Here is a 71744-nt window from a genome sequence, read left to right as displayed (position 1 = left end):
ATGCCATGGATTTCTCCAGATCCTTCCCTCCCTCCATCCCCCCACCCCCCACCCCTGCTGCCCTTACCAAGAGACAACAACTTTACAGGAATAGTCATGCTGGCCCCTTCCCATCAATTGCTATGACAATCCTTCAGGGTGGAAGGACCCCCTGTGGCTCTGGTGAAGCCAAGACCAAATCCAGCCTGTTTCCCCCGACCCCCAGCATATGGGCTGGATAAAAACAATGCCCCCCACCCCCTGAAATCATATCCACCTACCCGTAAGCCCCGCTAGGTAGAAATTCCGGTGTTGCCTTGGAGTTCATACCATGTTCTTGCATTAGAAGCTGCAAAGTCATTTTCTAAGGCAGGTAGGAAGCCCTGAGGGAGCTTAAGTGTTAGAACAGAAGAGAAGAAGCACCATCTCTGCTCCCAGCACCCACTAAGTGGACCCCAGAAGCCCTCTAGACAGCTGACCACACAGCCTTCACTAGCTTGCCCTCCTGTTGCACAGGGACCCCAGAACTCCCCTCGGAGCCTTACTGCCCTGGGCTCTGCCCTCCTCCTGCTCTTTCTGAACCTCAGGCCTCTGCCCCCAACCTGGGAAGTCACTCCCCACCCCGGAGTTGTCTCTCCTCCACCCAAAGCCTGAAACCGGACCTTCCTCCTCCCTAGGAAGCCTCCAAATCCCTTCACAGACCTCTCTTTCAGGAGCTTCTGAGGCCGGTGTCATCTCTCAATTGCTGGAGAATATATTTAAAAATTCTTGATAGCGACGCTTTACTCTTAAATACAAAACCAGCCCTTTTCAAAGGCCCCCTGAAGGGCCAAGAACATGCCCTGACTATAGAGAAGGAAACATTTTATCCCAGTGATTTTTAAGCAGAGAAACACCCAATTGATTGGGCCGCCAAAGTGTGAAATCATTCACGCTGTCTGTCGGGAGGGGCAGCCACGGGGCTCCCCAGGCCAAGCCCAGGCCCAGCCGGCAATTCCTAATCATTGCCTCCCCTCTCAGACTCCCTTCATTAGTGCACGCGGCACGGGTGGGAAGGGCACCGAACTGCCTCATGCTTGCAAGTTAATTGTATGCCCACAGCTTTGCAGAAACATTCACTTTGGCTCTGGAATCTTCCTTCTGACACGGATGGAGAGCCAGGCCTAGCTTCCAAGGTCTTCCGAGGTCTTTGCTCCACTGAACACGGAGCGAAATAGTGATGGTGAATTGAGAAGTCGAGGCAGAACCGGGCTTGGACTACTCCTGAGCTAGCTGTGTGACTCAGGGAAAGTTACCTCACCTCTCTGCGCATCATTTCCCTGCCTATAAAATGGGACGAATACCAGCACCTGCCCCCTAGAGTGGTCATGAGCATTACATGATGTAAATGTTTGCAGCTCCTGGCACGGTGCGTGGCCCATGCGAGGTGCTCAGTAAATGCTAGACATCATCACCACCATCATGTTTTTCCTTATGGTTGCAAATTTGGCCTCTAGGCTATTGGTATGGAAGGAGCCAGGAACCACAGTGATTTCCCCTCCCGCACCCTGTTCACTGTGGGTAGGGCTGGTGCAGGGGGCTTCTCACCGAGTGAGTGCTTTGGAACAGTGTCTATCCTAGAGGTTTTTTCATGGAGAGCAGAGCAGCTTTGTGGAAAATGGGCCCCCCGGCCCACGATGAGACTCTATGTCACCAGCGGTGTCCTAGTAGATGCTAGAGACGCTCATTTATGACCTTGGAGAGGGAGTTTTTACATGACAAGGGGCATCTGGGGCCCCTCCCCCAGCCCTTCAAGCCCCCATGATCTGTTGGGCTATGGAGACAGTAGCTTTGCCTTACATGTCAGTCCATTAATAAGGAGCCACTGCTCTTTTGTCAACTTTTTCATTTCATAATTTTCTTTTGTTGAGTGTCTACTAGTGCTGTACTAGGGTCCAAGGAGCTTCCCATGGAACTTGACTCGGAGAGAGAGGAATGATCAGAAGGTGAAGGAAAAGATGCCCGAAGGAATGGAAGAGGAAGATGGGGAGAAGCAGATACGGTTACTATACATAGCGTGGCCAGGGAAGATCTCTCCCAGGAGGTGGGATTGGGTCTGAGACAGTGAGAAGGAGCCGATTTAGCCAACAGCAGAGAGAACAGGATCCCAGGCAGAGGGAAGAGCGAATACGAATACTATGGGGTGGGAATAGTTCCATGGTATAAGGGAAGAAAGAAATAAGACCTGCGGGCGGAATCCTGCACCAAGAGGAGGGGGCAATAAGATAAAGCTGGGCCTACAGATAGGACCCAGTTCCTGCAGGGCCTTGGAGACCGTGGCAAGAATATGGGATTTTATTCTAAAGCAACGGGAAGCCACTGGAGGGTTTTAAGTGAAAGGTGACATCCTTGGATTGACCCAGAGTAGACACATTTGAATACAGGACCGCCCTTTGTCATTGTCTCTTTCAGGCAGTAAGAAAGTGTTTTGCAGGTGTGGACCAAAGTAAGAAGGGAAAAACTCTCTGCGAGGAGTGCGGGTAAGTGACTCTGGAGGCCATCCTGATTTGCATTGAAATGTGCTTTGAAAGGCAAGGAACACATTCCCAACCCATGCCCGAGTCTTTGGGGCTGCTTTCAGCTCACCTGAACTGTAATGAAGGTGGTCCTTATCAGTCGGAGCTTGAGCTACCTTAATTAGAGCCAGATTCTCTATCTTGAAACTGGTCTTACATCACAGCTAGAGTTATAATTGCAGGTGATGCTTTGCGGGCTGCATTGTTAGGAGCACGCGGCTGCCAGCGGGTTGTGTTGGGATTATTGAAAAGCAATTTGCAGGGGAGGTCTATGGGGGAAAGGGAGTTCACCTCACTAAGCCTAAAAAAAAGCAATAGATAGCTCGAGGTCTTGGAGAAAACATGTTTAACAAGAGGTATTAAAAAAAAAAAAACCCTTCAGCATTTCACCAGCGCTATTTTGCATGCACATGTGGCTTCAGCCACTCCTGGCTCTGAGACACATGGCTGTGCAAGTCCACGGCGTTTGAGGTCATTGCCGGGCTGCGGTTGATATGGCCGTAGGACTGGTTTGTGGGTCAGAACGGGTTATCGGGAAAGCTCAGGCAGCTTGAGGCAATTCTGTGACCACTCACCAATTCCCCGCTCGGAGCTTGGGAACTGGAGATTTCAGGCTTACAAGGTGCTCATAGAAGACGCTTGACTTGATTCTTTGTTCTGGAGGGAGGTTGTTTTTTGTGTGACCGGCTGCAGAGTCTCACAGGAGAACCTTTTCTTGTCAGTGAAGGAAGATTGCCACTCAAGCCCTAAGGACAATATGGATGTGTTCCTGGGTTTAGAGGGAGAGAGCAGGGGAGGCTTGGGGATTTGAGACTGGCTGAGAGGAGGATGTCTTAGAACTTAGAAGAGGCCATTTAAATTAAAGGGATCACTCAACTTCCAAAACTTCTGGGTGCAACACCATTAAGGGAGAGTCGTGTTCATTTATTAACTACTGAAACATATTTCTTTGCATATTAACTTCAGATGTCCAAAAAAGTGCAGGATCTGGATTCCTGGGAGTTCACCTAATGCCTTGATGAGTTAGGTGGGACATAGCAAACCAATTGTTCTCTCCACCTCAGCCTGACCTGATACAGTCGCTGCTGAATTAGGAATCATGCATCAGATCTCCCAGAAAACCTCTGAGAAACCTAATAAGGAATCTTTTACATAGCCTCTCCCTCTTTCCCTATATTTTCTTTTCTGGAGCTGCTTTGTAAACATGAAATAGCTTGTCATAGCCAACTCGGATCCTCAGGGCCATTGATGAAGTGTTATTTACAGTTTTGGTCACTTCTGTGGGAGTGAGAGTGAGGGTAGGGGGTAGGGGACAGCCATTTGTCAAAGGTTTGGAAACACTCTGTTGTATGTTTGAGGTTTTCACTTTTCAGCTGTCTGTTCTGGTGGTGAACAGTCTTGACCTCTGGGAAGGTAGGTGACCTCTTGCTTCTTAAATTGGGGTAATGTCCCTGAGCAAGAAAGCAGCTTTATCTCTGAAGAATTGGTGCTTAGGGAAGGGGAGCTCACGTTAGTCACCAAGGATAGGGAATCTAGGCCTTTGCTCCAAACCACATTCGCTTTTCTAATCAAACTGGCTCATATGATTCCAATTATTTTTCCATCCTCTCCAAGGGCAGCGGGCCATGGGGTAGGCTGATGACCTGTGAAATTTCAATTTTAAAGAATGAAACTGGTTTTGATTTATTAAAAAGTCAGCCCATTCCTCTGGTTCTATGTAGATGTAGAGAGGGCAAGAAGAGCTGCCAAAAGGCCGGGTCATATTTGATGACTCCCATCCCCCAGGCTTGGCAGCCCCTAAGGCCAAGTTGCTATGCCCAGGACACATGGAAAACTCTCCTATGACTCGATAGACAAGTGGCCTGGAGGCGCAGAGCCATACGTGCACTCCTGACAAGGTTGGCAGTGCAACCTGGGTGGGGCTATATGACACTGGGCACCACAGACGCCCTAGAAGATGTGGGTTTGCCAGAGTGGAAGTGACTGTGGGTCAGTGTCCACTGTGCTTAACTTCCAAGCCTTCTTTTCTCCTTCTCCCATTTCTGGTTGACATTGTTGAGTATGGTGTCTGTGGGAGTCCGTTCTGGACTTCTAGGTCAGTGTGTAGGCTGGAGAGAGAGCACAGAACTGCTTCACTTGGTAGAACTTTCTCTTTTGTTCTCTCAGACTCTGGCACTGACTTGTTGACACAACCTACATGCCCTTTGTCTTATTTGCCTTCATCCTTCCCTTGGAAAACTACCCAGTTGTTGGAATGAATGGGCTGAGTGTATGTATGCATCCACTGATATGCATGAAGCTTTAAAACACAATCTTGAGTTAAAAAAAGAAAAGAAATAGGATGAGGTAGATAAGACACTATGATTTACATAAATCAAAGTAGATGTACATAAAGCAGCAGTACATGTAGAACGAAAAGATCCCACTAAACACATTAGAAGAGCTACCTACGGGAGGAGAGGGATGGAAAGTGGAATACAGGGATCAAAAGGAAGAAGTAAAACAAAGGAATGAATCAAGCTATCAGTGATGATGATGTGCCGTGAGCTCGAGTATGATTAACTCAATACCCCATCCTTAGGGTAAAGAAAAGAGTGAAAAGCAAGGTAATTTTGATAATCTTCTAATGTTAGGGGACTGAGGGCCCAAGTGGCGCTATGATGCTAACATGAATGGCTCAGCCCAAATCCTTCTATGCTCATGGCTTCATATCCAGATGCAAAGGACACCAGCAGAAGACAGGAGACATGCTCCCAGGGAAAGCACCTTCCAAAGGAGGATGTCCACATCAGAGGGGGCTGTCTTCTCCTTCCCTGACCAGAGCCATTTCTCCCTCACCTTGTGATGTGAGTTGTAATGGGGCCAAGAGCAGGCTGGCCTTCAGTGTTACCATCTTTAAAATGGGTAATGCCAGCACCTCCCTCATAGGCTGTTGGGAGGAATGAAGGTCTACTTGTCCACTCTGCTCTCAGCATAGTGCATGGCTCACAGGAAATGCTTGCCATCAGGACCATAACCACAATAATATTGGCTAAGAATAGCAGTAACAGCCATGATAATAAGCCTTTCACAGGAAGCATTTTTCTCCTTCTTGTGTAAGCCTTGCTTCAAAGGTACATTTTGGGAATTATTCTCAAGACCTTGGTGTCCAGCCAGACATGAAGTCAACGATGTCAGTGAGGTCTTCTGAGATTCTGGAAGAATGTTCTTTGTCATCTTTTTAAGTCTCCTGAGGACCCTAAAAGGCAGGGACTGCAGCAAAGAAAGTCCTGGCAGCAATATCAGATGCTTCAGTGTGGGTGAGCGGAGTCTAGAGTCCCAACAAGGATGAGTTACCAGACAGTCAAGTCCTGGGTGCTGCTGAGAATGAATAAAGACCAACTAGTGACCCAAACTGCCTACGGGGGCTGCCTGCTCGTTCCCAACTCTTTTAGAGTTTCTCATTGGTCAAACTACCTTAACACTTCTTACTTCATTTGAGCCCTAGGACAATCTCCCAAGGAGGTTTGGAATGTCCATTTTCCAAATGGAAAAATGGGTCCAGAATGTTCCAAGCCCAGGATGTACATGAGTTGTAAACTGGGGACTAGAACTCAGGCACACCAACTCCCAGTCCAGGGCATGATATAATGATAATCATGGCAATGATCACGACAATTGCTACTTACTACTTGCAAGTGTCTGTGTGAGGGGTTTTATATTTCATTCTGGATCTGTGAGGTTTCCATATACTCCTACACTCCTCAAACCCATTACCATAGTTCCCCTTAACCCCTACTGTTTGAGGACTGAGTTCTGTGCTTAGTTTCACCAAGTTTGGGAACATCTCTGCTCTGTAAAATGCAGTAGGACCTCAACCCTTGACATGTTTTGAAGTTACCATACAAGTCAATGGTTTTAAAACGCTTTGAGGCAGGAGTCCATTTGGAAATGTGCTGGAAGATATGAATTCTGTTCCTGTGTGGTGGGGTGGGGAGAGCTCCTAGATTCATAATTTTTATATAACATTAAGAGATTTTCTCAACTCTTTGAGACCCATCTATGGAATACTTACATGTACACACACTAGCTTATTGGTTCCTCTGTTGGGTCATCACCATTTTCCTTTGTGCTGGTTCCACTTGGATGCCTAAATGCATGGCCCTATTAGTCCACTCATAAGACTGGCTCTATGGCCTATATGTGACCTCTTTGTCTGGGGAGTTATCTAAACTGGCCAGCAGGAAGCCATTTCCCGGGGTAGTACTGGGAAGAAGCATGGGGAGAACTCTGAATTTGTTTTTAATTTAACATCTTTGCCTGTCTTTGGAAACAGAGAGTAGACAGATGGCACAGTCCCTTTAAGAGACTTCTGTGCTTCTCTCAACTTCTAAAATTGGAGGGGATGGAAGATAAATGGAGGAGAAACTTTAACATGGAGCCTGCCCTGGAGACACCAGTAGGACACATTTTCCCTAGAGGCTTTTCTTCAAGCTCACTTTGAGGTTAGAACCAGGCAGCATATTTTTTCTAAATATATTGTTTTTCGGAGAGCAGGGACAGGTCCGGTGGCCACTGTCTCTCTGTTTTCCACCCACACTTCCCCATTGTTTGGGAGCCTGACTATTTTACCACTCCTTCATTTTCAACCTTCTTCTTGCAGCGTTTTATTTTAGGTATTGCTCCTAAGTATTAAAAAGCCAGTTTGGGGTATTTTTATTATCCAACCTGGAAATCTTCATTCTTAACTATGATGGCTTTGATCCATTCACATTTATTATAATCACTCAGCAACTTGAATTTATTCAAACCATTTTCTTTCATTTTTTTTGTTTATCAAATCTTCCTGTTTTCCCAACTGGCTTTGCATTGAACATTGTGATGAGAGAAAACATTCTGTTTCCTTTTTATCTCAAACAAAGACTACATATGGGTGATTCCCTGACCTCCTTAGGAAATTTTATCCTTTGTGTCTAGAATTGCCCCATCTCTTTATTTCCCTGAGACCTGGGGATCTAGTATAGGAAGGAAAAAATTGGGCGCAGAGGCAAGAGGAATGGGGTGTTGCTCCCTTGATCTTCCTGCCCACATAACAATAGGGAAAAAGATAAAGAATGAGATCAGAGAGCGCAACAAGCAGAAAAGGTGACAGCAAGTGGCTTGGAGAACCACCAAACAGATCCTGGGAAAGCTTCACAATCTCAATGGTAGAACTTAACTCACAACTTGTGGATCCTGGTGGCAGAGGGATTTCTACCTTTTGAGTCTTTAGGACTAGTAGGAAGCAAGTAGGCTTTCTCTCTGCTCTTGCCCCCACTGTCAGCTGTTCACTCCCATGACTGTGACTAATTACCCAGCACTTAGAACCCAATCCCACAGCATCCAGATGTCAGCAATTGCTTTTGGTTTCCCGAAGACTCAGCCAGCCTGCAGCTCTGCCAGCATCTCCAATGGCTGGCCCAGTAGACCAGTGGCCGCGCACTTGCCCTAAATTTGGCTGGGATCTAGGAACAAGTGGTCAGGGTTGTGTTGAGCAGATTATGTGTGTATGTGTGGCCCAGCGGAAAGCTATTAAAGCATGCCCTAGAAGACATGACCCATAACAAGCATTTGTAAATTGTTCCAATCTTATGTCTCCAGTCAGAGGTCAAGTGTTTTCATAGTCTGTTAATGGAGGAGGAAGAGTCCAGTGCCTTAGTGCTCTCCATTAGCCTGGGTGCTCCTCCCTAGCCTGGAAGAGCTATGCACACATAGACAAATACTTTAATGGACAGTATGAGGCAGAGAGGTTTCTAGCAAGGCCAGGAGGCCAGGGTCCTTGAGCTTGCTTGTATTGAGGAAAATCAGGCCAAGCCAGTCAGCTTGGGACCCCATGGTTGACTTCATGCTTTGTTCAGATGGACACTGAATTTTGCTTTAGAGTGATTTCCTGAGGCAGTGGCCTGCTGTAAGCTGGCTTGACCAAGACATAAAACACATACAAGCTAGGCCAAGGGGAGCCTCAGCAGTCTCTACGTATAGACTCCAGTTGGGCCATCCTGAGGTCAGGGTCCTGGAAGCAATTCAATTCAAATGACCACTAACTCAAGGTAGGAATCTCTGCTAGGGTGAGTTCTGGGGGCCCAGCAGGATAAAACACAGCTCTCTGGGTTTCAGAGCCTAACATGGCATGGGGAAAGTGGGACTTACACGTGGACATTGAAAAGCAGCAGGAGAACACAGCCAAGAGACCAGCACTGGAAGGGTGTTCCCTGGACTTGCAGAAGTCTGGGAAGGCATACACAAAGTGCTTAGGATGCCAGACTCGGTACCCCTCTGGGCTTGAATCTCTATTCTGTTTCTGTTTATAGATTATGTGGTGTTTGATAAGATATTTTCTTCACCTATACACCTACCTTATTGGATTTTGTGAACGTGAAATGAGGTCATATCCATGAAGTTCTTAGCATGGGGCAGGGTGTACAGTAAGTGCTCAATAAACAAATGAAAGCTATTGTTATTTCTAGAGGAAGTGGTTATTTCAAGGTCACTGAGGCCCCTAAGGGAGCAGAGAGAAAGAACATTCAGAGCAAGAGGAACAAAGAGTATGAATACAAGTCAATAAAAAGGACTAAATCCAGAATTTTTTTGGCAGGCAGGGTTCATGCATTCAGTAAATACTAAGTTACTATTGGCCAGGCCACATGGAATACAGTGCTGAACTAGGCAGAAGTAATTCCTGTTCTCACTGGCCATTGTGAAGGAAGAATGGGGGGGGGGCTGTTGAAATAGTCTGTCTAATCCAAGACAATATTTAAGTCAAAGCTGAGGGCTTTGGGGTGGAGAGGACAGACGATGGACCCAATGCTCACCATTACATAGTTTTGAAAATATCATCTTCATAACTCCATTCCTAGCAATTCCACCATGGAGAGTGATTTATGGAATTAACTGACATCATGGAACTTTCTGGAACTCCTGGAAAGTCGTACATACCATCTAATGTGAGAGGCACCTAAACTACAGAATGGTAGACAATAAACCTAACTCCTCAGTGTATTTCTGCTTTTCCCCTGAGTAACGGAAATGCTCTTTTGTGATTTCACCACAGCTTTAGGGGTAATCCCGTCCTTCCAGCCAATGAGATGTGCAGGAACAAGCATGTGACTCGATGCAAAACAATGCAATATGAGAAGAGCTAGACTGGAGGCTTTGAGAAAGTCTTCTTAATGGAAAGTATCCAGAGAGTGTGTCCCTAGGTCATCTCCTGATCAATACGGCAAAGAAATGCTTCATTCACCCCGATTGCCACTGTCATCCATATGGCAATGGCAATCAATTAAGTGATCAATTAAAAATCACAAGGGAAGCCTGCCTTAGGACGATGCCAATTCTATGGATGCCAGATGGAAAGATAGGAAGAACACTGGCTGCTAATCCAGCAGATCGGCCAGAACCAACTTGGAAGTTCAGCTACGTCTGGATTTTCTGCACGCGGGGTGTTACTATAGTCCTTAGTGTTTGGGCCTCTGTGTGTTGAATTTTCTATTATTTGCACTCGAGCACATCCTAATGGACATACTTGATAAAACAGAACCGGCAGTTGATTTCTGTCCTTTACCTCCAGTTGGCTTCATCGGGGCTTTTGTCCTTCCCCAAGGAAATGTACTCAGCCAAGCCCTACTGGAAACACAAGTGGTGGGGATGTCAGCCTTCGGATTAAGTCAGGATTGACCATAGCAAGCACTTTGCCAGAACTTCCTGTGCCTCGGGGCCGTGGCTGGCAGCTTACACACTTTATTTACTTGTCTCAACAGCCCTGTGAGGTGGGTCCTACTGCTTGACACATTTTATGGTCGAGGAAGGGGAAACATTACCGACACTAAGTAACGTGTCCAGAGACACACGGCTGGTAAGTGACGGAAGCTAGATTCAGATTCAGGCCGTCTGGCTTCCGAGTCTGTGCCACTAGCTGAATTGTTTCTCGTTTGAGGTGGTTCTATGATCCACAGATAAAAAGTGTATAAGGGAAGAGGCCGAAGTGATCAATTAAAATAGAACGCACTTGAAATTATAAAATGGGAAAAACACACCTTTAGACTTTGATCAATCTCCAGGGAAGCCTCCGCAGGCTTTGGAGAACAGAGTATTCGTTTTAGGCAATTACTCACATTTCTCGCTATTTCTTCATCATCTCATCTCCATCGTTTCTCTGTGACTGTCTCTCTTTTCATCTCTTCATGTGTGTTAAGAACAAGTGAAACAGCAACCTACTGTATCAGACAAATTCTGCAACGTCTGGTCACAGTTACTTTGATACGAATTCGATATTTTTACCTACCATGCAGGCGAAAAGAAAGTTCTGATATGAAAAGAAGCCCGTGTGAGCCTTCTCTCTGCCAAATGAACCGAGCTCACCCCACCTTTTTAATTTTGCAAGATTATTTTGTGTTGTGTGTCCAATCTCCCATGGTACACCATGGGAAGGAGGGCCTGCAGGGATGAGGTGCCTGGCTTGGCCCTCCGGTGGGCTGCAGGTGCTTGGGAAGGCCGGCCAATGGGAGAGACTTCTTGGAACAAGCCTGACAAGTTACTGCTGGCCCAAGCCTCAGGCCTGATCTCCCTCCAGCTCGGCCCCAGGTCACCAAAAGGAAATGTATCTAATTTTCAAATCCCTCCTGGAGCCAAAGAGAATTCCAGCAAAATAGCCATAAACATTGAAAGAGTCTTGTCTGATTTAGGAAAACATTCCATTGGATTTAAAATGAAATATCCTGTGACTAATCTCGTGGACGACTGGGAACGGGCCTAACTGTTCAATTTGGTGGTCAGCGAGAAGACTCCAGAGAGAGACTTCGTCCTTCCCCCACACCTCTTTGGGAACGGCAATAAATCAGCCAGGACTGAGTTTTCAAACAAGGATTGTGAAGGGTTTGCTGTTTGATCCTCAAGACCCCCTTCTTCTCAATTTGTCATTGATTTCCCATCAAGAGAGTTTGTGCAACTGAATCCCCTATGCAATTCTGGCACTTTGTAAGCCAGTAAATAAAACCCAAATGTTAATTCTTATGAGCACAGCATTCCCTGCCAAGAAGTGAATAATGCACTGTGGAGGAAGCAGTACCATGAATCCTTGGATGAGGCAACAAGAAACAGAGGGGCAGAGTTGGGGAGTAGGGAGTAACCAGGGAAGTCAAACCAGAAAGCGAGGTGCAAAGAGAAGAGGAAGAAGGAACTGAACTACCCCTTAAGGTAGTTGTCCTGTCTCCTTGACTCGACCGGAAGCTTCTGATGGCCAGCACCAGGCAATAATGATAACTAAGGGTAATTGTTACATGTGTCTGCACGGCATGGAGTGCTTTCCACATTAGTTCGTTTTGTCCTTACGATGATCTAGGAGGCAGATTCGGCTGTCGTCCCCAGGTACAGATGGAGACAAAGGCTCTGAGAAGTTCAACACCTGGCCCCACAGGTGGTGAAGGCGAGAGGCACCTGTTGGGTGGCAGAGTCCACTCAGTCCCACTGTGTTGTCTGCCCCAATGTCAAGTGTGGGTATGGTGACCAGCTGGCCCCCTGTGCCCGGGATTGAAGGGGGTCCTGGGAAGCAAGACTTCCAGAGCTAAAACAAGAAATGTCTCGGTCAAACTGGGATGAGTTGGTCATCCTAGGTACGGAGGGTATGACTCTGAGTAAGTTCCTTAGCTGTTGACGTCAAGAGCATTTTCAGACACATGGGCCCTCATGCTTGCAGCTCTGTCTGCGTAAGGTGACCTGGCAAGTTGGCCTAGTAAAGGCGATCTCGTTTCTTGCCTAAAGGGCACCCCTCCAATACCCTCCTGATATATGGATGACAAATGAAGAAGGGGACAACTATAATGACTCATGATAATGTGTTTAATGAGACCAAAATTTCCCCTCGAACAATCTCCTGGGCCAAGATGGGAGGAAATCATCTTAAATTCCTGTTGCAGAAAGTCTGTGAGCAAATTATGATTTTTGTTTATTATTTTCGACCAGCGGGTCAAACTAAAGACCCAGAGGAACTCTTTCTGCTTACCACTGGATCTGTGTAAAGCAGAAAGAAAGGGTCCCATGCAGGGACCTCGTTCCCATTTCTCGGCCCTACTTCATAAGCCGAGACTTCTCACTTGTGAATTATGCTACAGTCAAGCCTCTGTCTCCTTGAGGAGTAAAGCCAGCCTTGGAGTCCATCCAGGAAGAACAGTTTCCGCAACAAACAAAGCCGTGCCTTTGTAAACAGCGTTTTTACATAGGTCATCGGATTTGAGCTCCTGGCAATCCTGTGAAACAGGGTAGATGTTCCATGGTGGGGAGGCCGAGGTCAGAAAAGATCAGCAATTGAGGGAAGATCATACATTTAGGGAGGGGTGGAGCTGAAAATCAAATCCGTCCCTTTTGATTCCACATTCCACATTCCATCAAAAACTAAGGCTATACTGTATCGTGACTAACATAACATAATAAAAAATTATTATTATTATTTTAAGATTTTATTTATTTATTTGAGAGAGAGAGAGACAGCCAGTGAGTGAGGAAACACAAGCAGGGGGAGTGGGAGAGGAAGAAGCAGGCTCCCAGCGGAGGAGCCTGATGCGGGGCTCGATCCCAGGACTCTGGGATCACGCCCCAAGCAGAAGGCAGACGCTTAACGACTAAGCCACCCAGGCGCCCCTAAAAGATTATTATTTAAAAAAATGCTTCTAGCGGCTCCTTGCTCTTAGGGGATCAGGACTGTCTAATTGTTTTAATACCAAAAAAATCTCATGCGAGCTCCTTAAAGGAAATGGATATATATATAAAGTAAATACCTCTGTATTTCCCAAACTGATCACAGTGCTTGGCACCCAGAAGGTCATCAGTTACCCACCATGAGGCAGAGGGGCAAGGGGAAGTTCTGCCTCCAACACTAACGGGACTGAAGTTTGAATCCTAGCCCAGCTGCCTACCCGTGAACCTCCAGGCAAGTCACATCACCTCTGAGCCAAGAGACCCTCCGCAGGCAGAGGCGCAGGTAAAAATACCCTCAAAGCTCCTGTGCACACCTGCAGTAAGAGCGGAGGAGGGCTTGGCACGCAGCACTGCCCCATTAGAGGTTGTTTTCAGGGGCCAGGATCCTGGGCACTTCCTTATGCCCAGGCCAGTGATGGAAATAGACGACCCAGGGCACAGTGCTCTAATCTCTGGAGGCGGGCAGTGGACCAGATGCTTTCTGACCCTCTGTCATGTTTAACTCACCTTTCCCACCAAACTGAGAGGGAATGCTCTCCACTCAGTCAACACAGTGACAGTGCTGTTGGTGACTCCTTCCGTCTGTGCCTGGGGCCAAGCTACAGGTGATAATTAGCTCTCAGAAAGTGGAAGGACATTAGCTCCAGTATCTTGACTCCGTTCCAATTGAGATAATTAAATAAAGTGCCCACAGGTGGATCCAGTTAATGAGGCATCGACTGGGTCGCCACTGAGCCAGGCAGGCAGCGGGCATGGAGCTGGGGCACGTGCTTAGCACGGCTCACTAAGCCATGGGCGTGACCAAAAGCACAGAGCAATCCCCCCTTCTCCCTTCTCAACCCTCGGCTTGTTCCTGCCCTCAGTCCCCCAGGCACACGGGTGTCCTTAGGCGCACAGCTCTGGGAGGCAGGGACTTGCGCTCTGGGCTCTGCCGCCAGCTCAGTGCATAACCTCCAGCACGTATCTCCCCTGTCCCTGCTCCACTTCCTCAATTGTAAAGAGAAGGAAGCGGTTAAGGGGGCAGCTCACAAAACTGAAAGAGCTTGGGGACAACAGGATTCAGTCTCATTTTCTCCTTGCCTCTCCGATACTGCTAGCTTCTGCTTCTCTCTTCCTGGCCTCATTCTATTCTCCTATAAATAGGCTGTCCTATACACGGGCAGCCTTCAGCAACCCCATATTCATAGCTTTTCAGGGATGACATAGGAGGCAAAGTCAGGCTCCTTCCCAGTTACAGTTTATAAAATCCTAGGGGAGGACCCGATTGGTCCAGCTCACATGATAGGTTCACCTCGTGGACCAATCATTTTGGCTGGGAAGGGACACGAACTTGCATTAATCCAGAGGCGGCTCTATCGAGCTGTCACCAGAAGCCACTTGAATTGGAATCTTCCACAGTGACTGAAGTGTTGTACACGACTCTAAAAAGCAGAGCAGAAGCAGGTTGTATTCCTGGTGTGTGTGTGTGTGTGTGTGTGTGTGCGCGTGCGGGTGGGTGGGTGTGGCTGTGTTGGGTCCTCTGGAACAGGAATAGATATTTCCTTATAGAAATAATGTTGTGGGTGTTGGTTATTCTTCCAGATCGGTCTAAGAAGAAGTTAACTGGATGACCACAGGCAAATTACTTATCTCTGACTTTCAGTTTCCTTGTCTGGGAAATGAAGCGTATTAACAGTACTAGCTCGCGGGTTGTGGAGGTCATCAAATAAGTCGGGTAGATTTAGTCCTTCGCACACTGGCTGGTCAACAGCACACTCAATAAGCAGTAGTCATTGTTATCAGAAAGGGAAGTGCTGCGTGTACGTACTTCACACGACCGTGGTAAACTTTGCTTATAATGAAACAAGAGACCAATAAGACCCCTGATGAAAACACCTATTTTTTTCATTCTCAAGCACTGGTGGGTGCAGAAAAGCAGGTTGAAGTAAAGAAGGGTGTGAAGATTCTGATGTGGCTCTTAGGAACTCTTTCAGGGACCTTACGCAGTGAATGTCCCCTCTCTGGCTAAGTTTGCCGGCCACTTTCTTCTTCCTTTCCTGTCACTGACATTACTCATTTGCTTTCTTGTGGTGTCTGAGACTTTTTAAGGGGGAAGGGGGCGGGCTCAAAATAGGACTTAGGAGAAGAGAGAGCAGAGACAAGAAGAAGGAGGCAGAAAATACGGGTTCTCTTGATGGGCCTGAAGAGTGGGCCACAGACAGAGACGGGTTCGTTCCTTGCAGCCCAAGACAGAGCGGGGGTCTGGACTGTGCATCATTCACTTCAGGGGATGGATGGGGAGAACACATGTGGGGTTTCTGGTCCTGACCCCCAAATGGTGCAGGGGACCAGCAACAGCTGTATTGGTTCTTGAAGCTCTCCGGGAAGGTGCGTCTAAGGGGAAAATAGCAGTCATATTCCACTGAGCCTTTCTTTGTGTTCTATGCCCAAATCCCCTGCTTTGAGCAATATACTCTGTCCTGCAATATACTCTGTCTAGGTAAGTATTGCCTTCTTGCCCCCGTAGTGCTTGGTACCAAGTTAAGTCTGCAGCAGGCGATCTATAACCATTGGAGGCAGTGAGTACTTGCAAATCAAAGTTGCTCCTAATACTTCTCCCTGTGGATCAGTCAAGTTGCTCCTGATGCTGATGCTGCAGGACATAGTAAAAGGGAAACAGAATTCCCTTTGAGTGGTTTCATTCATTTATTGATTCACTCACTCATTCATTCATTCAACAAATATTTCCTGAGGGCCTGGTATCTATGAGGAAATGGTGACTGCTAGGGACACATCAGTGAACAAGACAGGCAAAACTCCTGCCTTCCTGTGGTCTACATTTTGTGGGGGAAGAGAGATGAGAGGCCACCGACTACATATGACGTGTGGTGAGCACTCCCAATGAAAATACAGGAGCACACAGGAGAGTATAGAAGGGATGCCTGAAAATGAACAAGAAGTTAATATTTTGGTCCCTGTTTCAAACTTCAGATCCACATTCTTTTAGGAACTTCAGTTTTACTTAGAGTCATAACGGAAATACAGACTCATTATGGAAAACCTGGAAAATATAGAAAGCGTAAAGATGCAAAAATCTCCCATAAACCACTGTTAAAACCACACTTATTTTATGCCTACTTGGGATCATATTGCATATAGTTTTGTAACCTGCTTTTTCATTTCAAATTACATGGTAAGCCTCTCTTCCAGTCATAAATATTTAATTTAAAACATCATTTTAAATAGCTGCATCCTATGCCATGATATAGATGTGCCATAAATTATTTAATCATCTCCTGATTGTTGAACATTTGGTTTGTTTCCACTCTTACAAACATGTTTCAGCGACTCTCCTTGTTCCTAAATCTTTGTCTGAGATTCTGTTGGTTTCTTAGAATAGTTTCCTTGCCAGTCAGTCCCCAAATATCCATTGAGCCATTATTATGGGTCCAGCAGTTTCTTTTGCTTTTGTCTAGCCTGACCATTTGGTGCTGTTAGGAACTCTTGACTATGCTACTCTTGGATTTGTTCACCTGACAAAGCGGGCCTGCTGACCCCCATCGTGTCTTGGCCTCAGTTGTGCCCTTGGGCCCAGGGCAAGAGGGAAGCTCTGTCTTATCTGGATGCCTCTCTGTATCAAGTCTGTTTTCATCTTGATCTTTTGTCTTTTGCTACTCAAGCTCTCTGCAGCTCTCTGTGTTTGCACACCCAGGCTTTCTGTGTCTTACCCATTCTCTTAGGGGCTGTGGCAGGAAGGAGCCCCAGAAATTGGACCAGGGTCTCACCTGAGCGTATATGTGTATTTTGGGGGAAGGAAGAGAAGCAGAGAAGGGGGCAATCCCAAAGTAGATGTGCAGGAACACAGAAGATGAAAATCAAAGTGGGGGCAACCGGAAACTGGACTACCTTCCTCTCGACCTTTTCTTTGGATGGACTGAAAGACACCTTGGGCTTCTAGGGTGTGTCACTGACCTGTCCCATGAACCGTTCCTAATCTGCAGGCAACCTCTGGAAAATTCCAAGGATACTGGAGTAGGTTGATTACATCATGGCCTCCCTTATTGTATGTCTTTACCCTTTGTAACTTCATAGCTCCTCTCACTCCGATTCTGGCTTAGCCATGAGACTTGCTTGGCCACTAGGATGCTAGTGATGTGGGGCAAATAGAGGTTTGGAAGTGTGGCTCTATTTCCACCAACCCTCTAGCACAACCAGAGTCCCGCTCCATTCCAACTCTGACCCTGTCGTAGGAACATAGCAAGCCTCGCCTACTGAAGGGCTGTAGGAGCTATGAGGACCTAAGGCCATCCTAGGCCAGCCAGGGCACTGCCAATCCACCACTGTCTGCAGATATATGAGCAAGCCCAGCCAAGATCTGTGGAGGCTCCTCAGATCAGCCGAACTAACCCTTAGACCCTGAGGAGGTGGGGGAAGCATATATTAAGCTTTGGGGTTTTTTGTTACTCAGGAATAACTAACCGATAGAGACATTAATATTGAAGAGTAGAGAAGGGGGGCAGTGAGGGAAAAAGACAGAAGGTACAGCAACAGATTGAAACACTCAGAAAAACCCCAGCTCTGAATTCACATGAAACACTACTGTATAGCAGGAATCCCGTGTCTGTAGCTGCCCTTTGACCTCCAGGGTTGAGCTTGGCTACCCTTTCACTTGAAGACATACTCCCTTCTGGGTCTTCTGATTAGCAGTCCCAGGAACCAGAGCTGTCAACCCTTGGAGATGATCCCCAGGGACTGGCCCATCCTAGTTCTGAGCTTCTAGAACTGCACAACCATCAGGAGAGAGCTGGAGACCCCACGTGGGGACACAAGGGGGCTCCTTTGTCCTTGTCTACACTTTTGCCTTCCTCCTCCCCACGTGGCTGACCTGAGCTCAGGTTTCGTCGGTTTTTTCTCATCTGGCTGTATTTTGTTATCGTCTCATTATTGGGTCCCCAAACTGGATGACAGCAGGTTGGGGGGATAGGTAGGAGGTCATCAAGGTGGATCAGTCCACCTCCCGCACAAAACATCCGCATTTCCACCATGTTTGCCTCTCGCCCCATGTCGTGGGCAAGGACGGGGCTGTGAAAGACAGCCCTTGGGGAACCTGAAACACACAGATTCACTCAATGCACATAAATGGCCACTCGTTCTAGTTTCTTTTTCCTTCAAGCTGCCTTCCAAACTGGAGAAATGCAAGTCGCCCTCCACTCTTCCCTCGATATTACATGGTGGTTTCAATCTCATTATTGTTGCATTATATGTAACACATCTGTTACTGGTCGGGAGCCAACTATTTAATTCTATTAGCTACATCTATACGGCAAACTGATAATCTACACCAGGTTTGTGGAACAAGCACTTAATACTTGGCAGCGAGCACCGAAGGCTCGATGCACGAGCAAGAGAATGTTGGAGGCCCGTCGCAGCCGAGGGTCGCAGGCCCCCAGAAGGCTCTGCTGCATTCTTCCCCAGGCCGGCATTCCAGTGTGGGAACCGAGTCAGTCATCGGCTTGTTCCAACATCTGCAAGATATTGATGGAGAATGAGGGAGGTGAAGAGGGGAGGGAGAGGGGAAACGTTTACCTAACCAAATGCTAACTCTTCCAGGGGGATTCATGTCAGCGCAGACTAAATGATGTGAGAGTTGTAGGCACATGTGGTAGTATTTACCCCCCAAGAAATGGACACAGATTCGTGTCTTGTTCAGTAAGAACAGTGCCTTAGACACCCCTTCTACAGTTGCCCTGAGTTCCTCTCTGTGTTTCCTGGCTTCGCATCTGCACACTGGAGAATGGGTCGGCCCTCAGCACCGGGGCCGCAGGTGGGCGCTGTGTGCTGGGCTCTCGGGCCAGGACTCGGAGCCCGTGAAGTGCCGGCCAGCACGGCCCCACCCTCTCCCAAACGCCCCATCCAGCACACGCGCCACAGCCACGCTTGCTGTCTGGTGCCCTAACTAGGTCACTTTTTGTTGGCATCTCTTGCATTTGTGCCCAGAGGGCTGGAGAGATGGGGAAGGAATGCTGATAGAATCTCTTTCTAGTTTCCCCTCCATCCAGCAGGAAGAATCATTTTTAAATCTCCAAATTGATGAAGGGAAGTGGGGAGGGGAGGTCAAGCAGAGATCATGTCTCATATTTCATCGATTCTAAGTAAGATGTCATCCATTTGAAGAGGCATCATTATTTTATATACGACTAAGAAAGAAAAATGCTGACTCTTCAGTTATGATAATGCCATCAATTAAAAGACTCGTCCCCATTTCAGAACTGTTAAAATATGGGGACAAAAACCTACCTCTCGGGATGTTCAACCCCAGGGCTCTCCCCAGACTGGCCACTTATGACTTGTGTGACAGTGGAGACATTATTTAACATCTTTGTGCCTTGATTTCCTCATCTGTAAAATGGGAATAGTGAAAGCACCTGCCTCGTAACGTTGTTACCAGGATTAAATACTCATGAATGTAAAGTGTTTCAAGGAGATGCTGTGGGAACATTTACTTATCATGCGACCTTAACCACGATGCTTAATATCTCCGAGGCTGCTTCCTCAGTTACCAAATGTAGGTGGCAATACTGTCCTATTTCTTTCCCTTTACTGTGAACCAATACTTAGACCTGCACTAGCCAGGAACATGGGAACATAAGGGGAGCTGGTGGAAGGAAAGAATCCACTATGGTGAATGCACCCACATGCCAGCACGACGACCCATCCCTTCCTGGTCCTCCCAGTTGTCTGGGCCACATCTGTGGGACTGCCTTGCTGAACCCACTTGACCACACCAGGCTGCCCTCCTTTCCAGGAGTTCAGGGGAAAGACCCACTTTGTCATTGGCCACTGTCTTTGCAGTTGACATGAACTACTATTAACTTTATATCCCAAATTGAGCAGATGCGTGCCTTTGTCTCTGGGGTGCTTTAATCATCATTCGCCAAGAAGTTTCCTACTTAATCTCATGGTTAATTTTCTTAATGGCCCTGGCAAGAAGGGAAAGGTAGTCGTATGATTCCTATTTACTCTATGAGGAGACTGAGGGCCAGAGAAATGAAATGGCAGCCCAAAGTCACCCGAAGCTGCTTCTCTTAGACATCGGTCACGGTGCTTATCCTGGTGTGGTTGATTGGCTTTCTGCTGTCCTATATTCGGTGCCTCTCCTTGCCATGACCCTTCCTGCAGAAGGATTCTACATTCTTGCCTGTTGACATCAGACTTGGCCAGGTGACTTCATTTGGCCAGTGAAATGCGAGCTCCGTTCCAAGGAGAACCTCTAAGCACTCTGCCTGGTTTGCCATATGTCTTTTCCTTCTTCTGTAATGTCGGCAAATACCCAGTTAGAAGCTGCTTTATCACTGGGTCCCCTGGTGAGGACAATGTGAAGCAGAGTGGCAGAAGGCCTACAGGGGTCATGTGACGCGAGCGGCAAGCACACCTTTGCTTGTGAGCCATTGAGATTGTGGGGTTGTACGTTACCACAGCAAAACCCAGCCTATCCTAGCAGAGACAGTGTGCTTTATAAAACATACCCTCCGTGCACAAGATCTGTACCTCTTACCACCCTCTACCTTTATGAAACATTTGCTCTTTTAGAAGAAGGAGTGCCGGGGCCTGATAATGGTGGCCTCTGCTTCCTGTCTTAGCACGCACCTGTCTTCTTCATATGGTCCTGATTAGCTCTCTCGGCACAAAATCAAATATTTCTGGTCATGGGCTAGAGCAGCGCGGTTTTAGCCCTTGATGCCTCTTGGTATGGGTTCAGTTGTGCCCCCACTCTGCTTCTTGCCAAATTCATATGCCAAAGTCCCATTCCCAGTAACTCAAAATGTGACCTTATTTGGAGATAGGGTCTTTAGAGAGGTCACCAAGGACAAACGAGGTTATTAGGGTGGGCCCTAACCCAAAACGACTGCTGTGCTGATGAAAAGGGGACATTTGGACACAGAGACACACATTCAGTAAGAATGCCCCGGGAACATGGAGGTAGCCATCCGCCAGCCAAGGAGAGAGGCTTGGAATAGACTTTTTTCAAAGCCCCCAAAAGGAGTTAACCCTGCCAACACCTTGATGTCAGACTTCCTAGCCTCCAGATATGTGAGACAATATATTTTTTGTTGTTTAAGCCACCACTTTATGACACTTCGTTATGGCAGCCCTAACAAATATACCTCCTATTTCTTTCAATTTCTTAAGATTATGGAGATGCTAACAAATCGACAGTAGCAAATGAGGTCAGAAGGAGATGAAATTTGGGAAATAAAAAGTAGGGGTGGGGAGGAAGAGGTACTCCAGAGGCATGGCACCGGCAAGGGGCAGAGGGGGGAGTCCACCTCATGTGTCTGAGTCCCGGCAAGTACACTGATTCTGCTCGTGCATTGGGTGGGAGATGCTGGAGAAGGTAGGTTGGCGCCAGGTCATGGGAGCAAACCTTGGTCTGGATTAATGGGCTAACTCTGAATGCTTTCATTTTTAAAAAAAGAGATTGATTAATTTATTTATTTTATAAAGAGAGAGAGAGAGAGGGAGGGGCAAAGAGAGAGAGTATCTCAGACTCCACACTGAGCACAGAGCCCAATGTGGGGCTCGATCTCACAACCCTGAGATCAAGACCTGAGCCCAAACCAAGAGTCGGTCGCTTCACCAACTGCGCCACCCAGGCACCCCAGAATGCTTTCATTTTTGACAATCAGAAACTGTTACAGCTTTCTGAGCATTCTCTGGTGGATTTGGGGTTTGTAAATGGTCAAAATTTAATCAGGACCAAGTCTAGTTGAGCAAAGGCAATCATCGAGTTAGGACAGTAAGTAATGAAGTAATGAGTAGTTTTCTAGAGTGGCTGGCTTTTGTGAAGTAAATAGATCTCCCTCTGGCTACATAGTTGCACACACTGCTTCCTGAAGAAGCTAGGTTTTCGTCAAACTTCTGATGCATCTCCCCACTTAGCAGTGACATCTCAGTCAGCAGCCCAGGAGGTGGCCTACTGTGTCTTGGCAAGCCCGTAGGCCCGTTCTCTCCAGCTCCTGGCATCAGCCCCGTGCTTGAAGCAGTCCACCCAAGTCGGGCAGAACATTGCAACCTCGACTGGCCAGAGGTGGGTGTGCAAAGAGTAGTGCTGTCCTAGATCAGAGGAGCCCGGCCTTGACCTGATCCCACCATGTCTGCCCCATCCGTGGCTGTGAGATAGTTTCCGTGTGCCTTCCTGGTTTTCCATTCCAGTTTTCCCAGCTCTCTGAGTTCAGAGCACTGAGCATCAGCCTGGGGCCTTAGGCCCTGATGGACTCGCCACGCTGACGTTCTGGCGGAGGTCCTCCTTCAGGTGATAGGGATCTCGTGCCTGGAGAACCATGGCGACATGATCCGCTCCTCAGATCCATCTCCCATGGGCACTGACTCCACCCAGCCTGCGTTCACTGTGACACTTTGTGTAATATAACATTGGACAATGGGTCACCCTTCCGAAAGGTAGTCAACAACCTTCCAGCCAGGCCAGTATCCAGAAGGCTGCCCCACCTGGATTGCTAAAGACCTTGAATACCGCACAGAAAGCTCCCTCCCCCCAAAGTATAACCACAACCTTTCATTGCCACGGAGCATGGGGCGTGCTTGTTTCCCCTGATCCTCAGATGCACAGGGAGGGCTAAATGCCTAGTTTTGAAGGTGCCTGGGGACCTGCAGATAAATGATGGCACTCAGAAGCCAGGGGCTCACGTTACCGTTGAGCTGCCCACAACTGGCTTTCCTCACTCTAAGTGCCTTGGCAGCAGTGTCTTCTCCAGCTGCACGTCTCTTACTTAACGGGGAGCTCGTCCAGCACTCTGGAGCAAAGGCCATGAGATTCAAATCCCATTCCAAGTGAGTGAGTGACAAGCAACTAATTTCCAAAGCTGTGCAGCGGATATTTTTCTTCCTTCAACCCTCTGGGAGAGAAAATGATGCAGATGAAATGCCCCAAGGGGGAGCAGCTTGTTGTAACTTATGATTAATCTTGAAAAACCACATGAGTTAAGCATCCCAGTCCTGGAGCTAACCTAAAACCAGGAACATGATACCGCTCCCTCACATACCCGCTCGCTCCCTTTCTCCCCCACTCCCAGAAATCTTAGTTGCATTTATACAATGCAGCTTTCTTGCCACTCAAGCCAGTGGAGGGGACCTTTGCTGGGACTGCTAAGAAAAAGCAGCCTTGGGTCTGTCTTGGGGGGCAGCTCCTTTAGTAGGACTAATAGCCCCAATGCACCTTTAAAGTTGTTTGCTCTTTCAAATACTTGATTTTGTTGTTTTTCATGAAAGCCCAATGTTGGGAAGCAGTCTGTCCTTTCCTCAGGCCAAAAAAGATGCTTCTGGAAGCATGTTGGAGAAAATGGTCATGGCAAATGGAGCCTGGGGCAAAACACAGCCATCCCCTCTTCGTAAGTAGGGCATTGAGGTGCCCCCAAAGGGCTCTCTGTGAGGCACCCCCTCCGACTGTGAGCAAATCATTTCACTCCTCAGCTCATGTTCTTCAAATCAAAATCAGACTGACGTTGCTTGCCCCACCTCCAAGACCGCTTGGGGAAACAAAGTCACTACGGCAATAACATCATCCATGTGCCTCTGCTGCCTCTCTTGGGGTTTTTATGAAAACTAAGTGAGCTCATGCATGTAACACGCTTCACAATCGTGCCTGGCACACAGTCAGTATGGAGTAAATGTTGGCCATTATTTTTATTGGCTTTGAATGAAGCCACACTAAAGATGGTGAAAAGGAGAAAGTGTGTCACCAGCAAGAGCAGGAATTACCTCCCTATGATCACAGCTCTCAAGCTGTGACCCCGAGCAGTCCACTGGGCAAGAGGTTCCTTACCCCAACTGCAACTGGCTGCAGCCCTGGTCTTGTAGGCCTCCCCAACAGCACGGTGGGACCTTTGGACAAGGCTGCTGTGAATCAAGGACATTGCAACATGGCTCTTTTGATATTGAGCCATCATAATGCAAAAACACTTTTTTTTTTTAATTAAGAAGTAATGAAGACAAGTGGCCTTGAGCCTTGAACCTCCCTCCTTCCCTGAGCCCAACCTTGTCCTCAAAACTAACCCTATCGGAGTGGAGGAGGAAGTGTTGCTGTTTCCACAATTCTTGTTAATAACTTTTTTTCTTAATGGAAAGTTTAAGCATTTGTTTTCTAGGCTGTATCAGAGCATCCTGGGTCAAAGTTATGATGTCAGATGTCTGTCTTCTCCCACGGACCACCCAGTCTTCTCAGACAGCGCTGCTCTCCTGGCACTTGCTGTGGGTGGCTGGCCTCCGAGGCTCTGTGGTGGGGGAGTAAGTCAAAGGCAGAGTTGGACCAGTTTTATCCTAAGGAGAAAGAGGCAGCGTTATTGGCCACGAGCTTGGGAAAGCCCGGGTTGGGGTACTGGGGTGTCCAGGCTTGCAAGGCATTTACATTAATTGGCCACCATTTATGCCTTCATTCCCAGCTTATTTTAATTAGCTGCTTCCGGATTTAATCTCCCAAATGTTCTGCCTCCCGTCCTTGTTTAATCCTGCGGTCTGATGGGCCCTGATTTATGCACATCAATACTGTTTACAAACATGAAAGCCGCCCAGCGGTGTTTGAACTTTAGGCACTGCCATTGGTTATCGATAAGGAAAGGCAGCCCAGCGGGTGGGGCATCAATACCGACAGGTCAATATTGCGTGCGCAGGCAAGATCCGGGCCTTCATGCGTGGTCTGGGGGAGGAGGCTGCGGTGGGCAGGGGCTCCGTCCCGCTGGTCTTTGCCCTCTGGTATCACCACCTTCTTTCCCGTTCTGAGTCACTGTTCACCTACAGGGTTGATGTGGTTATTGAAGAAGCTCGCTGTGGCAGCAAGAGGAGAAATCCACCATTTGGGGAGAATGTCTTTTTTCCCAATGGACCCATAGGGCCATGGTTCTCCTGGGGAGCTGGATTCGGAGTCAGTTTTCTGCCAGCCTCCCACAATTTGAGACAAGTCAGAAGCTCTCTTGGCTTCCTTCTTTAAGTCTAGAAAATATGTCTCCATGGTTGAATGTGATAACAAGTACAAAAGTGTTTTTATAACACTATGATGGGTCAAGGGGGTTGGGCAATGGTTTACGGAGCCAGACAGACACAGGTTCAAACTCCAGTTCTGCTCCTTACTGGCTGGGTGCCCGCCTGTGGTTTACGCAACCCCTCAAATTCCCAATTTATCCATTTGTTAAATAGGCTGTTTCAGAACTAAATGAGATTAAACATTAAAGGGTGTATGTAGCCTAATACCTAAGACCTAAGAAACACTGTTGCTCCATTATGATGGCTATTTTATGAAATTATTATCATTATCAGGATGCCTGGGTGGCTCAGTCGGTGAAGCATCTGCCTTCGGTTCAGGTCATGATCCCGGGGCCCTGGGATCGAGTCCCCTGTCGGATTCCTTGCTCGGTGGGGAGCCTGCTCTCCCTCTGCTGTTCCCCCTACTTGTACTCTCTCTCTTTCTCTGTCTCACAAATACATCAATAAATAATTTTTAAAATATTGTTATCATTATTATTACAATTCCCAGGTCAACCACTTCTTCACTGAGAGAACTTGAAGAACTTACTTTTCTTCCTGAGCCCTGATTTCCTCAGTTGTCAAATATGAATCATAGCATCAACCTCTCAAGATTCTCAGAATTAAATGAAAATATTGTGTAATCCACAGACTGGCGTATTTGAGGCTCTCTCAATGCATCGTCCCCTGGTGTGGTTTTCTCTCTTTCCTTTGTGGAGAGATGTAAACCTCCTTTCTTTTTACACCAGCACCAGGACGTGAGAACATGCTGACTTCCCTCGGGTGGTGCCTCAGGTGGCAATGTCCACAAGAGCCCTAAGGATTTTTGGGTTTTTGTCCCTTGTCACTTAACCATCTCCTCCTCTTTGCATTTCATAAAGCAATCTGTGGGAAGCAGCTTGGTTAATTCAGGACTTCATTTTTACAAGTTCCTAAATGGGAGTCCAACTTCCAAGGGGGTGAGTCCCCACAGCCCCTGTGCTGTGTGACTGAGACATTATGTGTTTCTAGGACTTCTGCCATGACAGCTGCCCAAGCCACATATACACATTTAGCCTCTGATGATGCACTGAGAGGCCCCGGGTTTTACCGAGTTTATTAACTGGCTGGGTGCTTTGGGATTAGCACCTCCCCCACCTGTAATGACTCTCCAAACAAACAATTTAAAAATCTGCCTTCCAGGGAACTGACCGACTCATCTGGATTTGCCTGAACTTTCCTTCTTTGAGGACTGAAAGACCCATGTCCCAAGAACCCCCTCAGTCCTGGGCATCCCACCACATCTGTTCCCCTACCTTCCGAGGTGATCAAATTGTCTTCCCTTTAAGCTAATGATGACACCAAAAAAACAACAATTGTGGGGTTTCTTTTGCAGAAAGGAACAAGGACACTCAAAGAAACCTGGGCTCTCAGAACCGAGCTCCTCTTCCCACAGTGAGCATATGATGCAGGTCTTTCCTGGAAGAGATTCTGTAGAAAGGTATGAATGGTGGGATGGGTCACACCACTCAACTCCTTTGAAACCAGACCACCCCTTTTCTCTGTTCTCTACCTCTCCTTTGAGTCTTGTGTAAGACCCCTTGGGGTAAAGCACAGCCCAAAGTAAATCTGAAGACAATTTTGGTATCTCTCTGGGTTTAAGAGTCATAAAAGCTCTAGTCTCTTCGAGAAAGTTCAGCAGAAGCCACTCTACCAGATGGGTAAAAGAAACTTGAGAATAATTTAAGCATAAACAAAACAAACCAGGTTAAAGATACTGTTCAATTCCTGGTGTAACTGATATTTCTGTGGACTTTAGATTTCAAAGAAACGGAGTTAGCAAGAAAAGCAAATATAGTAGCTGATGTTTCCTGACCTCTTCTCATTTATTCCCAGTAGCAAGCCTAGCACAGAGGGACCATTATTATTTGCATCTTGGAGTTGAAAGCCTGAGTTCCAAAGATGTGGAAGGAACTGGTCTAAGGTTTCACAGCTAGTGAGGGTCAAGGCCAGGATTTGGACTTGGGTCTTCAGGGCACAGAGGCGTGGCCTTGACTAGTGACCTACACTGCCTACCACTGTCTTGTCCTCCCTTTCTATTCAACCTCACCGCTGTCCCCATAGATTCTTAACATGATTCCTTGAAGACTCTTCCTAGGTGCTTTGCTCATGAGGAAGCCAAGTAGTCCAAGCTAGTGTAATGCTTGCTGCCATGTGCATACACACACACACACACACACACACACACACACACAAACACACACACCTGCTGGTAAAAATGCAGAGACACAGGTGGAATCATTGCAAAACATGCAGCTTTTCTTTTAACTTTGAGCTTTCCATGCATGCGTCTCAGTGACTGTCAGCCAGACATCGGGTATAGCCCTCTAAATTCTGAAGGATTTGCAGGGGGTGGGGGCAGAGAGAGGAAGTTGCTGGAGCAATGGAGGAGAAGCCACAGAAAGTAGAAAGCTCTGTGTAGGTCACAGCCCCTCCCTCTCAAGTCTTCAGAAAAGTTAAAGCCTTTGTGATCGAAAGCCTTGAGAACAGCAAGGGACCAAAATCTAGCCTGTGGCCGTCCTGAGGCATCACCCCAGGAACACAGGACTTCGTGGAGGGTGAGGGAGGCTGGGAACTGGGAGAAACTGGGAGGAGGGCTCTGGCCTTCGTGACTGAGCTGGGAGGCAGCCTGGAATTGGGAATGTGAGTCAAGTTTACCTGGTCTGTCAGGGAAAGATGGTTTCAAGTGGTGTCTGGGCCACACACATCTTTCAAGTCCCCAAACTTCTGGCCACATGTTTTCAAAATCCCAGCCTCCGCCAGCCCAAGACTCTGAGAGCCAGGAAGTGCTGTTCTGAGCAGCTCACCCCTCTCCATGTATGGCCGCCAGAGCCCGAGAAGCTGGCAAATTCTGATTCTGCCGCAAAGGTCCTTGGAGCACATCTCCTTTCCCTCAGGTTCTTCGTCATTCCTCTGTCCCCCAAAGAATGGCGGCCAGTTTATCAGACAGTTTGGGTTTGCCGGCCCCCAGAAGCAGGGTGAACTGGGGGTATGAAGCTGTGACGTCCAACTGCCCGTAGTGATCTCCCCTCATGGAAAGCAAACACCAAAGACAACCCCAGGCCCATGCGGTTGACGCTTGGGAGATGCTTGGAGACACCTCCAGCACGAAACTCCCAGAGCCCTCCCTGAGCTAGAAGTCACTGTATTTACCTCTGAGAAAAGATCCTCCTCTATGGACCGTGCGGGCGGTTCGGTGTCTGGGGCCCGTTCTCTGAGATTTTGGGGAAGTTTTCTTGAACACCAACAAGTCGCTGCTGGGTCTCTGAGACTGTTAAATGCCGCTTCACCCAAACGACAGGCGATGTGGAGCTTTTGAAAACACTATCTTCACAAAGTAAGGCATGAGGCAGTAAATCTGGACTTTTTTTCTCCCCCTTCCCTGTCTACCTTTTTTTCTTGCTAATTGGCAGAAAATTAATGAACGAGGCACTGATTGAACAGATGCTCCTCATGGAAAAAGGCAGAATTGGAGTTTTTCTTGCCCTCTTTTTGGTTTTTTTTTTGAACACATCAAGAAGGTAGTAACATGTGGCAGGTCAAAAATTAAGAGAAGGTAACAGTACAGATTGTAAAGAACACAAAGGAGTTGGAGTGTGTGTGTGCACGTGTGTGTGCACGGGTGTGTATTTTCTCTTTTGTTTTAACTTCCTTGCATCTTTTTTTTTTTTTTAAAGCTCATATTCGGCTGTAGCTCATAATTAGCAGCTAGGCCTCTGGGACCTAATTAACCAATTCAATTAACAAAAAAAGCACACAAGTCACCCTGACATTTGTCAGCCATTAGGAAGGATGTCAGACTGGCAGTTTCAGCCGAAACATTAATGGTGATTAGCTCATTTGCGACTAACTTTATTCCACTATCCTCCTGGAGCGGTGGCCTCTAGGCTGCACTGTCCAGAGCTATGGGCCAGTAGCTTGACCTTCAAAGGTCAATGGAAGGCTCCGTCCTAGCTCTTCCACTGGGTCAAGGGGTCCCGTCCCAACCTTAGCTAAGACACGCCTGCACTTCTCCCAAGTTCCCGCTAAGTCCCTTTGGATAAGCCTAAATACTCCGGGCTATTTCTCCAGGGCATAAGAATTCAGCAAAGGCTTCTTTATTAGGGATGAAGTTTTAAAAATCTCATTACCATTATTATTTTTTGGCCTGTTGGTTCCCACATTTACTTCCTGCACTCAGCAAGGTTGTTGCAGCCAGATCCAGAAGAGTTCTTGCATTTGGACACTGCCTTTGTTCTTGGAGTTGACTAACTCCAGTATCTTCCAGGAGGGAGACAGGTATTTATATAGTAGCCGTGGCTATCTTTGCCTCTGATCTCCCTTAATTTAACTCTACTTCCCTGGAAGCCCCGATTTAAAAATCAGCAAAGAAGTCTATGTAAATGAAAAGCTCAGGTATGTGGATGGCCAGATAAAGGGGGTCCTGAAATATCAGAGGCTAGGTGGTTTTCTCCCAGTGTCCTCTTCTTTCTGACTTCCATCGGTTTTCCAAGGCTTGTTGCGCCAGCCTGAAGAAATAATAATCAGCAGGTATCACAGAGAGATTGTGCTTGGCCACATGTAAGAGAAAGCTCAAGAAAGCATGAGTTAAATGCACGGGGATTTATTGTTCTCACCCGACAAGAGGGCCTGAGGGAGGCACTCAAGCTGGTACAGCTGCTCTGCAACTCCATAAACCTTCCCCCCCATCCTCAACCCTTCTGTCCCACTCTCCTCAGCCTGTGTGGGGCTTGTCCTCATGGTTGCAAGATGGCGGCTCCCACACTTCCAGGCCTTGCACCTGTGTCCCGGGAAGGAAGAGTGTGCAAGGCCAAAGGCAAAAGCCTTGCAAAGTCTGTTTCTTTTTAAATCAAGAAAACCATAGTGTTTCAGGAAGCCCTACCCAGCAGACATCCCCTTTTGACTGCCCAGAACTGTGTCGGATGGATACCTCACCGACAAGGGACGCTGAGAAATCAGGATTTTCTTGGCTGGATATGCTGCTGCCCTGAACAAAATTGAGATTCTGTCGGTAAGGAAGAAAGGAGGGATAGATATTGGTAAGCTAGCAACACTTGCCACAGCCATGTATTGGATTTCTACTAGGGAGACATATTTTCTCTGCAAGAGCACTGCAAGTTGGTGATGAGATCCCTTTGATGGGTCAGACAAAAGATGTCCAGAGAGGTTAAGTAGTTTGCCTAAGATCACACGGCTGGCAAACGTCAGTGCGATGACTGAGACTCGGATGTGCTGGAGCTGAAGCCGGTGGGGTTTTTCTGCCCCTACCACCATAGGCTAGACACAGGTTCTCAACGACCCAGTCTATAGTCACGCAGCAGAAACCCCTGCCAATGAAGATTTTGCCCAGTTGAAAACTTGGGAACGGGACACTCAGAAGGCGCTCTCGCCCCTCCAGCTTACCTCCGTTGTTTGCCTGGTTCCAAGCCACATGCTAATCGCCACACATATGGGTCTCATTTCCCCCAGAGCTTGCCCAAGTAAGCCCCCAAAGCCACCTTGCTTGTCACCCTCTGCTTCTTCCTGCCGGCCCCCAACCCCGGCTCACACACAAAGTTCACCCATTCACACTGGAGACACCCCAGGCTGTGCAATTAGGCTGGAGGAGAAAACAGACCCTATTTCAAAAGGTGACTCCCTACCATTTTGAAATAAGACTTCATTAATTGCAGGCCCCTATTGATTCATTACCATGAAACAGCCTGGACTGCTTGCCTGTAGCATAACCTTTCTCAACCGAGGGAGCTGGACATTCTTTGCAGGTAATCTACAGGGCCCAACAGCAAATATCTGGAATCGGGACCATTCATGCATGAACAATATAGCAGCTCCTTATTGTTACGCCCATTGTTCCCGCACAAAGAGCAGCGGGCAGGTTAAATCTATTTTAGCTGAGAAGGCTCTACAGAAAGCCTTGCTACCAAGCATTTGATACTGATCACAGAGTCACATCAGGGAACAGCCGCTGAAAGGAGGAAGTCATTTTTATTGCTGAACGTGAGAGGTGACAACCTTTCCTCTGCTCTGGCTCCCCAGGACTCAGGCCTCTAAGTGGAAGTGAGGGTTTGGTTTTGTTTTGTTTTTAAGGCCACTCAATGAGAGTGGGTTTTTAAAGGGGGCGATGGTACGGATAGTCGGGGGAAGAAAAAGATATCCCACAATGTCGCATTCAGGCAACATATGTGAACTCTGGATTCATTCAATTTTAAAACCATGTTCCCAGGGGAATCAAGTCTGTGAGTGAGAATTATAGCCAAGGGTGTGGTGGCCAAAGAGTGGCTGACGCCAAGATGGTACCATTTGGAACGAGGGGTCTGGCATAGCAGAACGGGGATCCCGCCCAGGATCTGCCTCTCTTGGGCCAGGCCGCGCAAACGCCACGGGCTCCACGAACCCTCCTTCTGCGGAGGGTGAGCCCATCAGGGGTGGTCCTTTTGAGAGTTCTGTCATGTCCAACACATGGGAGGACTGGACGCCGATGGAGAGAAGAGTCAGCCGGGTAAGATACAGAAGGGACTGAAAAGATTATTTAGTCCAGCGTTCCTATGACAGCAGCAGTGACAGGACCAGGAAGGCACTGGTGGCTTTCCCTGCTTGTTAGCTCTGGGATTAGAAGCCAACCCACAATTTCTCATCCTCTGCCGTCATTTCGTGTAAGAAAGACAGTGCTAGGTTGGGCCAAGAACACAGAGCCATCAGAATGGACAGCAGCCAAAAACAGGCTCTGTGCCCTCCCAGGGCATCTCAGAACTGACCATCAGGCCTGCTCTTGGCGTCAGGAAACGTCATGGCATGCACCAGGGGTGCGGTCGGTGAACCAACCTCCAGTTACAGGGCAAAGAGGGGGGAGCAGCTGACAGTCATCTGTTGGTCAACTGGCGCTGCGGGAGAGAGAATCAGGGAAGTGGGTACCATTGGTTGCTTGGAATCCTTCATTCCGTGAATATCTAGAAAGGTGTGTGGAAATGAAGACCAACCAAATGAAAAAAGTAAGGGCTATTTAATCAGAGCTTGCCAGAGCCAGGGAATCGCTTGCATTTGGTGGAGACTCAAAGGCAGGCAGGAGGGAGGAAGCTTTCCAGTGGGAAAGAGAAGCTGGGGAGGGGGGGGCTGCCTGGAGGCCGTTGGCCTGGGGAAGCTGGAGGTGGGAGAAGCAGAGTGTCCTAGGAAGGGAGCGTCCCGTGTGGTTGGTTCGGGTACATATTTGGCTTTCTCTGGTTGGTCCTAAGTTGGAATCAGGGAAGACAACTAGGGAGGCTGTCAGTTATTACCCGACTCCTGGCTATTCGGGGCTGATGGTTACAGACGTTCCTGTTTAGCTCCCTGGATTGCCGCTAGAAATAGCGGCCTGGCCTCCTGGGCTGTTGGGGGCAGATAAGGGGGCTCTGCGGGTTGTGGGTCGAAGTTCTCTTCTTACTTGTGGTCATTGTGCTTTTGTATTTTCAGTCTCTCAAGTAGATAAGGCCCTAAGTTGAGGAGAGACGCCTGAAGCCCTCAGGTTGCTTCTAGCTTGGTTCGATCATTTCTTCCCCACCATTCTTGTCCTTGGGAAAAATAAAAATAATTACACAGATTTGCTCCGATGTGTCTTCCCAGTCACCACAGCCCACGCCTCACGGATCTCACTCGGTTCCCAAATCACAAGTGCCTCTACAACCAGAAGTCGTGACTGGCCGCTTCAGATGGGCGGGAGACACCACGTGGCTTTGTGAGCCAAGTCCCCGATAAGAGGGACCCCTGGGAGCCCACACCCCCCTTCCTTCTTCCGCCCCAGCTCCCACACAGTCAAGCAGAGTCATAGTCAAGTCCAGGCAAAATGCCATTCTGCTTTTGGCTTTGTGTTGTACTTCTCACGGTCTCGGGCCCAATGCTACGTGCTACTCTCACCCCCTGTGTGGTAACACACGCGTGTGCAGATTCAATTTCATCGTCGTAAAGTCATGTAACTTACATTAACATAGGAAACATCCTGTGGGTCCTAAGAGTAAGAACATAGCGTATGTGATTAAAAAGTGAAGCAGTGGGGCGCCTATGTGGCTCTGTAGGTTAAGTGCCCCACTTCTGAGTTCAGCTCAGGTCATGATCTCAGGGTCCTGGGATCGAGCCCTGCGTCAGGATCCCTGTTCAGCAGGGAGTCTGCTTCTCCCTCTTCCTCTGCCGCGCCCCACCAACCCCACTTGTGCTCTTTCTCTCACAAATAAATAAATAAAATGTTTTTTTTAAAAAAAGAAAAGATTCTCTTTCCCTCTCCCTCTGCCCCTCCCCCTCCCCCAAAAAAGTGCACCAGAGACTTTCATAAGAGCAAAAAGAGCAATGTCCTTAGAAGATGATATAAAAGGTTATAAAAATTGTTTGGTTTGTGACAGTAAATTTTTTTAATTAAACAGATAACACAGAGACATTTCCTGTATCCTTCACCCCTGCCCAGCTTTTTTGAGGAATAATTGACAAATGTAATTGTATACATTGGAGGTATACATGATGATTTGGTAGGCATATACACTGTGGAATGATTACTGAGATCAAGATAATTAACACACTTATCACCCCACATAGTTACTCTTTTTGTGTGTGTGTGGTGAGAACACTTAAGATCTACTCCGAGCAAATTTCACGTACTCGATATATTATTAACTATATAGTTGCTATGCTCTACATTAGATCCTCAGAGATTATTCACCTTAAAACTGAAAGTCTGTACACTTTGACCTACATCTCCCCATTTCCCTGGCAACCACTGTTTTACTCTCTATTTCTATAAAACTGATCTTTTTTTTTTTTTTCAAATTCCACATGTAAGTTTCAAATACCATATTTGTTCTTCTCTGTCTGGCTTATTCCACTTAGCACAATGCCCTCCAGGCTCATTCACGTTGCCGCAAATGTCAGAATTTCCTTCTTTTGTATGGCTGAATAATATTCCATTGTATATGTATATATAGATATATGCATGTCTCTCTCTCTATATCTCACATTTTCTTTATCCATTCATCTGTCAAAGAACATTTAGGTTCTTTCAATATGTTGGCTATTGTGAATAATGCTACAATGAACATGGGAGTGCAGATTATCTCCTCGAGATACTGAGTTGGTTTCCTTTGGATGTATGCCCAGGAGTGGGATTGTTGGATCATATGGCAGTTCTATTTTTAATTTTTTGAGGAACTGTTATACTGTTTTCCATAATGGCTGTGCCATTTTACATTCTCACCAACAGTGTGTAAGTGTTCCCTTTTCTCCGTGCCCTTGCCAACATTTGTTATCTCTTGCCTTTTTGAGAATAGCTGTCCTAAACAGGGATGAGGTGGTATCTCATTGTGGTTTGGGCCTGCATCTGGTTGCACTTGGTTAGCGATGTTAAGCATCTTTTCATTATCTATTGGCCATGTGTTTGTCTTCTTTGGCACAATGTTTATTCAGGTCCTTTGCTCATTTATAAATGGTTTTCTTACTATTCGCATTTTTACTATTGAGTTGTATAAGTTCCTTATATATTTTGGATATTGTATATTTTGGATATATGATCAGATATTTGGTTTGCAAATATTTTTTTCCCATTCTGTGGCCTGTGTCTTCAATTCACTGATTGTTCCCTTTGCTGTGTAGTGTCTTCGTTTGATGCGGTCCCACTTGTTTATTTTAGCTTTTGTTGCCTATCCTTTTAATGTCTTACTCAAAAAAATCATAGCCAAGACTGATATCAAGGAGCTCTTCCCCAATGTTTTCTTTTAAGAGTTTCATAATTTCAGGTCTCACATTGAAGTCTTTATTCTGAATTAACGTTTGTGAGTGTTATATGATGGGGTCCAGTTTCATTTTTTTGCATGGGGAGATCCAGTTTTCCCAGACCCATTTATTGAGGAGACAACTCTTTCCCTGCTGTGTGTTCTTGGCTCCCTTGTCAAAGATGACTGGATTGTGTATGCCCGGGTTTCTTCCTGGGCTTTCTCTGTTCTGTTCCATTGGTCTACGTGCCTGTCTTTATGCCAGTGCCATACTGTTTTGATTACTAGAGCTTTGTAATACAGCTCAAAATCAGTTAATGTAATGCCTCCAGCTTTGTGCTTCTTCCTCAAGATCTGGTGATTCAGGACCCTTTGTGATTCCAGATGAATTCTAGGATAGTTTTTCTATTTCTGTGAAAAATGCCATTGGAATTTTAATGGGGATTGCATTAAATCTGAGATCACTTGGGATTTTAGGGACATATTAGTCATATTAATTCTTTGAATCCAAGAACACAGGATATGTTTCCAAGGAGGCTTGAGAGTTAAGTAAGGGCCGAATCCTGTAGAGGGCCTTGCCTACCATGCTTAGAGCTTGGCCTTAACTGAGTAGGCACTGGATAGCTCTGACTGTGAACAGTAAAATGACGTGGTCAGATTCGAGGTGGAAGCAGATTTTTCTGGTGGTTGGGGGGAGGATGCGTTGGAAGGGGACAAACAGGATGCCGACTGAGAATCTGCCTTGGTATTCTGGTAGGAGAAGATGAGGTCTGATAAACAAGCAGTACATTGTGGGGTAAAAGTAGAGAAACTTCCATTCGGTGTATTTCCAATTTCAACCAACACCTTGAGAAAATACTCCCAAACCAGTTTGAAAGCCTCTCGGCAGAGAGCTTAGTGTCATTGAAAGCAACCAAGACCTACCGAGAAATAGCAGCAGGGTAAATGACATCATGACAGAGGTAGAGGGGACAGAGACATTGGGACCCTACTTTATTCTTCTTTGCTTCCCATTACATTGCAGATTTTGACACAGACTAGGTACTCAATGCGTGTCCTTTGAACGAATGGACAAATTCACTTTTGAAAGTTATCTACCACCTTGAACAAGTTTGCCACTTTCAGGGAGACTCTCGTCACAAAGCAGCCAAAACAAGATGCCCTTGGTTAGTTGAATTTTTACCCCAAGGTCTTATTAAGTTCTATCCTAAGATTATCTGTTCATTTGTTAAAGACAGCATGAGTTAGGGGGTCTGAGACTTTGGGGTTGTGCAGGCCATGGAGTAAATGCCCCTGGTGCTCAGGAGCGGAGAGGAAGTTCTAAGTCAGACCCTAGTTGCAGCCCCTACTGTCCCAAAGCATTTGTCCCTCATGGTCCATCCTGAGTGGATTTCAGGGGAAATTTCATCCATATGGTTTTGATTCACTAACACTTAACTCATCAAAACACTTACTTTTTCCTGGGAGAGTTTGTTGCCATTCGGGAAGCATGTTCAGTTGTGATAAAAGCCTGGGGAAGAGGCTGGGAGTCAGCCATGGAGTCAATGTGTGAGAAGATGGGGGGCCAGGCTTGGGCTTTCTCGGCTCTGGGTCCAAGATGACCAATTTCAGTCACATTTTTCTTCCTTGACCTGAGAAGTGGACTAAGGGAGAGAAATATGGAAAACTTGGGAGAGAAGCTCCAAGCTGCAAGCAGTGTAGAGCAGGGAGGATGAGGGCCTGGACCCACACCTTCAGGCTGGCTGGCAGGGAGATGGGGTCTCTAATCCAGCCACCTCACCTACAACTCCATGCCAAGCCGTTCATGCGGCCTCAGTCTCCTTGGTTGTTGAATGGCTCCAAACCCCACACCAGTAGATGGTTACAGTGGGTGGAGAACAATTTCAATCCTCATTTTTTTTTTTTAGAGAGAGAAAGAAAGAGTGAGTGGGGGAGGGGTAGAGGGAGAGGAAGAGAGAATCCTAAGCAGGCCCCATGGCCAGTGTGGAGCCCAATGCAGGGCTCAATCTCACGACCCTGAGATCATGACCGGAGCCGAAATTAAGAGTCGGACGCTTAACAGACTGAGCCACCCAGGCGCCCCCTCAATCCCCTCAATTTACATATGAGAAACCAAAGCCCGAGAAAGCAAGTGACTTGCCTAAGGTCACGTGTCAGGTTAGTGGCAGAGGAAAATCTAAACCAGGCCTCCTAAACCCCACTCCTGCATCTGCCTATTTCTCCAGACGCGACCCCGCCCGGAAACATAACCAGCTGGTTAACACTCTCCTTGCTGGCTGTTCTCTTAACATGTGTTGGCGTCAGACCCCATGATAAGGACTTTGTGCACAATATCATGAGGTGTGACCTCAGGCAAGTCACTCAAGCTCTTTTAGGTTCAAGAGATGATACACATGGTGGTCAGGAGGGGAAGCTCTGAGCCACATTGCCCAAGTTCAAATCCCAGCTCTGCCACGAACTAGTTAGCTGATCTCGAACAAGCTACTTAATCTCCCCTCCGTTCAGCTTCTATCTCATGGTACTGTGGTAAGGCCCAATATTCTTATTATTTCAGACAATCCTCCCTAATGACCCGATGACGGAGCTACTCTTGTTACCACTGTATTACAGATGAGTGAACTGAGGCCCATGACAGTAATGGCAGTTGTCCGAGGTAATTGGCAAAGCTAGAATCCAAACCCAGATCTTTCTGACTCCAGAGAAGTAGGGCTCTGGGATTTACTGGATAGTATGATGAAGTGTATTTGTATTTATTTGTTGATTTTTTCCATGATATAGTGTAGGCACAGCACATTTTCTCTTACATCTTTAATATCTACAACACAGAACAACTCTGATGGATATTTCGTATCAAATACATTTCAAATGAAATTTTCCATTTGTATCTTCAGCTCCCAGCTTACTGATAAAATAGTTGGGAGAATATTTCTATATTAGGAGGCTTTCGGGACTAAGAAACAGTAACTCTACTCGAATTTGCAAAAACACCAAATGAAATGTATTAACTCACATTATTAGAAAAATTCACAGTTGAATCCAGCCACTCAAAAGATGTCACCAGAAATCTTTGTCACGCCATCTCCTTTCTCTGCTTTTCTCTGGGCTGCTTTCAGTCTCAGCTGGTTCTCCTCACGTAGGGGCAACACAGCCATTAGCAATTCCAGGCCAAGGGGCTCCGAGCTTAGCAACCCCTGCAGAAGGAGAGTGCATCGTCCCCCAGTTCCAGCAAAACCTCGGGATTGACTCTCTTTCGGTTTGGCTGAAGAGTCATACCCACCTCTGAAATGATCCCGCCTCCAGAGTATGAAGCGGAGGGATTGGTCGGCCCTGGTCATGTGCCCACCCCCAGAGCCAGTGAAGACAGTGAGCCTCCCTCAAACCTGAAGCCTAGGAGTGGGGCAGGCAAGAGCTCCCCACAGGAAAACCCAGGGTGCTATGATGAGAAGAAAGGGAATTGATGGCAGCTGGTAGCAACATCAGATGTCCACTCCAACTTGCCAAACGAGTTTAGAGAAAAAAAAAAAAAGCCATTTTGCATCACACTTGACACCCTTATTAGACCCAAACTCTCTATCCTCATACATTTGGTAACACCATGTTTTCCTTTATCTAAGAGACAATCTGCCAGGACATCCTAAAATCCACGGTGTCACAAAGAGCAGGGTAGCAGTGCCTTGTGTGGGGCTCAGCTGCCATCCATCCTCTGGGCTGCCCTGGCCTGCGGGTCCCTGGACGTCACTGTTTTCCTAGGCAGGTGGGGGGAGTCTTCAGAGGCATTGCTGTTTCCCCTCTCCCCTGGGCACCCCGAAACGGCCTTTCTCTCAGGGGTCTGGACGCGGTTAACTTTACCCCTGATTGTCTTGGGACGATGAGATCTCCTTCCTAGATGTCAGATGAGACAGCCACAGTGCCAGAACGGGGCTCTGAGGGGCTCCCTGGCCCACAGATAGGCCATCTGCCCACCTAAGTCAGCTCCCCCGGGGGGCAGTTGAAGGTGGGCTGGACAGAAGCTAAGGACAGCCTGTCAGCTGGTGGAACCAGCCACGTCATAATTCCCGGGCATCCTGTGTTTGTCCACATATGGAGCCAGTACATAGCCTCTTAGGACAGAACTGGTCCATGGGACCAATGCAACAAGCATTTGAGTGCCTCTGTCGGCCTGGGGACAAGCTAGCTGTAACATTCTAGTCAAGTCCATCAAACCTCTCAAGACAGCCTTCCGGCTTTGGAGCCTGACGGCCCTGGGTGTGAACCTAGCTTCAGTACATATTTGCTGAGGGATCTTTGGCCTCCATTTCCTCTCCTGTAAGGAGGCTCATACAGGGGCACGTGTCACAGGGCTGCCCAGTGGGTGACAGCAGGTAACAAATACCACCCAGGAGCTGCCACCGTGGAAATCGCTCTGCAAAGGGAGTGGCCTTCCCTCTACCCTCCCTCCACTGCCTTGTTCCTGACCCAACTGGCCAGCCCTCAGATCTTTCTCGTGCTCCATAAGCGTGGGTACTGACCCGGTCCTGGAAGCTGAGACAGTGGCACGAGTACCCTGCCACGTGGTTGGCATCAGCTTTCTCCGCCACCCCTTCAGGTGGTAGGAAGAAGCAGCAGTGACTAGCTGAAAATTGGCCATTCATTGGCCAAACACACACCTTCGTGGGCACCTGGGGCTTTCCATATGGCTCCAAAATGCAGATTTAAGCCTTTATATTGAGCTTTGATATCATGGCCTGTAGGTCTCATAACAATGGACACCAGGCACGGAGCTGGATCCTAACACTCTCTCCATACCTCATTCTGTGCTTACAACAGTCCATGATGTCACTATTATTATTGCCTTTGCAGATTAGGAAACCGAGCCTCGGGCGTGCAGCCGCAGCCACCCCCATCCCCGTGGTCTGTGTGAAGAGCGCCCCCTGGAGCTGTGAGGTGCATAGCAGCAGGTTTGCACGCAGGGTCCTCCAGACACTGTTACACCGTGCCTTCTTTCGTCCTTACGGCCATTCAGTGCGAAATCTCAGGAACCACACCCAGGGGCCCCGGCGAAGTAACTTGCCCAAGATCAACAGCTAATAAATGGCGGAGCCTTCCAGAACCCTTGCTGGCAGACCCTGCACTTTCTTGCAGAGCACTTGTTCTCATTGTCATTAACTCTCTCTCCTCCGTCCCCAACTAGATGCACGTTCCCTGAGGGCAGAACCGTCATTCTTGGATCCCCGGCAGGACACCTGGCCCAGAGTAGGTACTAAATAAATACTGAAAAGTAAAAGAATGAATGAACAAATCGAGTATGTGAAACAGAAACGGGGAAGAGTGTGCAGCAGCCCGCACTGGTCCACTCTTTCACACCAGGTGCCTGCTGCGGGCATCCCGGGTGGCGGTGGGGGGGGACCCTGCTCGCTGGCAGTGGCGCCAGGGTCTACAGAGTGAAGTCCCCCGGAGCAGCCAAGCTGAGGTTAGTTCGCGGGGATGGACTCTCTAGAGAACCGCAAAGCTCCTTGGCCTCCACACAACATTTGGCCAAACAAGCATTCTGTTTCTCAGACAAACTAAGACAATCCAGCCCAACATCCAAAGCGGCCACCAGCCAACAGGCGCTTGGGTTCAGCGCTGATTCTGTTTAAACAGCTGAACGTGCACCGGAGACATCCAGCCCTTCTGCTCCGGCCCCCTTCTCCTCATCTCTGGCTGACGAGAGCATCTCAGGTCGGGACTCTCAATCCTCCTAAATGCGAGGGAGGATGTGCTCCTCCCTGGACGCCAAGGCACCCCGGTGCCCTGAGAGGCGGCCCCGCGGGGGGTGGGGGTGGGGTGGGGGAATGATCTGGAACGTTCAGAAATGCTGCCATCTTGTGGTACCTTCAGGCCAGAGCAAGGTACTCGGGGCCGATGGCAACAAACCGGCCCCTGGAGGGCTCCTCCCACATTCACATTTCCCTTTTTCTCATCTTTTTCCGTTTGACATGACCGCCCCACCCCCAGCCCAACACACGCCCTGCTCCAGAGTGGCAACAAATTCATGTTTGAATATCATTTGGGAATTTGGATTTTTTTTCTGAAAAGAGCACAACTTCTGAATGCACTTTTGAATCCTTCTGCATATTTTGGAACTCTTTCTTCGGAGAGAGCACTTCATGGAGAGTCTGGGAGGAGAGTCTCCCCAGTGCGCGCAGTGTCCTCTGCGGCCCAGCTCAGAGCACAGGCCATGAAGGCTGGCCGTGTCGGCTCCTGCCACCCACCAGAGCTGCTCCTGCTGGCCACTCTGTCCACGAAGCCCGTGCTGGACGCAGGGCTTTACCCCCAGCTTCCAAAAGCTCCCTTGTAAACTCTATGGCAGTTGCCCTGAACGATTCAGCCTGAATTGAAAGAATTCGTGGGTCAGGGACACCAGCAAAAGTCCCCCAAGGGCTCCGGGTAGAAAAGCCACTTGCCAATTCCAGGATAACGGCACTGGGACAGCCGAATGTGTGCAGCCCGCTCATCCCTTCCCGTAATCCCGCGGCGTCCTGGGCTCCTCATCTGAGGCTCGCATTTGAAGAGGAGAAGCAAAGCCTCGGCTGGGAGCTCCGAGGCTGATTGCTAGAAGATACTGCTCCAAAGAGGCTGTACAGATCCTCTTGTTTGCATCACAAGGAGCTGAGCCGCGGGCGCCACCAAACTGGTTCTGCCCAGGGTGGATTATCCGCTCCAGGGCCAGCCTTGGGCAAAACTGTCAAGGGGAAAATAATGATCTTTTGCACCTCCCAGCTCTCCTGGAATGTAGCAGGTCTGCAGAGGGCATGCTCCTGAGGGAAGGGGGTAGGGACCAGGATAGGCAAGTTTGGACAGAAAAGGGAACTGGGTTACAATGTCTAGGATGCTCCCCCAAAAAGGAGAGGGAGCCTTTCTGAGCACTGAGTTGATTGGCTAGAATCAAAGACTGGGAAGGCGCCCTTGGCCCATAGCGCTCCGGGGCAACGAGCGGCCACCGAGTAGAGGCCATGCACTTGGGATTATCAGGACTAAGCCTGAGTGCAGCTCCCCGCTTCATTTCTTGGGAGCTTTGTGACCTGGGGGAAGTTACTTAACCTCTCTGTGCCTCAATGTCCTCAGCTATAAAATGGGGGAAGTAAGTTTTGACCACAAAGGGTTTTTTAAGGATTAAATCATTTTTAAGTCATTTAAATAGTGCAGGCGCATTATAACCGCTAAACAAAAATTAAAGAAAATGTCATGTGTATTTGGAAGCAGCATTGATCTTCCCACACCCAAGGCCCTGTGCCAGGTATCAGAGGTGCAACGATGAAGCACCAATCTGGCAGGTACAAAAGGTTGCGGGGTCAGATTTGAAGGCACCCTGACATTGAACCAGTCACTTGCCTTCTCTGGGCTTCATTGTTCTCTTAACAGGGCGACGTTGTCGCTGAAGGCTGGCTGCTAAGAGTCCACGCTCAGGAAGGAGGAGAAGCAGCAGAATGGTCCACACGGACCATCCGAAGGCTTCTCACGCTCACCTGAGGAGGTAAGCGGAGCACGTGGATTTTATACTTATTGAAGATGGAGGAGGTTGGGTCTTCTGCATTTCTGGTTCCCCCACACACCTCCCCCTTCCCTCTCCCATCTCTCCCCCCCTCCGCCCCCCTCACCCTCTCTCCCACATTTCCCTCCCTCCCACCAACGCCAGTGCAGTGGCCTCCGTCTTTCCAGGCACTGGTTGCCATCTCTGGGTATTCATCAGAATGTCTGCTGGAGGGGCTTTTATTTCACTTTTCTACGAGTTAAAAATTTATGTATTTTGAAACCAATTCTGGGCTATGCTAGCGTCTTAGTTTAGATCCACCCCAGGGTCTCAGATCTACACGGACAGCTTTGTACAGAGAAAACGGATGCTTGCCGCAATGACCCCGAGATGGGATAAAACCCTAAGGTTTCTTCAAAAATGAAAGGAAGATACAACCGTGTGTGAGAGATCTTCAGTTATGGAAGGAAGCTTAGGGATGGGTTTTTCAGGTTATACATGAGAAAAATGAGACCCAGGAAGATCAAATGACTTGCCCTGAAGGTTGCAGGAATGATATAATTATTGGAAGAAGACGGACTAAGTCCTCCGCTTTCCAAATTCTCTCGTGTTCTTTTGCAAGATGACAGTTTGCAGGGCCTCACAGGGATTCTGTTCCGTAGGTCTGGGGTGGGGCCGGGGATCCCGTGGTTTTAAAGACTCCCAGGTGGTCCAGGAGGCAACCAGGGTTGAGCATGGCCATGGAAGCAGGCGGCCGTAGGGGCTGGTTAATTGGCAGCAGGGCCCTTTGGGCGGGGCTGTGGCAGGGCTTGGCAAGGAAGCTCCAGGCAGCTTGCTAGAGCACCGGTGGGGGGAGGGGCAAGGCTTTCGTCCTCCAGAGAGGCTGCCAGGAGGAGGCTTGCCGGGTGCCTGTGGACTCATCAGGTACGGGACAGAGCCACGCTGTTGTATGTCATTGTTGAAATGACGTCACCGGTCCCTGGGGCTGGCCAGGCCTGGAGTGTTTGGGATTTTAAGAAGTGATGCTGGCCCCACTTTACTGATCGGACACCCACGCTCGCAGAGTTCATGGCAGGGCTGAAGCGTTAGGAAAAGGCAAGAGTTGGAGCCAGGCTGAATCGTTTGCTGTAACAAATTACCACTTAGTGGCTTAAAACAACACAAATTTAGTAAGAGTTGACACAGGTCTCACTGGCTAAAATCAAGGTGCCAGCAGGACTGCATTCCTTCAGGAGGCCCTAGGGGAGAATCCATTTCCTTGCCTTTTCCAGCTTCCAGAAGCCAGTGCAGTCCTTGGCTCGTGGCCCCTTCCTCTGTCTTCAATGCCAGCAGCCATGCACCCCCTGCCCGTTCTGCCTGCACACCTCCCTACCCATAGCTAGGAAAGTTTCTCTGCTTTTGAGGACTAGCAGGATTACTTTGCACCCACCTGGATTATGTCCCCATGTCGAAGTCCTTAATTAGCCTTAATCAGATCAGCAGAAGTCCCTTCTGACAGGTCAGGATCTGGGGGGTTAGCGTGTGGGCATCTATGGGGGCTTTGTTCTGCCCACTGCACAGTCTCCACTCTTTTGGCTCCTAATTCAGAGCTCCGGGCTGTCCACCAGGCTGTGCGCCTGCCCTTTTTCCCTCCACCCCCTCCTGGCCTCCCCTCAACACAGGGAGTGACTCCACCTCGGGCTACATCTGCTTCCAAACTGCGTGCACCGTTCTCACCCAAACCCACCATTTGATTCAGAAATTACATGCAGGACTAATTGTTGCTTGAGGCTACTTGTGAAATGGGGATAGTTTGCTACGAAAAATCCCAGCGCAAGGATTCAAGGTAGGAAATGAAGTGCTCTGGGATTGGGAACAGGAAACACACACACACCATTCAAGTACAATACTACACCTCCTTCCCAGAACCCACAGAGGCCTCCTACGGGTAAGGGGAGAGGAAAGAGCCATCTTTAAAAAAGTTTTAAGCCGACACTAAAAGGAAGGAGACAGGCAAAGCAAAGCTAGGTGTGGACTCAGGCTGGACCACTACCAGTTCTGCCATTAGAAGCACGGTGAGCAAGTCATCCCCTCCCTCTGGACACCAGCTTCTACATCTATCAGAGGAGAAGGGGAGAGCACACCTGTGGGCTCCTCCCACGGTAAAGCCTACAGTGTAGTTTCCTCATTATTAAAATGCACACCAGCTCCCAGGGCTCCTGGAGAGCTCAGTTGCAGGACTGAGTAAAAAGCCCTCAGCATAGGGTCCGGCAGGGTGCACGTCAGCAAATCCTGGCTCCCTTGCGATGCTGTAACTCGCCTTATTCTCCTATTCTCTTTATTCCAGGCGACGTGCTCTGTATTCCTCACCTATTTGACTCTCACGGCAAACCGATGAGAGGGTCGCTAGTCTTGTTCGTATTTTCCCAATGAGGACATTGGAGCCCAGAGCTTAAACAACAGGACTAGGGTCACTCAGGGTTAAATATCTTTTGTAGGGTCACATAGCTTCTCTGACGCAGAGCTGGGACGTGAAGCTAAGGACACAGAGCCCAGAGTCTCCTCTTGCACCTCCAACATGCTTCTCTGGGGTGCTCACCCCCTTCTCTGTAGCTCTTAGTCCCCTTCTAGCATCATCGATCCTCAAAGATCATGATGGGGCGGTCATTGTGAGCCGAAAGCAGATTTGAAGAGCACATCAGAGCTTATCCTTTTACTTGTCAAGTGAGCCTGAAAGAAAAATTGTCCAGATAAAAGAATAGAGGAGGAGTTTAGCCAAATTGTTTAATAGATAGGCCTTTGAAAAAGAGGGATTTTAAAATTAGAAATGTTTGCTGTAGATTTTCCAAAAAACGCATTCAGTGACAACCCCCAATTGAATGCGGTCCAGTGCCTCCCAATTTACCCCAGCTGCCAGGAAATTTGGGGCTGAAATCCAGTGGTTTTTTCCTAAAAGAATTCTTTTAGCTCTCTGTGTATGTGACTTGGAGTCTCTCAAACTTTATTTGAATGTGTTTTTGTTTCTAACTTTACATGTTCCTTTTTTATTATGAGTCCCTCAAACCGTTTTGGCCAGTTCAGGTGACCTGTAATAAGGCAGAGGGGAGGGGGGCAGTGGAGTGGGTGGGAGGATCTTAGCTCGAGTCTGAACTGCTGTCCCCCAAAGATGCAGGCATGTGGGGTCCAGGCTGGAGGACCTGGGGCCCACCCTGGGGGGTATCTACTTACCTGAGAATGGGAGAGCCTCCTGGAACAATGGATGGTGATGGAAAAGATGGGGGGTGGTCCTCCAAGGGCTGATGGTCACTCAGGTGAACCTCCGATCCACCCACCAAAGCTGGGCCCGAGCCCTCAGAGGAGGGTCCACAACAGAAGAGGACGAGTAGAAGTTGAAAGGGTAGGACAAGATGGTGAGCTGACAGAGGTTGCTGTGCCCTTCCCTGACCCCAGCCATGCAGATGCCACAGAGGCCAGAGCAAGGGGGATGGAACGTGCAAAGTGAGTGAAGAGGGTGTGCAACTCTGAAGGAGACTGAAGACGATGGGGTCTCCAAGTTGAGGAGTGGGAGCACCCCAAGCAAAAGAGGGTCGGTTCCCCCAGTGGAGGAGTGCTTTTAAGGTATGTTATTTTCTCTTCCGCACACTGCCCAGGACAGACCACGGATCTCTTTGTCTCCTGTGGGAGGCACACTAGTGCCTGGAACAGTGGCTGCTGGGGGTGGCAGTAAGCATCAGGGTGAGCTCCAGCCTCCCACAGAAGCTCCTCTCCAGCTGGAAGCAGTCTTCTCTGCTTTCCCTGCCTTGTTCCTCATCCCCAAGTCTCCCTCCCCTAAGGGCTCTCCTCTCCCACATCACTTGGACAAGAATTCCTGCCTCAGGCTCTGCTTCCAGAGAATTTGACCTAACCCCGTGTGGCAAATGCAAACACCTGAGTAAAGTAACAGGAATGAGTCCTAATATATTAGTTGTAAGTAGGTTAAATTCACTGATAAAAGAAATATTAGATTCCAGATTGGAGCAAAAGTAAAAACCAAACAAATGAATAAAAACTAAGGTATGGAAATATACGTAATTGGTAAACTCAAATTAGGTGTTTATAGAACAATGCATTTTACACAGACTATATATATATCACGTTATGAGCGCACATAGAGCCCACACAAAAACTGGCATGGATTTAGCCATAAAAGAAGCTTCCAAAAATTCTAAAGAAATAAACCAGACAGTGTTTTCCGATGGTGTTGGGGGAAATAAGAAACCAACATCTAAGTATTAACTTAAAAAATTCTATTTGTTAGGTAACTAAAAAGTGGGCTATTTAATTACTCTTGGGTCAGAGAGAAAATCATAAAGGAAGTTCTAAAATACTTAATGCTAAAAGCAAAATGAAAACACTGTACGTCAAACTTGTGCGACAGATAAAAGAAGGAACATATGGCTTTAAATACATTTATCAAAAGAAAAAAAATCCTGGAAACAAATCAGCTAAGCTTTGATATTTAAGCTTTTACACTTTTTAAGTGGCAAGAAAGAAATCTCAGCAAGGCATGATGGGAAGAAATAATAAATATAGGATAGAAATTAATGAAACAGAGAGCAGAAAAAAATAGATAAGACTAATAGGACCAAAAGTTAACATTTTGAAAAGGTTAGTAAGGAGGATCAAATATCTGGCAAAATTGATATTTTCATTGAAATTTTGCTCGAGAGAATTGTGGATTTACATGCAATCAGAAGAATTAATGTAGAGAGAGTCTCATGTATTCTTTCTTCAGTTTCCCCAAGGTAACATTTTGCAAAAATCAGAGTACAAAGCACAAGCAGGTATTGATGTAGATACGATATACTGATTTTATTTAGAATTTCTCCATTCTACTTGTACACATTGGTGTATGTGCATGTGTGTGTACTTAGGTCTATGCAATGTTGTCATATTTATATTCGTGTGTCCCCCACGCCAGTCAAGGCACTGAACAGTTCCTTCACCATAAGCATCTCTCATGAAAAATCAATTTGTAAAAAAGAGAGTGATGATATTTAAAAAATAGGTGCACAATGAAAGAAGATAAATACGGATTCAGTAGAGAGTAATAAAAGTATATTATGAAAAACTGTGTACCAAAAAAAAATGAGAAAACCTAGGCAAAATGGATAAATTGTCAGAAAAAATATAAAGGACAAAACCGGGATAAAAAAATAGAAGTATTGAATAGACATAATAAAGTAATAGATATGGTGATCACAAATAGCTTTCCATGTTAAGCCCTGGTATCAATTTTAGAAGTAAATTGTATTAAATTGTCAGATTAAGAAATAATCCCTACTTTACACAAATTGTTTCAGAAATCAGAAGGAGAGAAAGTTGTCTAACATATTTTGTGGGAGGAATATGCCTCAACTGAACACCAAAAGTCAAGAGCTAGGAAAAGATTAGCCAACCAAATTCAATCCTATAGCTGAAATAGATAATGGCAAAGTAAGCTGTATTTCAGAGTGCAAAGATAGCTTCACTTCAGCGAACCTAGTATTGTAATTCACCATATTAATGTGCTGAAAAGAAAAATAAGGGACCTTGGGTGGCTCAGTTGGTTGGGAATCTGCCTTCGGCTCAGGTCACAATTGCAGGGTCCTGGGATCAAGTCCCACATCATGCTTCCTGCTCAGCCAGGAGTCTGATTCTCCCTCTGCCTGATGGTCCCTCTGCTTGTGTACTCTCTCTCTCTCTCTGACAATAAAAAAAATAAACTTTTTAAATAAATAAATAAAAAGAAAAATTATATGTTCATCTCAATATATCCAGAATGTGATTTTAATACAGTTCAGCATCTAATTACGATTTTTTTTAACTGAGAAAAAAGGTAAGGTTACTCTTTAAAAATATATAATGTATATACTAAATAAATATACTATATATATAATACGGTATAGGATATTCCATTCAATACAACAGTATAAGAAAAAGAAATAAAACATGGATATTAAAAGAATAAAAAGAAAAAAATCTCTTTGCAAATGGTAATGATCAGTGGAAAAACTCTTAATAGTCAGAAGTGTGCCAAAATTGCCGATGCAAGAGCAGTTGACGTATGTCTGTGAAAGAAGTCATCTCTGACTTCTGCCTACGGTCCTGTTGAAGTACCGGGACAGGGCTTACCATCCTACCATAAACAACTAGAAAACAGAGTCAAATACATGAAGCAGCTGTTTTCAGGCATCAAACAACAGGCAGCCCAGGACTGTGGTCTCTGAGAAAAGGCAAACCAATGAAGTAAATCCTAAGATCCCAGCCCTTCTTCCTGGAGGAAGGTTCTAGAATACAGCACAAACAGGAGGGTCTCAAGCAGTCCATGGCTGCCTCACTAAGTTGAAAAGAAAGCGATCAGAGGCTTTGGTGAGGCTGAGGGGATGGGAACCTGTGGGTAGAGAACCAGAGAGGAAGGAGGTTAGACGTGGAAAGAACTCCACGTGTTTCCGTACACTACGTGCGGGGTGAAACTCCACGAGGCCAGGGAAAAGATTTTCCTGTAAGTTTCCACTGTGAGGTAAACAGTGTCCAGAGTTCACCCAAGGCTGGGAGACACGTGAGTTCCGACCAACTAAAGGAGAGTCCTTTGTTCATCTGGGATTTTCAGCAGAGTCACTGAAAGAGTCACACTGTAGTAATAAGACTAAAGTAGCCCGAGTAAAAGTTACTATAAATCGACCCTTTAAAAAAAGTGTGAGAACAAGACATTCTATGATGTCATAAAGATAGTGGGGTACTAGTGCAGAAACAGATAAATAGGGAAAAGGAATAAAGAAAATAACTTAGAGACCCATGATATATGATTGAAAAAAAAAAAGTCACCAGGATTCAGTGGAGGGAAAAAAAATGAATTATTTCGTATATTCTGTTGGGGTAACTGGCTCACTGGATGAATAAATTGTGGCTCTAATTCAAACCACATTCAAAAATGAACTCAGAAAAGGCCTCGATGTAAAAGAAAAATGCTATGTATTCCATAGAAGAATATGCAAAAGAATATCTTTTTGACGCTGGGGTGATAAGGGTTTCTTCAATTAGACACCAGAAACATAAACCACATGGCAAAGATCGGTGAACTTGACTACACCGAAATGAAAAATGTCTGTCCAAACATGGCCACTAGAACTACGGTTAATTGATGGGTGGCAGATTGGGAGGAGATAATGAACATTGCCTAAGACCAACAAAAGAGCAGACTCTAGGCCACAAAACACTGTAAATGAACAGGAGAAAAACAGGAAGCCCAGTGGAAACATAGATGTGCTGAGTTCCGAGAAGAGGAAGCTAAACGGCCAGTACGTGTATGGAGAACTCTGTAACCTCATCACTTATTAGAAATAGGCAATTACAAATAGCAATGAGATGCTGATCGGCAAAAACTTGAAAGGTCAGAAAGAAAAGACAAAATGTTAGTTGAAGATGTGGGGAATCGAAGTGTCCAATCAGCTTTCGAGCCAGCAGTCAGCACTGGGCATCATTCTCCAGGAAAAGACAGAGACCCAGCGTCCTGGGTGAGCTCTGAGTTGCTAAGGGATGTAAAGGTGGTGGCCAGGGTCTCATCCCATAGTCAAATCTGTCCTGCTTCCTGAATGTTCTGTGAGGTACACTTTGCACACCCAAAGTTCTATTTTGGAGTAATAGATGGGAGCAGTGTGACTGAGCCTTGGGCCTATGTGGCCTGGGATAAACCTCGGGTCCTGAGTTGTCTGCTTGGGACCCCAGTCCTGGGCTGCTGAATAGAGGGACCAGAAAGTGGGACCTCTTGGGGACGGTGGATGAGAAGCCTTGTCCTTTGTCCTCGGGGTTCAATGGGAGACCCTGGTGGCGTTCGGGTCCTGGCACTTGTCCAGATCAGATTGGAAAATTCAGGAGAGGGGGAGGCTACAGAATGCAATTTCTTTCCACTTAAGAATGCACAAGACAAGGTGGGAGACATAGAGGCCAGTCATGAGGCATTGGAACACTAATCCCCGCCCCTCATCTCTCATTCTTCCAAGGAAGGGCCAGATGTGGGTGAGATCCTCAGGCTTGGCTCCTCCAGTGCTTCTGACATGCTCTGAGACCCTGGGTAGGGCCTTTCGGGCCTCAGAATCCTCCTCCACGCAGTGGTAAGAGGTCCTTGGCCCTAGCCTACCTCACGGGCCAGGTTACATAAATATGAAGGCCTGTAATTTCAAAATGCAAGTGGTGGGCTGGACCATTAAGGAGAGTTTGCTGGGCTGCTTTGAGGTTTGACCTATTTATTTTTCTCCAGGAGTTTTTTTGGAAATTCTCTTTATTAAGGTTTTTTCCTTCCTTCTTCCTTTCTTCCCTCTGACGTCAGCACAAAAGCCGGCGTGGGCAGAATTTGGGCATTCAAGGACACTGCACAACAGTCCATTCCTGGCCCCTCCTCCTTCTGAGGCCCTGGTCTCTGCAAGAGTCCCATTGAACCCTGAGGACAAAGGACAAGGCTTCTCATCCTCTGTCCCCAAGAGGTCCCACTTTCTGGTCCCTCTATTCAGCAGCCCAGGACTGGGGTCCCAAGCAGACGACTCAGGACTCGAGGTTTATCCCAGGCCACGTGGGCCCAAGGCTTAGTCATACTGCTCCCATCTATTACTCCAAAATAGAAATTTGGGTGTGCAAAGTGTACCCCACAGAACATTCAGGAAGCAGGACAGACTTGATTATGGGATGAGACTCTGGCCACCAGCTTCACATCCCTTAAAATTTTCCCTACCTGGATGCCAAATGTCTCAGAATTTGCCATTAGAACTAAAATTGAACAAGGAAAACTTGAGCCCAGCCAGAAGTATCCCATTAAGCCTTAAGTCATTTATGCCTCAGTGTGAATGAGCCTTTCCTAAGAGTCAGGTAGGAGAAAATTCTAGAACCTTCCAGAAGCCTGCCTATAATAGGGTAATTTCTAAGAGGGGGACGGGGCACAGGCAGGACAAGTGAGGGTGCCAAAGGCAAACCCCACCCACTCCTGACTGCCCCCGGACTGGCCTACCCAAAGACTACCCAAGCCCCCTCCCACGTGGCCTGTTCCCTGGTCCGCCACCGGCCTCACCACCCGGGCTGGCCCTCCTGCTCCTGCCTCTCCCCTCACTCCTCCTCTCGCTTTCTCTCTCTGCAGACATCCCCATTCCTTTCCCTTCTCTCTTTTCACTTTCTCTTTTACTCTCATTTTTTCTTTTCCTTTCTCATTTTTATCTTTTGCTTTCGCTTACATTATTATCTCATTTATTGCCTTTTGCCTTCTGTTTCAGGTTCTCTTTCACATTCTCTCCTTCTCCTGCACTTCACTTTCACTTTCTCCAATGTACTTTCTACTGGGGTGCTCGGCCTGCCCTTCCAGGGCCTGGCATCTTCCTCGCTTCCCCCAGGTGGATACTTCAACGGCGGTTTTGGTTCCTGCAGATGCTACGCATCGATGAGCACACATTGTTGTTGTTGTTGTTGTTTCTCTTTTCCCACTTCTTTTTCTTCCCCTTCTCCCTGGTCTGTGCCTCCCCTCCTCTTTCTCTCTTTCCCTTCTCCCTGGATACCCTTCTCTCCCCCATCCCCTTCCTTCCAGCTGCCTGAACATCTCAATTGTACCATGTCGGCAGATCCTTGCTGGCCTGACATTTTATCCTAGGTGCGTCTGCTTTAACTACCCCACTTAAAAATTAAACCCATCTGCCCCAAACTGAAAACAGCCTCTCCCCTACCGGGGACAATAAATATTGATGACTTGAGGCATGATTGGCTTTATGATGTTTGATGACAACTGGTCTCAGTTACAGAATTTACATCATTTAATAAAAAAACGAAAAGCCCTCGCAAGGATGTTGCGTGTCAACAGACATTATTAAATGTCAAAAGAAATACATTTTCTTCAAGAGCCTGAAATCTAAACAACGTGAGGGGGCCGGAGAGGGGTTGGGCGCGGGGAGTCTGGACAGCTCTTATTTGAAGTTCAGAAGAGTGTTCTTGCCTTCGCCCTGATTTGCTCCTGTTGTTTTCCTAGAGCCCTACCGTAGCCACCACCACAAAGCCTTTCTCGAGAAGTCCTCTTCCTTTTCATTATCTGAAAAGCTGAACCCATTTGACATCTCTCTCCTTCCCCCACGGGAGAGCTCTCAGATGCTCTCGGGGGAGAAAACTGGAGGTACCGAAGGGCATGAGGGCTGGAAGCCGGAGATGAGGTGAGAATGCTTACTTGGGTCTCTATTTTTATTGTCAGTACTAACTCAAGGCTGTCTGGCTCTGAAGTTGAAAGCAAATAAACCCAGAGCTGTTATGTGAGCCTACTGTGCTTCCATTTATATCCTGATAAGTTAAATATAAATAGTGGCATTAAAGGGGTGGCTGCTAACATTTCTATTTGGGGTACACGCAGTCATTACAAAAAAAAATAGGGTGGAAACAGTTACTGCTATTTTCAACGTATTTATGTGTTTTACGGAGCTGGGTTCTGACTACCTGAGATGCTTCTGGAGGCTCCTGTGGGTATATTTAGAGGGATCATAAATGCTTGTGGTCTTCAGAGTGGTTTCGTGAATTAAGTCCCCAAAGGCGTTTGTAATTGAAAAGGTTAACATGGCTTCTTGGAATTCCTTACCGACCTTCCTCCCCCTCCCAGTGGCTTAGGCCAGGGGAGAATCAGACTCCTTTTTAATCACAGCAGTTGTTGTGGTCTTTCAAAGAAAGTTCTGGAAAAAGAGAACAGAACTGCAATAGGAATGCAGGGATTTATGCTACTCGGTCCTGCATTTGTAAAGCAGGGTTGTTATGAATATCCACCTGATGGGGTCATTGCGGAGGTTCCAGAAACGTTATTTGCGGGAGTGTCTTGACAATGGAGAAGGGACTGAGAGGTGTCTCTTCTGGAGAAAGGGTGTGTCACTGGGACATCTCTAACTTCGGACACTTAACAGTTGGGGACTTTGGGCAAGTCATGTATTTAGGCCTTGAATTTATCACCTGTGAAATGAAAATGCTAATACCTACCTCCTAGGCCTTTAGTGGAAATTAGATGCCAAGTGTCTGAAACTGTTTAATAAACATGGAGTGCTGCCTTCTTTCATTCAGAAATATGTGGAACACTGACTGCGAGCCAGGAAAGCTGCTGCGAGCTGAGGATGGAGACAGAAGTTGTCAGAGGAGCAGTTCTGACCCTGGGGGAGCCATTCCGCTCTGGCCTCAGAAGGTGGAGGCGTTTGGAACCTGTGGGGGAATTTCAGTGAAGGTGGAGGAATGTGGGAGAAAGTTCCAAAGAGGGATGTGAGAGAGCGACTGAGTCTAACTTGTCCAGGGTATGGAGGGTGGGGGATAGGGGACTGGGGAACAGGGAAGTTGTCTTTTCTTGGCTGAGGAGTCATCCGAGGCCGGTGAGAGCACAGCATGGTGCTGAATGGAAAGAATGATGCTGAATTTGGACAAAGGAGGGGTGTGGAGGCTGAAAGGATGAGTCGCAAATCCTTGGATGAGTAGAATGGCAAGCAAAATGCAAGGTTCATTAGGATTTTTATAGAGATGGCCACTGTGTTCACATTGACAAGATGTGCCCTGTTTTCTCTTTGTGTGGTTAAGGTTGGAACGAAGCTGGAATGCTCGGAAGGTCCCATGTCCCAGTTCTGACAGGTCCTCTCAGACCCAGCCCATTACCTGACAATCTTAGTCACCTGAGTGGGGGGGCGGGCAGTTGGCAGGATTCTCTCAGAAATGACTTTCTTGTGATTTGTCCAGCAATCCCTTCCATTAGCCAAACCAAAACAACCACTGAATCTGAGGTATTTGGCGTGGGTGGATGGCGTTCTGGATCCTTTAAGGGCACATGGCTGTAAAATGAAATGATTCCCTTAAAAGCTCACTTCGTCCTTGAAGTGTGTGTGTGTGTGTGTGTGTGTGTGTGTGTGTGTGTAGGGGAGGAGGTCTTGTAAAGCTCTCACTTGTTCCAAATGAACTTCCCCAACTTCATTAGAAACAAGTGCAAACAGATGGGGAGGGCGTATTTCATAATAGCAACGGCCTCTTCACCACTGACCACCATGAGAAAAAAACGGCTCACCCCCTCCCCCGCCCCCCACCTTCTGGAAGTTGTCCCTTTAAGTGAGGTAGGAAAGTTGGAGCTGTTTGCCTCCAAGGAATTTAAGAGAATCAACATGTTTTCCTTTCCTGGTTGCATCTGTGGTTGGATTGCTTAAAATATTTCACTTCTTAAAGTATCCTCAGTTTGTTACGGTGGATTTTTTTGGTTTTTGTGTTGTTTGCCTCCCCCTTGTTTTTGTTTTGTTTTGTTTTGAGGTAGAGAAGGTCGGCTTCAGGAAAAGAAAAAAAAAAGAAAGAAAGAAAGAAAGAAACTTCTGGTTGTCAGAATCGGAATGCATATCATTTATGCTGGAGACAATGAAAACATCAAAAAGCACATACAAGCCATAAAAAATTCAGGTCCTCTGAAGCAATGTGGGACACGCTTGGTTGCGCTCCTCATTTGCATGTCAGTACCCACAATGCTCTGCGCAGATCTTTCCGAGCAGCGCCAGTGTCTGAACTCTAGGGAACAAAGTGAAAGGTTCGCTCGCGTGTGCTTGTGGGTGAGAGAGGGACTTTGGTATCAGCGGCAAAGGCAAGGCGGGTGTGGGGAGAGAACTGCTCCCACCGTGGTGATTAGTAGCCAGCCCTTTACGGCTTAATCTCAGGCTCGGGAGCCGTACCTTGCATTTAATTTTTTTGTTTGTTTTTGGGGGTTTTGTTTTTTGTTTTTTGTTCTTGCCTTCCTCGTCTTCCCTTTGCCCAGATATGCTGTGATGGTGATGGCATGCTGTGCAGCCTTTAGAATTGGAACTTTTTGTGCAGTGTGTGTCTTCTGACGCTGGCCCTCAGTCCAAGACATGTTGCCTTTTTCATCATTTGGGGTCCCATGGACTGTCCTCGCTTGGTCAATGCAAAAACACAGAGGTGCCACCGTGACCTGCTGCGGGGGACCAACCGGGCACCCTCTGACACCATTCTTCCCTCCTAGGCATGACACTTTTCTCTGCAAACCTTGCTCCCCAGGACCCCCACAGAGCCATTGTCTGGACATTCCAAATTCCAGGGGCAGACTGGGAATACAGGTCCCAAACTAAAAGTCGCTGGAGGCAGGGACATAACTTTGGCCCCTGACGAGGCGTCTTCTGCCTCCTGGGTGATACCTGGCTGTGTCGCTCGCTCCCGGCTGTGTCTCCTTTCCTTCCCAAGCCTGTCCTGTCCTGGCAGGACCTATGGAGCATCCACGACGATTACACCTGTGATTTTAACACGGCCGACCACTCTGGCACATGACAAAATATGCAAAAAAGAGAAGTAAAGCTCAGTCTTCGAGGCTTCCACCTGGAAGGTTTTGTCTGGGCTTGTCCTTTGATTTTTGAACTTCACTTTTCTCCAAGCTGCAAAGGGGTTCTCAGGCTAGATGAATTAATCGGTAGGCAGATAGGGCGAGGAGTGAAGTGGATACACGCGGGCTCTCAACCCAGCCCCTGGCCCCCCAGGCGTCAGAGGTAAGATAAAAGTCAGCCCCCGCCTAGAATTCAGAAGCTGCCTGGGAGGCTGGACCCAGGGAGGGCTTGGTCGGCTTTAGCCGCACACGATGTTGTCAAATGTGTCCCAGCAGTTGCCAACATCTCGAAGACCAGGCGCTTTTACAGCCTTTCTTAAAACATCTGAAGATCTGACCCCCCTGGTCCTCCATTTCTTCATCGTCACCATGAGACCGCGGCTCCTGGGGGTGGTGGAGGCACTCCTCTCCTGCAGGGCCTCCCTTCCAGTACCCAAGTTCCCCAAGCCCACCCCCTCCTCCACCTACGTATAACCCGGTCTGGCTTCTGCAGAGTCAGCCTGGGCCAGACTGGCGCTCTGAATCCCTGAGTGTTCCTGCTGTGTTACCAGTCACATCCGCGTAAAGATAACCCAGCCCCCGCCTCCCCCCTTAGCTCTGACGGCTCTTTCTAGTGGGCATCCAGGGGAAGCAGGACTAAGGGCCTTCACTTATAAGCACCCCTGGCTTTTCATCCCCAGCCCCAAACATGCTCTGCTTTGGCAAATGTGTTTTTCACCTGCTACAGCCCCAGGAATCTCCTCCGGCCTCTGTCTCCTCTTGGCAGCCGCATTTCCCTTCACTTTTGATGCCTAAAGCAGGCTGAGGTGAGGGGTGGGTTGCAAGGCTTGGAGTTTTCCAAATTCTTTCCCAGGTTTGTTGTGTCTAATTTGGGCTGCAAATGGTTTTTGGTGTCAACGGCTAACCACTGTTTGGTCTGAACATTCAGCTCTGTTGAATTTAGATGGCGGTGAAAGCCCAGTTTCCCCAAATACAGTCTAAATACATTTACACATTTATTCCCACATGTGTCTTTATGTTTCTGCCTGTCTCACCACACCTCAGACATATCCGTGGATGGGAGCGTCCTGGGAAGAAAACGGGCAGGTAACTTGACCCTCTACTGTAAACTTCACGGAAAAAAACCCCAAAAATCAGCAAGTTGACCCAATCAGACGGTGAGTGATAAACATGCTTCCAAGCAAGGGCGTTTGAATGGGAGCTCAGACTGGGACTTGGTTGTTTCCTTACAACCGAAAAGATAAACAGTATCGCTAGAGAGAAGGAGAAATAAAGTAAGGGAGTTGAGAAAAATAAGTAAAAAGGTCACTTTTAAAAATCACCCCTCCCACCCCCCAAAAAAATCTAACTGGGATTCTTTATTGGCATCAGAGTCTTAAATCTATTTACTGTTCACCAAGTTATAAGACAGTTCAACTAACAGGTGATACCAGGTGTTAATAACACTGACGGTGACAGTTCACATTTATTGAGAGCTCACACTGCTCCAGGAACAGGGCTGAGGGTTATTACACACTTGCTCCTCTAATCCTATAACAACGCTGTAAGGTCAATATATTATCCCCAAGGAAACTGACAATTACCCTGGTCAAGTCATTTGTCCAAAGTCCCCGATGTTGAAAGGGACAGAGTGCGTATTCAGACTAGGCTGTCCTCCAGCATAACATGGGGCTGGACGGCAAGACTGATGCTCCCCTCACCAGCTGGTCAGAGCAGGGACCTGGCAGATGGCACGCCTAGTGGGCACCGTGACTGGCTTGGGAGGTGGCACTTGGGTGAATCCAGGAAGGCTGGAGAGAGACAAATGGTGTACTTGGTCCACAATTCCTTTCCTAAAAATGGCCCCAGGGATACCACGGGAGGCCCACTGGCTCCTCTCTGATGAAACCCTCGATCTTCAGAGATTATCCCACTCTAGACACATTGACAGAATGGGCCACGGCCTGGCGGATTTGGTGGTTTCCTCACCCTGAATACACGTGAGCTGCTTGGAGGATGCATGGTGTGCTCATTGCCTAAAGGGTGCCTGGCTGCCCCGACGAGGTGACACCTGATGCAAGGCCAGGATGGAGAGGCAGAGCCAGAACGGAGAGCAAGTTCCACCTTCCTCTGCATCATATCTGAAGATGGAATGAGGGGTCTGAGCTCCAAAGCGTGTGGCTGGGAAAGGTCAGGCATCATAGTGAACCTCAAGTCCGAAGTGGGCAGCCCCTTATATGGTGATTTTCAGATACAGGCAGATGCTTAAACAGCTGAAAACTCAGCTTTCACGTACCCCTGTCCAGAGACCTTGAGTACCTAAGGGGCAGGTGTCATGCAAAGGACTATGGGTGATAGTAAGAAGAACAAGGGAGGTTCTCTGCCTTCTCTGCTCACATAATTCCTCTGTGGCAAGGCAGCTTGAACAGATTCCAAGCTCAGTGGAACAGAGCAACTCATGCTAACGGGGAAAAGGGGAAGTGGTCACAGGGTCAGAGACCATGCATACTCACCCTTCCACTCCCCGGTGTGGACCACAGAGTTGGGCATTAGGTAAATGTCTGTTGATGAATGACTGCTTCAGTCAATGCCTGAATTTTTCTAGGGCTCTTGGAATGTCTGTGGGAAAGGTAGAAATTGAATGTAAGTTGTAGCTGTCAAAATTAGACTTGCTGCTGGGAACCAACACCCCAATTAGCAGTTGTGATATAAATTAAAGATCTATTTTTCCATCATGTACCATGAGGTGTAGAGGTTGGTAATCCCATGGCAGTATGGCAGCTTCATAGTCATCAGGGACTCAACCTCCTTCAGTCTTTCTGTTCTTCCATCTTAAGTTCATGAATTCCTCTCCTAAAATCACCTCTTGGTAACAATATGGCTGCTGGAACTCCGTTTATCACATCCATGTTTCAGGATGAAGAAAGAGAAAGGGGAGAAAGGCAGCCTTCTCAGAAGCCTCAGTTGACTTCCACTGACATTTCATTGGCCACTTACAATTGCAAAGGAGACTAGGAAATATGTTCTTTTATCTGGGCATATTTCAACCTGTGTAAAATGTGGCTTCTGTTAGTAAAAAAGAAGGGAAGAGTGGAGAGTGGGCAGAAAACTGCAGACTCTGCCTTGTGAGATTCAGCCTTCTGTACAGACAGGAGGCAGGAAAGGGCTTCACCAAGGTAACCCCTGTCTCACTCCTGTCCTTTGAGATGCACAGCTCTGAGACATTCTTTATTGCGGCCTGATGATGTGGCAAATACGATATGTGGGTGCCTGGGGCGCATAATTAGTTCCTTCACTATTCAAATCCTACTGTTAAGGGCCTGGTTAATTGCATTGACTTCTCCTTCATTATTTTCAGCTATGTAAAGTGCCTCTAAGACTGCTCGGATTCTATTTCCTAATGAAGCTTCTGGTGAAAAATAGAATCTGACAGGTATGTGGACAGAAATGCCCTGAAGTGGCTGACAGAGCTGGACATGTTAGCCAGGCAGGTAGATGGACAGATAGGCAGATGAAGCCTTTAGTAAATACCAGGTATTACTTAATAGCGAACTTACTGCCTCTCACTGACTCGAACAGGCTCTTACAGGATATTTAATGACTTCTGCTAAACAGAATACTAGAGTTTCTCACTTTTTTTAGGGCTACAAAAATTAAAGCTACTGTGTAAGACAAATGCCAAATTTCCACTCTTCTGTTTGTTCAGCTTTCTTAGCTTTCCCCCCCAACATAAACCAAATAGATAGACACTCTTGGTTTTTCCAAGATGGCAACCCAACAACCAACCATGTGTTCTCAGGTAAGGGCTCCTAGGACACAGAGAACATAATGAGGCTGGATGCTTTCCAGTTTTCTTTAGCCCCAGGCTTGGGAAGCTGCACTGAGGTTTTTGAAGAGGGAGGCAAGAATGTGAAATGGAAGTGCTTGGAGTTCTGCCCATTGTTAGCCTTGGAGGATTGCTGAAGGGGTGGACCACCTCCTGGTGAAACCATCAGCTTCTACCAGACATGATAGAGATGACCAGTCTTTGAAGGAGGTTGAGATTAACCAAAATCCCAAACCTCAAGAATATCCCAATATCTGGAAAAAGATTCATCAAAAGGAGAGAATAAATTCTTCACATCATTCATACCATTTATTACTTACAAACATCTTCCTTTCTAGGAGGGAATAAGTCTTCCTCGTTCTCGATTAGCTTTTTTCCCAGAACATAAATAGTGCTCAATAAGTATTAGTTTAGTGGCTGCATAGATAACACCACCTAATTTCTTTCAGGAACAATGTCTGTCTTGGCTTCTCCCGTCCCGTTTGTTGCCAGTCTTTTGACATATTTTCTCCTGGGCATTTTCCTTGTATGTTTTTAGTGATTGAGATTCTATTGCATATACACAATACTGTGTATAATGTAATACACAATATAATACGATGTCATATGCACTTGTGTACGATGCTTTGTCAAGTATCATTGTAGCACAGACATATTCCTATGTATGTTCATATAGGCTAAGCTGCTGTAATAAGGAGACCCCAAAACACAAAGGCTAAAATAAAATAGTATTTATTTATCTCTCATGTAATGGTCTAAAGGTAGGCCAGGGCAGGTGGGAAGTTCTGCTCCACAAGGCAATCCAGGGAGCAGGCTGGAGGGGTGCTCTCTTTAGCACATGGTCTCCATATCCTGATCCCATAGGGCTCCTCCAGTTATCATCACTTCAAAACCAAGGAGAAGAGGGAAAGTGAGAGTGGAGGACAAACAGCTTCCTCAGAAAAATATAATCCAGAAGGTTCATGTTTCATTTGGGTTTACATCTTATTGGTCGAAACCTAGAACATGGCTATCCCTAGCTGCAAGGGAGGCTGGAAATTGTGGTCTCTAGCTGGACAATCATATGTTGCATCAGTGTTTCCCAGTGGATATTCATCTTCAGGGTTTGCAAATGAGAAGTTGGAATTCCTGGGAATTCTTGGAACTTCTGAAATCATAAGTTATTCTTAAAAGAACTCCAACATTGTTCATACTCTTTTCCCATTCTATGGATATCTAACAATATTGGTTCAATAAAGTAAGACATACAACAAGGATAGCATGTAGTAAATAATCGAATGTCAGAAAATATCAGTGAACATTATTGGGTAATATTCAAATAAAGTGACATTCAGATCTAGCAGAGTTAAAGCACTGTGCAGAATTACATGTCAAAATTACCGATTTAAGGACTTACTTTGCTCCCCAAACTTGTTATTTCTGAGATTATCATTAACGGGAGATATATATTTACATGTATATAAATTTAATAATATTTGTTTTATTTGCAAGAATGACTCGCCATTCACAGTAGTCAGGGTCATGAACACACATTTGTAATGAGATAAGAGCTACAAACAAGACTGACTGCGTAGGTCATGACCTCTTCTCTCCTATGCACTATGATCCTGGTTCCTGGAAATGTCGATCATAACCTGCCCGTGCTTTCTGCTTTTGTTTTTGAGTTAACATTGATGGTTTCAAACCAGTAATGTCTCTCTGTTGATTGTTAAGCTTTGATTCTTGCAGGAAAATTACAATACTTTTTTTCATCCTAATTTCTTCACTAATTTTTCTTTAGCGATTTTGAAAAACAAAGATTTCCCAAGAGGGGTGCCTGGGTGGCTCAGTTGTTAAGTCTCTGCCTTCGGCTCAGGGCGTGATCCCAGGGTCCCAGGGATCAAGCCCCTCATTGAGCTCCCTGCTCTACTGGGAGCCTGCTTCTTCCTCTCCCACTCCCCCTGCTTGTGTTCCCTCTCTCGCTGGCTGTCTCTTTCTGTCAAATAAATAAAATATTAAAAAAAATTTTTTTCCCAAGAAATTCTGGAAAGGAATCCTCACATGGAAGCCTTAGTCAGGGTGAGAGTGGGGGTGGGGGGGGTTGGAGGGGACACCCTGAGCCCCTCGGGACCCCCCCTGGGAGATATCCTTGCTCAGGACCAGCTATATAATTTCTGGGATCAGTGCAAAATGAAAATGTGGAGCCCCCTGTCCAAAAATTACTAAGAATCTCTGGATAGTAGCCATAGAGTGTTAGACCAAGTGTGGGCACCAAGGGTGGGGCCCTATTTAATGGCTCAGGTTCCTCACCCATGAGGCGGACCCTGCCTCTGCTGTATCACATTATTTAAAAATCTTTGTTAATCTCATTTTTAAGTGGCTGCATAGTATTCCACTGTACGGATTTATCATAATTTATATAACTATTTCTGTATTCTCAGAAATTATGGCGACTTTTTAACTGAGCCATCTTTTCCACCAGCTTTACTTATCCTATTCTTAGGATTGGTTTGGTCTCAGGATATGTTTGGAAATGTTTGGTTTTCTGCCTAAGATGTGGAGCTTTAGTTCTGATGCTCCTTACGGGCTGCAGACCCCAGTTGAGGAGTGATCTGTTACCCACAGGGTTTAAGTCTGAGCCAAAGCCAAACAGGCAGAAACCGGGATCGGACAGGAACCCTGCATGGGAGGCATCCTGGTGGTGAGCAACATCAAGCCGAGACTGGGTGGAAAGACAAAACAGCAGTCAAGACAAACATGGGCCTGGCCTCAGTGATAAGACCAGGGATGAGCTCCATGGGGGGTACTGTTCAGCCAAGAGCAGCTGTTGCCCTTTTGCTCAGGGCTATCTGGCTCTTCTCGAGTTCTTCCCCTGTCCGTGTATCCCTGGTACAGTCTCCTGGACTTCAGAGTGCTATCTCTGTCTATGGTGGATGGCTCTCTCTTTCTGATAAACACTGGGCAGGCTGGGAGCTCAGTTGTTAAGGGCTTGGAGAGGAGGGGTGGGCTGGATGACCCCTCTCTGGGACTCCAGAATCCCCTGCAAGCCTTTGTGTGATCGTCAGCCTGAGACATTACATTCACAGCAAATAAACATGTCCTTCTCGGCTGACACATTTAGCAGGAACAGGCCAGTACAGGAAGCATGACCGAAGGGTGGCAGAACCACGGGGCTATTTATCTCTGGGGACCAAAGGCATCTCAGACCCCGTCATTTATAACTGAAATGATCTTAGGTGACACACAGCCATTCTGTGCCTCTGTTTCCCCATCTGTAAAGTGGGACCAATAGGAATCCCACAGTTTTAGGGATCAATGTACTTTTTCTGTAATGGGACACACAGTAAGTATTTTGGACTTTGCGGAGCATAGGGTTTTGTTTTGTTTTAATTTTTTTGTTTTAATAACATTTATAACCTCCTCTCTTTGAAACTTCGAAGTGTTTAATACGGTGCTATTAACCGTAGTCACAGTGCTTTACCCAATATCCGCAGAATATACTCATCACTCAAAGTTTATACCCTTTGACCAGCATCTCCCCATGTGCCCCAACCCCGACCCCCGGCCAGCACCACTCTCCTCCCTATTTCCGAGTTTAGCCTTTTAGATTCCACGTCTAGGTGACAACATGCAGTGTTTGTCTCTGCCAGACTTCCTGCACTTAGCGTAACGCCCTCGGAGTCTAGCCATGTTGCCACAACTGGTAGGATTTCCTTCTTCTTTATGGCCTCATTTCTTTTATTGTTTGAATTGAAATATGTTTGTCCTATAACATGGTGTACGCTTAAAGTATACAGTATGTGGATCAGGTAAATTTGATACATTTATACATTATAATAGGATTTCATTACAATGTTAGTGCCTCTATCATTTCACATAATTATGATTTCACATTTGTGGCAGGAATAATTAAGAGTTTGGTTATTATAATACCACAGTGTTGTCTCCATGCACTAGATCTCCAGGGTTATTTCTCGGCTAGTTCAAGTTTGTACCCTCAAACAGTTCTCCTCTTCCACCCACCGAGCCTCTGCTAACCACCACTTTACTCTCTGTTTTCATGAGTTTGGCTTCTACAGATTCCACATAAAAATAGAATCATCCAGTGTTTGTCATTTTTGGGGTCTGGTATGTCTCACCGAGCATAATGTCCTCAAGGTCCATACACAGTGTTACAAACATCACGAGTTTCTTCTCTATCTCATCCCTAAATACTATCCCCTTGTGTGTAATTATACCACATCTTCTTTATCCATCTGACGATGGCACTTAGGGTTGTTTCCGTATCTTGGCTGTTGAGAATAAGGCTGCGGTGAGCACGGGAGTGCAGACATCTCTTCCATACGGGGCGCAGACCCCGCTCTGCTGTTGTGGAGTGAAAGCAGCCGCAGGTAGCACGTAAATGAATGACAGTCCCTGTGTGCCAGGAATACTGTATTTACAAAAGCAGGTGGTGACCAGAGCGTGCCGACCCCTGACCCATATCGCAGGACCGGGGGTGATAACGAAATGAGATAGGGTGTGGAAAGCACCTGCTACAGACGGGTCCGTAAGGAGAGCCTCTCCCCTGTGCAGCAGGGACAGGCGGACAGGAGTGGCTGGGAGAGTGGTTCCCGGCTTCTCAGCTTCGAGATCTGGCCCCTCATTTCTTAGCAAGATACCGAGAGGGTCCTCTTCATCTCCTTTTCCTTCCTGAGAGCTAAAGTGCCGAGAGGAGGCATCTTGACATTCTTCTGAGCAGACATCATGGCATACTTTTGCTCAGCATTAGCCACTCTTTGTGGTCGTCTTCGAGGATGAATGCTTTCGAAGACGTGCTTATAGACACGGGCTGGCACCATGAGCCGAGTCTTTGAGCACTTCCCCCTCTCCTCATTTCCATAGTGCATGTTCTTAAAAGCACATCCCTCCTCTTCGATGCTGTCGGCTTGGTCGTGCACAGAGAGCACTTGGGGAGGAATTCTCTTGAGCCCCAGACCCTGGGTGAGCTGCAAAGGGTTGGAAATAGCTCAGAGCAATGGTGTGTCTGGGAATGAGACAGAATCAAGCAATGCCTGCACTCTCTTTCACCACGGAATCTCCAAAAGAGGATGTGACCATGGAGATTCTGAACCAGTCTAGGGTGGGACCTAGGAATCTGTCATTAAATAATAATTTTAATAATGATAATAGCAATAATTTAAATAAAAGGTCCCATGGGGTGAGTCTGCTGCTCAGCCAGGTAGTTGCTTAGCTCTTAGTCATTCTCCTGGCTGTGGGTAATTCCCCCTTGATAGTCCGTAACCCCACTCTCCAAAACCCCAAGCCCTACAGCTGCCTGATTGCCTCTTTTCTCTGCGCGCTCGCTGTGTTAGCCAAAAGGCAGAGGGCTTCGCGGGCGGGTGAGTCCCTGCAGCGTGGCTCTGCGCTCCAAGAAGGAAATGATTTCACACTGGATCGGCTAGCCGGGGCGGCTGGAGCCCGTGTGCTCAGCCAGAGGACCCTGGAGAGCTTCGGGCCTGGAGGACTTCAGTGTTTCCAAGTCAATGCCGAAGGCTCATACGCTGGTGGATGGGAAAGTCATTGATTTTTCTTGAGATAATAACTCGAGTGTATTTGTTCAGTGTTTTTCAGAAACAAAGCTCTGTCTGATTTTATTTTCATTTCGTTTCGTTTTGTTTTTTGTTTGTTTTGAGAAGAAAAAGCTTGAGCAGCTAAAGCAAAATCTTGGTGTTCTATTATTCAGTGGCTCCTGGGGCCAAGTTGGTCACATCCCTCTATCAAATACATGGATTTTTCAACAGATATTTCATAAGCACCTACTGTGTATCAGCTGGGCACTGGAGGGCTTTGGGAGAAGCCTGAGACCGGGCAGTTTCTGAGTTGGCTCTCCTGCTCCTGACGTCCACAGTCTACCCCCTACCCCCAGGGGCTTCTCAGTCCTAATCGCAGTTCCACAATGAGAAACCAATCCCAGACAAAAGGATTTTAAGGGAACTTGGACCAGCTGCTTAGTAAATCAGGTGTGTTGTCTGGCCTTGCGGGGCCACTTCCCATACCCAATCCTTGCCTTATTCCCAGTAAGCAAGTCTTCCTTCCTTTTATCGGTGGCCAGCCGTGGAATATGGGGCTAAGTGCTTTACACCTGCTATCTGGTTTGCGCTTCCCATAACCATAGCAGGCAAAGAGCCGATGTTCATACGACAGATGAGGAAGCTGAGGCTGCAGAGAAATTATTTGCCTGGGCTTTGATGCTAGGTTGTCTGACGCCTACGCTAGTGCCCCTTACCCCGTCCCAGATGAGCTCCTACCTTGGGCTGTTGCTTCTGTGACTGCGTTTAGTTATGTTCCCAGATAGATCTCATCTGTACATTTCAGCTCTCAACCCTGGTCTCTCAAAAGCAAGTGTCTCTTCACTGTCATGCATTTGGGGAAATGGGCTCTTCTTATCTAAAAGAACCAGCTGTACTAGAAAATCACTCCTGTTCCTCCAGGTTGTCTGTTGCTGGGGAATCACGAACTATCTCTAAACCAGTAGTTCTCGAATATAGGGTCCCTCCACTAACAGCAACAGCATCACGTACGAGCCCAGAAATGCATGTTCTTGGGGCCCACTGTGACCTTCTGAATCAGGACCTCTCAGGACAGGCTCAGGTATCACGTGTTAACCTCTCCAGGGAGCCCTGATGCACACTGATGTTTGAGAACCACCGGCGTAGATCTGATGCTCAGTGCTTCAGAGCTGGTAATTGTCCCTATTGCAGATGGCAGCTGTAGGAGGCATGGGGCAAAACCAAAAATGGAAATTGGAGGGGCTGGCACTTCAGTATTCAAAAACTTGGAAACATTGTGTATTCTGTTGCTATCTTGGAAATTCATAAAGATACACGCCACCAGCGTATTCTAGACCGCTTCCCCCTGCACTAAAAGCCCTGGTTTAAATTTACTTAAACAGCCTTTCCTAAATTCATTTAAATTTAAACCATAGCCCTTGTCTTTTGCAAAAGATCTGTTGACATCCCAAGGAACTAGGAATGAATAACACACTTTGGGAAGCATTGATGATCTTGATCCCAAAATATATATGACCCTCCCTTTGAGCCTGTGTATCAGAATTAAATGTCCAAGAGCCCTACCAGAAATTCAGGAACATCAAGACCTGTTTTGAAAATCATTTTTGGATCCATGTAGACACCATGTTGCAAGACTCCAGGAGACAGCTATGTGAGTGGAGCCCCTTGACATTGTCCAGTGCTGCAGCCTGGACCTATAGCCAAATACTGAATTAACAAAAGACTTCGAGAACTAAAATGTTTCCATCTACCATAAATAACTTAGAATTGAGATCTTTGGGGGGAATCTAGGGAGAGGATTTTCAAGATATTTAACTCTTTTAAACTGCATGGAAAATATTTCAGGATGAACTTTGCCAAGTGTAACTCTTGCAGTAAATGAAATGACACTGAATATGGCCGTCTTTCTGCTTTTTAAGCCTAGCTCACTGAACCCTTTCAAAGCATTTGATAAGAATAGTTTGTATTTAGGTAACATCTTTCATTCCCAAGCTTCAAGAGTCTACTAAGGACAGAACTGGCCAGAAAATTCCCAGTATGGAGGTCCCCTCCCCCTGGTGGAATGGTAACTTTCAGCAGAAGCAGGACGTTTGTGGACACGGAAGTCACTGGCTGACTACGGAAGACGGTATCAGAGCTCATCAGCATACAGAGGAAACAGCCCGGAAAACATCTGTGCATTGCATATTTCTGTGAATTAACTTAAGAGAAAGAAGAGGATAGCTATTTCTTGTTGTCTTTGTGGTGCCCTAAGAACTTCACACTGTATCAGGAGATACTTGCTCCCTCCCAGGCCCCAGTCATGCCTGAGAAGTGCCCCAAATTACTTCACATAAGATGTTGGTTCCAGATTCAGCAGGGAACCAGAAATGCTAGGCATACTTGAAAGTCCAGCATAGGGAGGTGGTGAGAAGGGCCAGCTTTGAGTTCCCCTCTGCTTGGCAGGTGACTTCTTTCTCCCTCCTTTGCAAATAAAGTTTACCATTTTCTCCCTTATACATTCTTATTGTAGGAAATTTGGTGAAAATAGAAATGTACAAAGCAAAGAAACTCCCATCATCTGAAGAGGATCCCTATTAGCAATTTGGTATAATTCCCTCCAGTCTTTTTTTCTATGCATTTTTAACAACAGAATTAAGATCATGCTGTCTATACAATCCTACTTGTGGAGTATTATAGTACGAACTAGGCCAATACCCATGTTTTTTTTTAAAAATCTGGCAAAAACAAATGAGACCATACACTCTTGAAAGGCCGGAACTGGGTTTGTCTTTTTTACTGTAGTGATCCTGGGATCTAGTACAGAGCCTGGCAACAATGTTATTGAACAAAGTCACAATGGGCAATATTTTGTTGAGTAGATATACCAGAGCACAGGTAAGCCTTCTTCTACTGTGGACATTAAAATTGCTTCCAGGTTTTTACTGTTATAGGTAATGCTGAAATTCTGTTACTTTTTTTTTTTTCTATATTGGATTATTATCTATAGAGGATACTGTCAGCATCCCATCCTTAGGCTTCTCCCAGGGGTGCCCGAAGACTGCCTCTGGATGGTCTGCTGGTTTCCTGTGTCACCTGACTGGACTCGTTCCCTGGCCATGGAAACATGCTTGGCCTACATACATGTAGAATAGCTTAGATGTGCCAGCATTGATGTCTCTAAGCAAACCTCAACAATGGGGATGGGAATTCAGCTTCCTTGCTCTTCAGCATGACAACTGACACAATTGACAGGGTATATTCTACTCACTCTGTCAGACGGTCCTCACAGGATTGAGCCCCAGCTACCCACTTTGTCTGACTCACTAGTGTATCCATCATCTTCACTTTTCTCTCATTCCTGTTTCCCTCATTCAGCCACTCCCTCATCAAGCTTCCTGGAAACACCTCCCAAAGAAACGTCTCACTTGCACCAAATCCTTGTCTCAGGCTCTCCTTCTGGGAGACTCCAACCTAAGTCATTGACTTTAGGTAGAGTCACAGAAGCCAAACTAGTGAGCCAAACCAGATGACTTCTTTGAAGATCCAGGATTCATATTGATGGGCAAGTCATTTCCAGGTAGAGGTTTTCAGGGCTCTTTTATCAACCCTTGATTTTACTATAAGAATTTGGCCCAAGAGCTGAACATTTAGGAAGAAGAGGAAAAGAAATCAACACACTCACCTGTTGGGTGTGCACTATGAGATTGGTAAGCCGTTCCACCTGCTGTTCACTTGTCTCTGTTGTTTGTCTTGCTTCATTTTATTTCATGATCCTGGACAAAGGCCAGCGGTTATAGAATTTTCTCCTTTGTCTCTACCAATGGGAAGGGAGGGTGAATTGAAGGCAGCAAAGAACCCTGGAGGAAGGGCGAGTGACACGTTGCTTTGTGATATTTCGGCCTTGGTTCTCCATTACAACCAGAGTCTGGTATTTCTGGGGAGAAATGAAGAGAAACAGACTGTGCTATAAGCAGGTTTTTGTCATTATGAAACCCCTGCAGTCCATGAGGAGTGAGCTCCGTTGTGTTCCAAAATAAAGCTCCATGTTTGGGGATTGTCATAGTGACCTGGGAAGCATGGTTTCTCCAAGGAAACAGAGGAATGGAGCTTCCTACCAGCTTCACTGCCGAGGCCATGACTCCACATGGAAAGGAAACCAAGGCCGGTGTCCTGAAAATGAGGGACGAATCACCCTCTTTTGCCCAAGAATGGCTGGATATTCCAAGAAAGCAAGGTCAACCTTGGTTGGGTGGACAGTGAAGACAGACGTTTGTGGAGTTTTGGCACCCATCTTTTGTGTGTTGGTGAGGAATCCCTTTCTATTTGGTGCTTGCACCTCGCATGTGGTGTTTTTTGTTTTTCTGGTCTCATGTTTTACAGAATGAAAAGAACAGTGCCTTGGTCAATGTCAATTTAAAGGCAGTTATTAAACTGGACATGTCCTCCCTCCAAAATGGAAAATGACTGGAAAATGTCAGATGCCTCCCAATTGTCTAGGTCCATATAGCCTTCTCAAAACTCCTCAAACATGTTCAAAACTCTGTTCTCCTCTGGAGGATTCTAGCTTACTCATAAATCCCTTGTGCAGTGAACAGGAATCACATGACGCCCACAGACCTGATGCATGGTTGCCTTGGGGAACAACACTAGCAGTGTCCCCAAGTCTGGCAGATTTGGGAACACCCGATTCTGTGCTGGAGGGCCCTGCATGCCAGAGACTGCTTTATGCTACTGAACCAGATCTCCTTGTCCTTTGGGACACACAGCTAGACAAGACATCCCAGCCGCCCTGGTGTTGAGGTGGGACCACGTGATTGGTAGAGAGACGTGTACATACTTCCAGGCTGGCTCCTGACGTTTGTGCCCTTCTCCCCACCCTATCCTCCTGCCATTCTTGCACCTGGGTGTGAAGGACTCCAAGGCCCCAGAGGATAGGAAATAGTAAGACTCTAGAAGCCTGGTCCCTGGAGTCATGGCTTGGGGGTGACCTGCCCAGGAGAACCACTGAGCAGTGCCAACAACACGGGAGGTCACGTGGGTGAGAAATGGTATTTCATTCTGTGAAGCCATTGACATTTTGTAGCTGTTTGTTATGATCCTACGACCACCTGTGAATACTGGTGGTTTCCTGGCACGCGGGTGAGGTCGCCGAATGGCAGAGTCCGCTGTGCTGCCTGTCCTGCCAAGCCCCCGCGAGGTTGCTCACGGAAAGGAGCGTTCCATCACAAAACGGTGGCAAGAGCGTTTGAAAAGCCTGCGATTGACAACCTTTCTCCATGGCATGGGGCCGCAGAAGCAGGAGCGGCAGGCCATGGAGTGTGGAAAGGGCAGAGATGTGCCGCCTGCAGGACCCCGAGCCGTTCTGGCCTGGCTCCGCCCCTAGCGAAGCGTCAGTAAGCATCCAAGAGCAGCTCACAAGCAGCTCAAATCTACATCTCATGCCTTTGAGAAACCGCCATCATGATGCAGGGAAAACCTTCCTGAAACTCTTCGTCTCCCCATCTCTCTGTGAACATACAGTTCACTCCAGCACAGCAGCTGCTGCCCCAGGGTCTCTCCAGCCCGGTGCCAAACTCGTCCCCTAAAACCTCTCTCCACCTGCCCGTACCCCCCCTCCCCCCATCCCTCTCCAGAGCTACTCTTTCCATCTCTGTAGCTCTCCACTTCCGAGCTCTGTGAACAGAGCCAGGCTTTCTGCTCTCCCCGGCCTCCGCATTTCCAGTTACAGCTCATCGGCTCAATTGATGAGTTGGTCATAAACCCAGAAAGGCCTATGAATGAAAACAGAACTCTCCGGGGTGGCCTTGGGGCAGTGCCTGTGAATATACATAAATTATTATTATTATTATTATTATTATTATTATTATTATTATTATTGCAAACAGATTGATCATCAGCTCCACTCCTTCTGAGTTATGTGACTTTGAGTAAATTCCTTCCAGCCTTTAGCCTCAGTTTCCTCCCCTGTAGAATGGGGTGGCTGGAACTCCACCGGCCTCCTGCAGGAAGGGGAGGAGGTGCGGTGCGTGTGAGAGCTGGTAGCGCGCAGCTGACAGTGAGCGTTGTGGCCCTTTCTGCCCTTTCTGAACTTGACTCCTTTGCTCCATGTGAGGAGAATCAGGGTGGGAATCCAGCCCAAATGGCGTGCAGGAGGGTAAACTGAGGCCCCAGCCCTCAGCAGCATCCCGTCTTGATGCCAGCTGCTCCAGAGCTCACTCCCAAGTTTCCTGGTCAACTTTCAAGTGACCTTGAAGGAAGTGCTGCTTTTCCGCGTGCCTCCAGCTGCGCGTTTCCACCACAGGGGAAACATGCCCACCCTTCGTCCCCCAGGGTGGGTTGTGAAGGTTAATGAATTGCTATTTGTGAAGTGCTTTGAGATCCGTGGATGAAAGGCCCTATGAAGTCAAAAGCATCGGGATGATGATTAAATTGCCTTGCCTGAGGTCAGACAGCGCAGGACTAGGGGAGCCGGAAAGGGAAGACACATTCCCTTTCTTCCGTTCCCCTGCTAGAACAACTAAGACCGTCACCTGTTCTTGTGAAGATGGGCCTGTCCCTCTGTGAGT

At 47.2% G+C, this 71744-nt stretch overlaps 2 long non-coding RNA genes across 3 annotated transcripts; one reads left to right on the top strand and one right to left on the bottom strand.

Moving 5' to 3' along the window:
• The first annotated feature begins 14573 nt into the window (after positions 1-14573).
• On the top strand, positions 14574-54796 carry LOC103657274. 2 transcript variants are annotated; one of them, XR_566794.2, is made up of 7 exons: positions 14574-14684; positions 26629-26733; positions 40188-40249; positions 40640-40717; positions 42401-42512; positions 52510-52687; positions 53574-54796. It is a non-coding gene; the product is annotated as an uncharacterized LOC103657274 (long non-coding RNA). The 2 variants fall into 2 exon arrangements; XR_005833322.1 differs by lacking the exon at positions 40640-40717.
• Positions 32274-39134, bottom strand: LOC121101320. The gene is made up of 2 exons (XR_005833323.1): positions 38028-39134; positions 32274-32836 (listed from the first exon to the last, which is right to left on the bottom strand). It is a non-coding gene; the product is annotated as an uncharacterized LOC121101320 (long non-coding RNA).
• Positions 54797-71744: the final 16948 nt, after the last annotated feature.

This window comes from Ursus maritimus, unplaced genomic scaffold, assembly GCF_017311325.1.
Source record: "Ursus maritimus isolate PB19 unplaced genomic scaffold, ASM1731132v1 scaffold_7, whole genome shotgun sequence".
Lineage (NCBI taxonomy): Eukaryota > Metazoa > Chordata > Mammalia > Carnivora > Ursidae > Ursus > Ursus maritimus.
The sequence above is the reverse complement of the archived record's forward strand: the minus strand, read 5'-3'. Positions and strand labels throughout refer to the sequence as shown.